The following is a 72,089-nucleotide window of genomic DNA, read 5'->3' as shown; positions in this document are numbered from 1 at the left end:
CTGCAACAGAGGGAGAGAAGGAATTCCTGTCCTTCCCCAACTGGTTTCCTGAGCTGCACCAGCCTGAGAGCATGGATTATTGGGCATGTCACTGATGGTTGGGATGTCAGGGGGGCTGCATGTGCAACTCCCCAACAGGGCTAATAACATCCCCAGGGTTGTTCCTGTTAAGGACAAAGGCACAAGAGGAAGCAGGAGACCCCTTCTCATGTTGTAGTCCTGATTTGAATCAGGCCCCTGTAACACTTGTAAATAGATCTGTGTGGTTTCAAGTCCCCATTGTGAACTTGTATAGTTTGGCCCTAACAGTGCAAGCTGTGAGGAAAGGTCTCAAGTTCAGATGCTGCCTCATGTACCAACTAAGATGGCTTTAAGCAAGCCACTATTTTCTCAACTTTCCTTCTGCGATTTGGAATGATAATATTGGCTGACATATATACATATAAAATGAACTTACGTAATTCTCTATTATACCCCTGGATTTATTCCTTCTCCCATCTATCCATGCATTTTTATTCTACTCTCCCCCTAAGGATCCCAGGATATCATATGTAGCTATCTTCTGTTTGATTTATCTTCAAAGCAACCCTGTGATGTGGATTAATCTGAGAAAAAAAAAGTGACTGCCCTAGGTGAGATTGATGGCTGAGTGGGGTTTTGTATGAAGTCTCCCCCAGACTAGTTCAACACTGGAATCACTGAAGCACCCTGGCTCACATCTCTTCAGTTCAGAGTGTGAAACCTGCATCTTGCATTTTCTTTTCTGCTGTGTTCAAGTGACTTGTGTCCTGATTTGTTTTAACCTGATTAATACCAGTCCCTCAGTGAATACATATGTTATAAGCAAATAGACCTTCAGCCTATATAACATATGTAAGTCTGCCACAAATCTCTCAGCCATATCTCCCAATAGCAACTCCATTTGAAAGCACTGAAGGAACCCGACTTGGATGGGGACTGTGGCACAGTGCAGGAGGCACTCCTGCCTGCCTTCCCCACTGCATCATTTTCTGGAGCCAAAATGGCAATGGGGGCATTATTTACCATGTTATGGGAGGAATGTACATGCACTGACTGTATGCACAGATCAAATCCACCCTCCCACCCTGGGACTCAGAAAAGCAGCAGGGGAAGGAAGGTAGGAGCCCCTTCTCTCTCCGTCCCCCAGGTCAAAGTCCTGATCTCATTCATGCCTCCACAGCAATTTGAAATGGCTGTGATATGCAATATGGCCGTGAGTCCCCATTACGGACTCCCAGCTGTTGTAACATGTAGTTTGGTCCAAAGGATTATGAATTTATATCATTTTGTCCTAAAAATATTTTACATCCCTCATTCTCTTATAAAATACTCCACTGCTTTCAATCATATCCAGATGGAACTCTACCTTCACAGAGGATATCTGACTGTATTTCTGAAATCAATGGTAAAAGTGATTTTTTATGGAATATTATCATGTTCCTGTTTCTGAAACACAAACAGGCAACTCCAGGCCTTGCCCCAATTAGTCCTCCCTCAAAAACTAAAATAGGCCTGGAGAATGCTAGCCCCTTTCCTCTGCCTTTTACTTACAGAAACTGAGCATGGAATGCTATGGTTACCTTGCAACAGCTACTGGGGGAATCCATTGTTTAAAGTTATAGATGCTCTGTTTATCATTTGCAGATTTTTAAACTCCTCAGTGTTTGTTTGTTTTTATTTCACATTTTTCTGTAACCCTGGGGACCTTTTCAGGTTTCTAGAAAAATCTGTCTTGCCTTATAATACAGCAAGGAGTCCTATCACCTTTCTCCCACTTTTTCCTTTTAAACAGAGCAGGTGATAAACAGAAATCAGGAACAGAATAATGGTGGGTGAGAAAGGGGGACTTACTTCCATTCTAGGCATTTTCCCCTTTAAAAATGCTTCTCCGCCATCAGTGCTTTTGCCTCCATGGGCTAATATATATAGGTTGCCATGTCTCTTTGCTGTCAGGAAAAAAAAACAACTGAAGGGGGGTAATTTTGAGAAGGGAAACTATATGGAACATATTAAGTATCCCCTATCCACAATAACTTTTGATCCTGGATAATGCTGTTCTACATAGTTGTGCACACAACCTATTCTGTTTATGAACCCCTGGAGACTGATTTAATCCTTCACTGTATTTTTACCTCAGGCATGGTAATTCCTTACTGCCTATTCCTTTCCCTTATCAGCAGCCCTCCTGAGCATCAGTAATGCTCATGGGAAGGTTGTATATGTGTAATTCATGGGGAAGGCTAGGGCAGTCCCATTCAATCTGTCTTGTCCACTGCTATTTCCATACAGTTGCAGAACAGAATAATCTCCTCCAAAGTTTTAAGGAAAAAGTATTCCCATTTGCAACTGAAATCAATGGGGTAACTCTGTATAAGACAGCTATGTCCATTACTTGCCTGAAGCATAGAGTGTTTGACCAAATCCCAGAGATTGGCAACTACTATCTGCAACCAATCTTTGCCTAGAGTGTCATGAGTGACCACATTTGCGGTCAGATGCTAGGCAGATCCATTGCTCTCAGTCAAGGAGAGGAGCATTTCATTGTCCACTGTAAAGGGTCATTAACAAATGCTGCCAATAACTTTCAACTAAGTACAGTCTGTTCTGTACAGCCCAAAAAAGACATCTATGGGATGTCTTACAAATAATTGACTGCCTCTTTTCACTCCAAAAACCCAATAAGATATCTGAGAGACATATTAAAAAGAGGTGGGTTCTACTGAGCTTTCCAGACAGCAGTAGTGTCATAAAGGAAAATAGGATGTTTCCTGCCTGATGGTTTTGTTCTCTTGTCAGTTTCACCCGACATTTTGTATGCAGATGAAGGGATTCTCCCTGTCACCACTTGCTAAAGTTTGCCCCAGGACATTTGGTCTGCAGGCTCTGATCCTGGACATCTTTTCAGCCCGTAGTTGTACTCAGTTTGTCCTGACAATGCCAGCAATATATAGTTTTGTTCTTTAAAAATGTTTTGATGAGCTACCTTTGCAGCTACACAGACACAACATGAGAATCTTAGTCGTTTGGAAGACCTGTCTACCTTCCATTGAAAAGCACTGGTTGACCTGCCCTCCATGGATCAACTTGGTTTTAGTTTTTACTTAGTGCACAGGGGGAAAAAAAAGTTGGTCTGCTGAGGGCAGGTCAACCCAATGCTTCTCAGTGGGAAGTAGACAGCTCATCTGAATGGCTAAGATTCTCATATTTGTGTCTCCATAGCTGTGGAACATAAAAACATAAGAAAGAGCCTGCTGGATCAGACAAGAGTCCATCTAGTAGCACTCTGCTACTCACAGTGGCCCCCCAGATACCTTTGGGAGCTCACATGCACGATATGAAAGCAATGGCCTTCTGCTGCTGTTCAGCTATCACTAAACCTGGAAGACTGAACAGTACAATATTAGCCACCACATTACTCCAAGTACAAGAGACCTTTAGAGGCTATGTGTTTTGGTAGTGCCTGACCAAATATTATTACCATGAAATTTTGCTACTTGTGGGTCTGAGAACGTAGAAATCAGGTGGAAATGGTGAAAGCGAAGACATTTTGATCAAGAGCCTGCCACCAAATGCATCTACCAAATGAAATTACCTTTGCTATGCACCATGATTCTATGTTTATTCAATTGTGTACACATGAAGTTGCTTTATACTGAATCAAGACAATTGGTCCATCAAGGTCAGTATTGTCTAATGACTGGCAGCAACACACCAGGGTCTCTATTAGAGGTCTTTCTCATCCCCTACCACCGGATCCTTTTAGCTGGAATTCTCTTCTTCGGGTGTGCTGAAAGGTCTTAAGGATACAAATAAAAGGGTCACAGATGCCTTTCCTGCCTCACTATTTATATGATGACGTTAAAGGCTGCTGCTTCATCCCCAATATGTATAAAGTCTTCGTTTTTGGCATGGCTCAACACTTTCCTCCTCCCATTTCATTTGCTAATATTTCACATCCAAACTTAATATTTGAATGAATGAACACATGAAGCTGCCTTATACTGAATTAGCATTTTGGTTATCAAAGTGAGTACTTTTATTCTGCCAAGCAGATACGCTACCACTTAGCCCAGTCCTTCCCTTTACAATGTAATAGACAAATGCCTAAAAGATAAAAAGTAAGAAAAAATGGAAGTTTATTATAGCTCATCTTATATTCAGAAATCTCTCTCTCTCTCTCTCTCTCTCTCTCTCTCTCTCTCTCTCTCTCTCTCTAGTTTCATTATCAGTAAATTAAAATTTTACAGTTGTTGGAACTGTTGTTTTGGTAGTCCATGCAATTATACCCAGAAACAAGACTATCCACCATCTTTAAGCTAGTGTTTCTGTTCTGTACTTAGCCAATGAATTACACAAGTAACTAGAAGAAATAAGAGAGAGAATTTTGGAACCATGTTTATAAATATCAAATAGATGTCAGCTGAAGGTCACTGACTGAAACTTCACTTCAAAATAACTATAAGAATATCATCTCTGTTTGTACCCTTTCACCCTTTTGACCTAGCATCACTTTGAAGATTTAGATTTCATGGGCAAGTCCAGCCTTATCCATCATATTGAGAAACACATGAATAGCATCAGAGTCTCAGAAAACGGGATTTGCAGTATTTTTAAAAGCAGAGGATGGAAGACTACCTCCTTAGCAACAGAGAAAATTTTATGCACTAGCATGAACATCCCATTTCACATGTTATGGAGCTGAGACAAGATATTAGATACTGGTGCTGACCCTACTACCCTGGAGCAAATGAAGCCACGGTTTCCACCTTTAATTCTTCTCTTTGCATCTTTAATTTACAACTTTCACTGAGCTTCAGTTCTTTCTCTTTATTTTCAGAATAATCCAAATCACTGGCTTTAATCAAATGAAATATTCAGCTGCATGATTAAAATGGTTAAATTCTGCCCTGGAGAAAAGCAGAAAAATAGTTTGAAGCCACAGATCTTCCTGATGTTGGGAATAATTTGCAAGCAAGAGTACTCGGTGAGGAAGTCAGGGTCACTGAATCCAGCCATCAGCTACTTCCTACTTCAAAAGAGCAGCCTTACGTTCCTCTTGCTGCTACTGAAGATGATTGCTTTAAATTATTCATAGCATATTCTGCATGCTGCAACATTTTAAACTGCTAGTCCTTTCTCAAGTTCCTCTACCCAAAAATTGCTATCACAACACAATCATTAACATGAAAAAGGAACTCTGTATAACGCCCACACAGCCCCCTCATTATATCATTGTGATCGCCAAGTAAATCATTTCATGTAACTTACCACTTCTAAGGAGATCTGATAGTTATTGCATTCCATCCACCCCTTCTGAGTGAACTGATGCTAAAAATAAAATAAAAAGAGCAGTGACTCAGACTTTTACCTCTTCTGATTCTACAGTTGAAACAGTAAATATTTAAACAAGGGAAACTCTTTTTCATAGTTCAGCTTTTCTCCCTTCTTTCTCCCTTCTTTCTTCCTTGTTAAAATACAATAAATATATAACTGCAGTGAGATTAAATGAATCTTGACCCTCCATTATCACATGGTGCAGCAAATTCATGTATGGAGCCACTGCAACATAGTAGCTAAAGTTTTCAATGAGGATCTGGGAGACAAGGGCCATTATGAGGATAAAATGGAAAGAAAGAATTTTATAAGTTGGATCCCATGGGGAAAAAAGTGGGGTAGAGTTGTCTAAATAAGCATATCTAAGCAAAAGTCTTGGTTTATGGGGGAAGGTTTCCCTGAGGCATTTAATGATGGCTTTTTTCTTCACCCAGTTGGCAGCTGTCTTTCAGAAATGTACTCAAGACTCAATGCTCAAGACCATCAGGGCCAGCCTGTCCACTAGGCGGTTATAGGTAATCTCCTAGGGTACCAGAGGTGGAGATTCACTAACCAGCCCTTTCATTCCTCCACTGTCTATCTGTAGCATCAGGCTCTGCTACAGCCAACAGCAGCCCCGGGAAGCACCCCTCCAGTTACAGTGGGTGGCCACAGGAAGACTGCTTTTTCCTCCCTTCCTTGGTAGCCCAATCCCTTTCTCCTTTCTTTCTGCCTTGTTGTGTCATGAGGAGGAGGATTGGTAGTGCCTCCCTATGTCTTTTCACTGCCTTACATTGATGCAGTGGTGGGGGTGCAAGAAGGCCAGACAGTTGCCTTACCAGCCGTATATTGTGTGCCTTGCCTCATTGCTACACTTTCGCTTCATTGTGCCCCTTCTGAATGAGATGAGGAGGTTTGGTATGGGTTCCTAGTGCAGAACAAAGGGATGTGGGGTGGGAACAGTCTTATTGAATGGTACCAGAGTGGGGGTTGCTTTCCCCAGGGGCAGCTAAACTTCATTTATTTGCACCAGCCATGAAAGCCATTTCCTCCAATGGGAAGGCAAATATTCCATTGTATGTAGTATATCTGGCCATCACAATCTTCAGCAGCATCAATATCATGCCATTGGTGGTTACAAAAACTATTTAGAAAAATGGCACTATTTTAAAAAGAGCATCTGGACTAGAAATACAATTACATTGAACAATGTGAGTGAAACATTTTGTTTGACTATGGGCTGGAATCAAGACTCAGCTTCCCCCACTGAGATCCTGGAGCTGACCTACCTACCTGATCTAGAGTCACAGGCGGGAGGATGACAGCCAGCAGGCCTGAAGCATGCAGTCGAAGATTCAACACTGCTATCTCCCCTAGTGAAACATGAGAATGAGTATCAACTTTGACAGCAACAGATAACTGAAACTGCCTCCCATCCCCAGCTGATGACATCCTCACTTTGCACCAAGAAGCTGGCAACCCAACTGAAGCAAACCAAAGAATCCCAGGCAAGGAACCAGAATATGGCCAAAGAAGAATACCTGGGACAGGCCTGGCATGGCTAGAGCTAGGTGTAGGGGAAAACAGGATAATAGTCCCAAAGTGACTGAGGAGGCAGAAATAAAACTGGGAGTGTGTTAACTGGTGGATGATCACCTGTATCTATATCATAAACTACCAGATCAGTCCTACCTGGACAATTAGTGACCAACTCTTTAAAATCTGGAATCAAATGCACTAGTTGTTCATGCTGCTGACATGACAAGGCCTCACTGACAGGAATATCACATACTCCAGTGGGCTTTTCAGTCTCTAACAGCAAATCTGGAATCTCAAAGTCCTCTTCTAGCCACTATCTAGCCACTTTCAGCCACTAGCCGCTATTCTAACACTATCAGTCCAGTCTCCTACAGCGATCTTAGCATAAGTGACCAGTTGCTCCTTAGCATGAGTATCATAAACTCTAATCTCCACCTTACCATCAGATTTCAATCCTAAAGCATGAAAGGCTGTTTCACGAATAAATGACATATCAGCCCCACTATCCCATACTGCTTTCAAGGTTACACTTTCTTGCACATCTACATAAACAATTCGTTGTTGGGTGCACCACTCAGCTTGTTCTTGACTGATGTAACATGAAATAAGCCTCTTTGGGACCGAGGTTAATTCAATGCAATTCATTCCTATCTCAAGCTCTGTAAATTTAACTATCATTTGAGACTCCTGTTGTTGTTCATTTCTGCCCAGCCCTTCCCCCGTTTCTCCCTCAGAATATTTTTCACAATACATCTGAGTACATATAACTCCTTTGGGGGACACCTTTAACAGATTACTTTGCACACCTGTTCCAGTTTGACACGGATCCTGACCTGCTGGCAGCAATGACTGGTCTGCCTCTACATGAATCCTTTGTTGCTGCAATGCACGTTTCTCTACCAACAAGGGGCACTGGGTACGAATATGTACTTTTTGTCTGCAATGATAACAAACTACCATTGGTGGCAAGTTATTGGCAACCCATATCCGATCTTGAAGTTGTGGGTATTGTCTAAGCACTGGATTTGGAAGTCTCTGTTGAAACTTTGTCATTTTCTGCTATTGTGTGAATATTATTGGTTGACCATCTGTATGCTGCACAAGTCTATTACACTTAGATTGTAAAGGATGATCTATTGCAGCAATTTCATCTAACACCTCTGCAAACGCATGCATATTTCTACGTCTCTGGGCATAGGCCAAAGCCACATGCTGTTGCAGGATCACTTGAAATATTTGTTCTTATACAATTAACTCCAATAAATCCTGAAAGGTATGTACTTGTGCACTTTCCACCCATTTTACACACAGTCCCTGGGCTCCATTTACAAATGCACCATATGACTCTCCTGATTTCAATGCAACAGTTTGGAAACATCTACGCAGCTGTTCTGTTGAGTATCCAAACTATGGAAGAGCCAATTTTTTAAAAAGTGCTGGTAATCCCTTACTTGCTCTGGAGTTAACTGAGGTGACAATTCAGCAACCTCTCCATATATACAGCATTAAGTACTGCCATATACTCTCTTTCAGTAAGTCCATAGTCCCTTGCTGTAGCCTCAAACAGAGAGAAGAAAGCAGAAACTTTAACCGTGACCATTTATCTTCCTGAGTTTGTTTGTTTGTTTGTTTATATTTTAGATTTTTAGACCGCTCTCCCCCGAAGAGCTCAGTTGAAGCAGTTGGTTTTGGAGCATAGCCATCTGTTCTCCATTCTGCCCAAAAATGTGTGTTATTTTATAACTTAATTAAAGTGGCCAAGGCACAATACAGACATACATTCACTGTGCTGTGTTGCAAAAAGTTCTCACAGATTCCAGCTTTGCTGCCACCATGTATGGGACTGCTGGTTCATTTCTCATGTGTTTCCAACACTCCAAGAAACTCAGTCATGGGACTGTAAGGAATTCCATAGAAGCAGAAATAAAAGGCTTTTGGGAGTAAAAGTCCATTTATTAAGACATCTTAGAAAGCTCAAGTACACGCAGTGGCAGGAATGGCGCTTCCCGCCAGAAGCACAGGTTATAACACCATTCACCCCATCCCCCCTTCCTGCTTCCCATGGGAACGGAGTCTTCATCTCCCGCGCAAAGATAAAGTCTCCGCCGATGCATCTGGCCCATCGCCCGGGCTGTGGAATGCACTCAAGGTTACTTCACCATCAACACCACTGAATCCTTTACACTCTGCCTCCCCTAAAGAAGACCCCTTCCCCCCAGGTTTATGTGGAAAGGCACGGTGGAAAGCAGAAATAAGGGTGGGGGCTTCAATATTTTCGGAATAAACCCATTGATTATACCCAGAGGAATATCCCACCCACGAGACTAAATATTGCAAGCGTTTGCGATTAAAGCGAGAGTCCAGGATAGCGTCAATTTACAGTAGTGCTTGTGGCCATCAATAATAGTCGATTGGGGGCCTCTCCGGCGGGTCGTGCCAGGCATCGGAAGCGGGAGCCTCCTTGAGCAAGCTGGAATGGAAGACAGGATGGATGTTACTAAGAGAGTTAGGCAAATCTAAGCGGGCAGTGACATCATTAATTACTTTAGTAATCTGAAAAGGTCCCACAAATCTCTTGCCAAGTTTGGAATATTTATGCACGTCTCTGAGATTTTTTGTAGATAAGTACACCCAGGAGCCCACACGCAGAGGAAAATCCGAGCGGTGTTTATCCGCTAGCAGTTTTTGGGAGTCCTTTGCTTGTTGTAAGGCGGTCTGGCCCGACTTCCATCCCTCGGCTAGGGATGAAATCCATTGTTGAAATTCTGGGGGGTCCAAAGCTGCTGCGGGTAGTTGTGGTAACGGCGGGAAGGAGCGACCAGACGCAATTTCAAAGGTTTCTTTGTACTACTATGAACCGCATTGTTGTATGGGTACTCCGCAAACGGAATAAGCTCGCGCCAATTGTCTTGGTGGTAGTTGGTGTAACAACGTAAATACTGCTCTAGGGTTCTGTTGCGTTCTCTCCGTCCACTTTGAGCGTGGTAGGTGACGGCGATACGCCCCCAACAACCCCAAAAGCGCTTTCCAGAACTTTGAGATGAATTGGGGGCAGCGGTCGGAGACCACGGAATGGAGACGGGAAACATGTTGAAGGAACAGCCGTGCCAACGGAGGAGCGGAGGGGATGGAAGCACGAATAAAATGGGCTTGCTTAGAGAATAAGTCTACCACCACCCATAAAACCATGTTGCCATGACTTTCGGGCAAATCTGTAATAAAATCCATGGAGATGACTTCCCAAGGAAGCGAGGCTACCGAGGAGAGGTTTCAATAGTCCATGGGGCTTTCCCCGGGATGGTTTTGGCTTCTGCACAAACCGAGCAGCCTTTAATGTATGCCTCAATGTCTTTACAGCATTGCGCGCCACCTCAGAACTGGCCGGCCGGGCTAAATGCAGAGTTTTCAAAAGCCAAAATGTCCAGCCGAACGGGCATCGTGGCAAGTCTCTTCAAGAACCTGCTTGAGGGGGGAGGCACGTACCAACATTCCCCTCCGCCAAACTCCATTCTCCAAGCGCAATTGGGAGTCTCCTTCGGCCGCTGGAGGCTCGTGCAGCCCCGCCTCCTCCAGTTCCCGCAGGAAAGGAGAGACGAGACTGGGAATGGGGGGTGGAGGAGAAGTGGGCGTTTGAGATCGGGTGACAGCCAAATCTCCCCAACTGGGAGGAAAGAACAGCGCGTGGAATGTCTCGTGCAAGGCAGCTCCACCTCTCGGGTAGAGAGCGTCAGCCAGTTTGTTGGTTTTCCCAGGGAAAAAATGGACTGTAAAAGAGAAACGAGAAAAGAAATCGGCCCATTGAAGTTGTTTTGCGGACATCTTGAGGGGTGGAAAGAGCTGCCAGGTTTTTATGATCCGACCAAACTTGAAAGGGGTGCTTAGCCCCCCTCCAGCCAGTGGCGCCAAGTGGAGAGTGCTACTTTGATGGCCGCAGTCTCTTTGTCCCCACAGTCCAGTTGAGTTCGGCACCAGAGAATTTTTTAGACAAATAAGCACACGGAACCAGCCTACCATCTTTATTTTTCTGCAACCGGGCTGCCCCAAGTGCCTTGTCCGAGGCATCCACGTGAACCACAAACGGGAGATCTGGGTCAGGGTGCTTTAGGATAGGTTCCCGGAGAGTAAACGCAGATTTTAATAGTTGAAAGGCTGTTTGACATTCCTCAGACCAGGAAAGGCCCCGGGCTTGGTGGACAGTGGATCTTTACCCTTAGTGCGTAAGAGGTCTGTGAGAGGGAGAGTCAGTTCAGCGCATTGGAGTATAAAGTCACGATAGAAATTAGCAAAACCAAGAAACGACTGGAGTTCTTTGCGGTTGGTGGGAGCAGGCCATTGGAGGACTGCGTCAATTTTAGCAGGATCCATTTTTAAGCCCTCGGGCGAGATCCGTAACAAATAGTCAATGGAGGTCTGATGAAAACAGCATTTGGAGAGTTTGGCAAAGAGAGAGTTGTCAAGCAAGCGTTTCAATACCTCTCGAACCAATATTTCATGCTCTTCTATGGTTTGTGAGTAAATTAAAACGTCATCTAAGTATACAACAACTCCCTTGTACAGTAAATCATGGAGAACTTCGTTGATAAGGGCCATACAAGCTCCGGGAGCCCCACTTAACCCGAATGGCATTATTAAATATTCAAACTGTCCAAACTTTGTGTTAAAGCGCGGTTAAGGTGTTCATAGCCTTCAGCAATTCACAGCTCTGTAGTAAGCTTCTCTCAAGTCCAGATTTAGTACAACTGCGTCCTTTTCCGAGTGCCTCTAAAGGGTCCTTGATCAAAGGCAAAGGATATTTATTGGACAGGGAGACCGCATTGAGACCTCGATAATCTGTGCAAAGCCGTCAAGACCCATCTTTCTTTTGACAAACAAAGCGGGAGCAGCGTGTATCGTGTGTTTGGTAGCCCGCCCGTATGAACCGAGCAAGGTTCTTGTCCAAGAAGGCCGCAGTTCCTTCTCCTCATTAGGACTCATCGCGGTAGATTCTACCTTTGGGTAGTTGTGCCCCTGGTTGTATGACAATTTACAGTCAGTGTCTCTGTGGGGTGGCAACTGATAGCATTCCTGCTCCTGAAAAAACTCTGGCTAGATCATGATATGCAGGTGGGATGCCAATAGAATGCAGGAGCAATCACTGGGGAAGCCAGGGGAGGGGTGTGTGTCAGGGAGGCGTTGGGTTTTCTCCACAATTCATGTGTTCACCGCAGGGAGGGTCAGTGAATTCTAGGATCCGTTCTTTCCAAATGAACTTTTGGTTTCATGTAACAATAACAAGGCATGCCCAAAACTATGGAGTGTTTGGCCACTGAAGCCAAAATACTAGAGAACTAATTTTCTCCCAATGGTCGGTATAGGAGAACCGGCTGTGTTTTGTACTGGGCGGTCCTTGCGTTCCCGAGGGGAGCTGCCGTCCATTTGGGTGAATGGTATGGGCTTAGCCAGGGGAATTCGGTCCAGACCTAGCTCCTCTGCCACCTGGGGCGCATTGGCGAAGTGGGGAACGGCGAATCCCACAAGGGCGCAGAGGCTATAATGCGAGTGTGTTTAGCGGGGTTGGCCAGAAATGCTTGAACAGTAATGGGGGCGCTGCCTTCACTCACCGCGTCAGGAGTCGGGCCCATGTCCATGGGGGCTGAAGAAAGGCAAACAGCTGCTTCCCCCTCACCTCTGGGTCGCCGCGGTAACGCTTTAGGCAGCGAGCCTGTGGGAGGCGGCCCTGACCTGCGTGGTGGTTTGGCAGAATGATGCGTGGAGCTGGAAGCGGTTGGTTTTGTTTCTTACAGGACAGTTGGCGGCTAGATGACCTGGCCCTCCGCAGTAAAGACACAATCCCAGTCGGCGACGGCGTTCAGAGGTGGTTTCGGTTGAGAGGCGACTTGAGGTGGACACAGTAGTGGTTTTGGGAGGCAAAGTGACCTCCTTAATGAGCGTATTCCAAGCGAGCCGCCACTTGGGACCCACAACTGGATCCAATCTGCAATAGTATGCAAGGCGAATTAAAGAAACGCCGTTTCGCGTAGCTTGCCGTCCACAGCATCGAAGTATTAAGCATTTCATGCGTTCAGGCCACTCAGGAGGAAGTCGAGCAGCCGCCGCAAATTCACGGGCAAATTCTGCAAGCGAAGGCGGTTGCCTTGCTGGATAGTTTTGATGGTGCGGATAGCTTCATTCTCGGCGCCTGGATCTTGAAGGCTTGGAGGAATCACGGGCACTGTCGCGAAGTCCTCATCTTGCAAATCCAAAAGAGTCCACGAACCAGTGCGGCTGCCATCCAGGACTGAACCGATGTCCCGTATTTTTTGGCGCTCAGACCGGTATAAATCATCATAGTCTTCCAAGTGGGCATTGAGTTGCAAGATGAAGTAGGGTTGGAAGCGGTCCCATCAAAAGCGGGCTGGTATCGGGGGGCGGTGGTAGCCCCGTTCGGCGGCTCGCTGGGGAGGTGGTTGCGCGGGTTGAGCAGGTTGGGCAGGCAGCTGTTGTGCGGGGGGGGGCGAGGAATCTGGCGGTGCGCTGTGGCGTTTGGGTGGCAGGACAGGCCTGATCAGTAACAGCATAGACTCCAACTTGGGGCTTCCTGGTCTGCTGCCTCCTTAGTTCCCTCTCCAACGCAGCCAGCTCTCCTCTCCTAGCGAGTCAATGCATCCTGAATGCGCATGCAAAGCAGCTTTTCGTTCCAATTTAGCCAGTTCTGCGTCCCGTTTAAGGGCTTCAGTGAGCTTCGCTTTGCGTGCGCAGAGCCTGAAACGCTTTCGTACGTTGCCGTTGTAAATCCAGTCTGGAATGTTCCAGGACTTTATCATGGACTGACAGATTCTGGGCATATTGTCGTTGGAGGCAGCGTCTTTAGTACGGTCCAACTTCGAGGCTGGACTTCTTTGCGTTGCTGTTCGGTCCCTCTGCAGATTTTCGTCTTGCTGCAACTGTGCCCGTTCCTCCTCCCATAGCTGGCGTTCACGGTTCCATGCCGGCTTGGGCATCTCGCGGTCGCCCCACTTCCTCATCCCAGTCTCGATGGGAGAGAAACCGGTCAGAAGCGCAGGCTTTCGCCGGACTCGCCATTAGATCACAGGGGCACGAGACATCCGGAACACCGTAGCACGCCGTAGCCACCCGGTGGCTCGAGGCACCTCAGGTGCGGTGGCTAGCCCGAGTCCGATTGGGAAGCGTACGGACACCCTCCCAATTCAAGGTTTAGTCCCGGTGTCCTTTGGAACGGGCCCCAGTGCTGCTGTGCCACGGTGGTTCCTTGGGAGCATCACCAAAATACGAGTCCAGGAATGGATTCAATGGATTCCTGGGTTGCATATGAAAGGTGGTCAAGCCCGTCTCCTCCCATGACAGGTTGCATCTGAGGTTTGTAATCCACACGAAAACGGGTAGAGATCCGATCCACGGGCGCTCGATCCATAGACAAAGCGCTAGCGACTCATGGAAGTCCCCATGGTGGTCGTCACGTCCCTCGTTCCAGCGGGTAAAGGAAGACTCGTGCTGATACGAGGGCGGGGAAAAGAGCCACCAGCGAGAGCCCGTTCTCCTGCCCGGTTCCTCCAGATCCAGAAGGAAAGAGATTGCGGAGCCCTCTTTGGGGGCTACCGCGCCTTCCGCAGTAACATTCAACCTCTCCATCGCGCCAAGACAAGAGGTCCACTGCACAGGAATATAGATGAATTAGGTTTCCTGCCACAATGTAAGGAATTCCATAGAAGCAGAAATAAAAGGCTTTTGGGGGTAAAGTCCATTTATTAAGACATCTTAGAAAGCTCAAGTACACGCAGTGGCAGGAATGGCGCTTCCCGCCAGAAGCACAGGTTATAACACCATTCACCCCATCCCCCCTTCCTGATTCGAGTGGGAACGGAGTCTTCATCTCCCGCGCAAAGATAAAGTCTCCGCCGATGCATCTGGCCCATCGCCCGGGCTGTGGAATGCACTCAAGGTTACTTCACCATCAACACCACTGAATCCTTTACAGGGACACAGCAGTTCAGTTGCTGAGGACAAGCTGAAGATCTCTCCTCCTCTAGTCATCTTCATCAAAGGGTTCGAAAACAGGGACCTTTGTAAACACAAACACAGCTCCAAACACCATTGTCCAAATGAAGTTCAAAGGTTTATTGGCAAAACTTTCTGAGCCCCCCATATAATATATCAAATCTTAAAAAGGATAGCAAATAAGAAATCAAGGTACCAAGCCACAAAGCCTTAGGAAGCAGATAGAAAACAACCAAACTTCAGTAAAACACAGATTCCTCTCATCATATTTCCCAGCTGTTTTTAAAAGTCAGATTACTCCCTCAAGGACAGGCCACCTCTCCCATCACTAAAGCCTGTGATAACTATTTTCAGGTGTCATTAGGCAAAGAGCAAGATTGCAGAAGACAGTTCTGCAGGAAAAGAGACCAGAAGGTATATCCACTAGAAGCGTATTGAGGGGAAATGGCACCCAAGGCCAATACCTTCTCTGGGTGCCCCCATCCCTGCACCCCCACACTTGGGGTGGGGCTTGGCAGGTGCGAGCAGGGCTCAGACCAATTCCCACCCCCATCTCTCTATAGGCCGGCTTCTGCCATCCTCTGGGCCTAGGGAGGGCAAAAACCAGCCTGCACAAAGGCTGGGGGGTGGGGCTCAGGGGCTCAGGGGTGAGGCTCAGGGGCAGGGCTTGGAGGCAGGTGGGGCTTGGTCTGAGCCTTGTCCCACCTCTCTGCAGCCTGGTTCCTACCATCCCCAGGGCCTGGGGAGGCAGAAGTCAGCCTGCATGGAGGCTGGAGGTGGGACTTAGCGGCGGTGGATGGCCCAGGCAGGTGCTGTGGCTGCCTACTGCAGAGCCCTGACCCCACTTCCCTGCATGTGCCTAAAAGGAGTGCACCCAGGGACATGGGTGACCCCTTGTCCCTACAGGCCATATGCCTCTGATACCCATTGAAAAGGGTGTTTACACATTTGCTGTATTAGTTATCATTTGACTTGCACTTATATAAATCTCATTCAATAGATATTCTAGTTCAAAAGATTTTATGTCCAAACAATGAAGGTTTCCTTTTAAAATAAATAATACAATCTTTCATTTTAGAGTTTTCATTTTGGTTTTCTTTCCATGGAGCCTCAAGGCAATTAATAAAATAGCAACTGGAGTGACTAGGACGGGGGGGAGGGGGAGGGGTAGAGCTTGGAGAATAGAATTTGGGGAGGGGACGCATCTTAGCAAGGATGTAATGCCACACAATTTACCTTCTGAAGCAGCCATTTGCTCAGAGGAACTGATCCCTGTTGTCTCTAGATCAGTTGTATTTCTGGGGGATTTCCAGATCCCGCCTGGAAGTTGACTATTCTATGGTTTCAGGATCTCAAGTACACATGTCCCAGGCCTCTGACAGAGATTCATATGCTTTGAAATGCCAACCTCTGTATTTTGGAACCTTCTGTATGCAAAGTGTACATTCTCCCACTAGATTATTCTGCCTCTGTTATCTGAAAAAAAATGTATCTGAAACAGCGAACCATAGTGTTATGAAATCTTGCCACCAAAACCATGCAATTCTTTAAGTGCCAAATAGCTTTGGAAAGCTTGTCAGCCTTTTCACTGCTGTAAAAAATTCCTTTGGACAGGGATTTAATCTAAGCATAGTACCAGCCCCTTAACAGCAAATACTTAGTGGTTCTAACAAGCTCAAATATTATACAGCATGTGTGTTTTGTGGAACAAACACAGGTTCAAATATAAAATTATTGATTGGCCCAAATTTTCTTAATGAGAAAATATATTTGTTGTACATTGTTTGAGCTTATAGTAAACATGGTGCATTTGCTGGAAAAACATTAAAAATCTGAAAGGACAAAATAAGAAGGTACAAAATTAGTAACAGCAATGTAGAGAAGTAGCTGTATCACTCTGCTACAGCAAAAATAAACATGAATCTCTAGGCTTAAAAGCAAAGATAACTATGTTCATTAATTTAGATGTAATTGAAGATACTGCATGCACTGAAAACAGCCAGCTTAGTTTCCCCCCTTTTATCAGTAGTTAGCACGAAGTAGCATTGTGGGGAGACCAGGATTTACAGCTGGCTAATAGAAGAGAACATTTTGCTGGGCCAGTCCTCTACTACAGAAGTCTCTGCTCACACAACACCTGTCAAAGAGCTGAAAAAAAAATCTTGTGCCATAGAAAACTGCTCTGTAGTAGAGGATTTCTTCACAGCAGGTGAAAAGTGGTACAAATGGAAGCAAGACTGTGATCCAACCACAATAATTGTATCTTGATCCACTGGAACTTCTTGTGGGTAGATGGGCCCTGGGTCAGAGTCATGTCTTGCTAAAGTTAGTGATAATACTATGGAGGGGAAAAAATCCTGTAAAAATAGTTTTTGTGAATTTGCTCCATTTGTAGAATCACTGAATCCAATTATTGTATTTTATAGGAACTCCTAGAGTAGCTTGCTTGAAGAAAGTGTGCCCATCACAAATATGTAGGGATGCCAACCTCCAGGTGGAACCTAGAGATCACCCAGAATTACTGCTTTTCTCCAGACTACAGAGATAAGTTTCCCTGGAGAAATTGGATGAAGTTAGACTGTTTGGTGCTGCACCCCACTGCGGCCCCTGTCCTCTTCAGGCTTCACTCCCTAATCTCCAGGAGTTTACCAACCTAGACCTTGTAATCCAACCCCTCATCCCCGCGGCTAGGGGCGGAATCTGGTAACCCTACAGATATTGATTTGTTCAAGGAGGGTGATAGAAATGCTACTGTAATCAAAGTCAAGGACTCCTGTGGTAAATATGAATGTTTGCAAGGTTCTGAAGTAGCTGAGTCCAGATGGATGCTTATAGCCTCTCTTCAGGTTAGATCTCTTCAGTGTTATCTCAATTGACTTCGATAGCTCTGAGACATCATGTGCCTCTGTATACACTTCTGAAATTTTAAAGAATTCCTTCACATTGTTTGCCATGCTTGCAATGGGAGATAACATTGGTGATATTGTGATACAATTCTGAAATTCTGTGAATTTTTATTGTGTGATGCTGAAGGAATGCAAATAAAAAGTAAATATCAGGCGGGCAGTAATTCCATCAGTTCTGCCATTACATTCCAGAGAAACCTGAATGATTTTTTTTTTACATTAGTGGCGAGGATCTAATGCTGGAGCAATGAACTGTTTTAAATTCAGTGAAATAATACTAGACCAAAGATAAAGGCTAAATAAAAGGGGGTTGCAAGGAAACAAGTGAGGCAGCACTACATGGGTAAAATAGCAGATCGGCTCAAATCAGCTAGGGACACTTTGCAGCAGGGTAATCAAGACAAAACAGAAAGCTGCGGATAAACCCCACTATGAAGCAAATAGCTGTGAGGTGAGTAGGGAATGAATAAATAACCATACCCTGTCCACACCACCCTGTCCTGCTACTTGTCTGGGGTAAGGTTCTTAAACATAAAAAAGATACAATGTCAAATGAAAAAGTTTATGTTAGTAGAAATTGAGGTAAATGGCCAACCTGTCAATTGTCATCTTACAGTTATCAGTTTTAGTACACCATTATTGATTCTGGGATTATCATACAGCAGAATAACTTTGATAAAGTATTCACACAGGGATGGAGGCTAAAGCATGTGTGGAAAGAAGAACAGACTGTCATCAAAGAACCATAAAGAAGGAACTGCTTAAGAAAATGAAGCAATTGGCTCATATTAGACAAAAAAAAACTCTCAAGCTTGCAGCAGTATCCATATCTAAGACAAAGTACCGGGGAGTGGATGTTAATTACCATCGAATTGGAGAACTCTGCAATAACTGAATACTGATCATAAATAAAAAAGAAATTCCTGTACAGTATATACTCTATTCTGTCACTTTTCATTAATAGTTATTTCTAATTGAGGAGGAAATCTGGTAAGACATAGGAAAAGATAAAGATATGAATACCATTCTTATTTTGGTAGAAAATTGGTCACAGCTCAATTACTGAATATAAGCAAAGGAACAGAGGCACAGCATGGGGATTGATCCTGAATTCTGGCATTGGGTGGCCTGCCTGCCATCTAAAGAACACCCCCCCCCCAACTACCTGCTTGGGAGAACCTTGGATCCTGGCATCAGGTGACCTGCCTACCCTTTGATGCTACACATTCTCCCTGCACACCTGCTGGCGGAAATATGAAATGACAAATAACTGGGAGCCAAGCAGGCACCAGCCTCTTCATGATTCCGTTGCCACTTGGAGATGTAGGCCAGCTGGTGGCCCCAAGCATGCAATTTGGTAGTCCATCACATCCTCAAGGCTCCATATGGGGGCCCTAAATAATGGAGAGACAAGCACGCAGGCACAGCCTCCCCCCAAAGGATCTGTCCTGATGACCAACCTTCCATTTGTGACAGAAAGCAAAGCAGAAATAAAGAACACAGTAAGTGCTTATCTCCTAACGAAGGCAAGGCTGGAGTTGTGTGTGGGCCCACTTTAAATAGCTCCATGGCTTGTGGCCTCATCCCTTGTGTGTTTGGCCCCAGCCTGATGTGGCAGTCTAAAATGCCAGTCCATCCCACCCTGGCCAGCCTGAGGGCACCATGTGGTCAGCAGCCTGTCATGATTTCTTCTCCTGCCTCCTGGGTGAGTCATAGCTGTGTTTTAAAAAGCAAGTGACACAATTCTCATTTGAGGACAAATTCACTGTAAATAGCAATGAATTGCCATGGAGAGTTCCAACAACTGCTTACTAAATAGTGACAAACTGCTTGGGATGTTATAACTAAAATTTCAGTCTGACCTTTCAATACTGCTTATACTCCAGAATACATATTCCATGCCAATTCATTTTGTAGGCAGGGAAACCAAAAACCCTGTATTAAAGGCCAACTAAAATAGTATTACTATGTATGACTCAAGAGGTCATGTATTACTTAAGTACGAATAGGCTTATAGTTGTTTTTAGTAGGATAAGTTTTTATGAAGATGCAGTTTTATACATTTTATAAGTATCATTTTATATGGTTACTAGCGTACCCGGCCACGCGTTGCTGTGGCTCAGTCTGGAAAAGAAAGAAAAGAAAAAGTGAATGGTTATAACATGTGTCATTGCACAATGCTTGCAAGGGAAGGGAGGGGCAAGGGGCCCCTCTCTCCCATTCCCTTGCATGGCACCCTGCTCCCTCCCTCCCTTATGTTCCCCTTCCTCTGCTAGGGTGGGTGGCCCATGTCCACAGTCCCTTTCACTCCCTTCCCTTGCAGGTGAAGTGTGTTGCTGTTGATGTCCACCAGACGACGCTGTTGTGGAACAAAACCATGGTTCCAACTGTCACAGGTGTGGCATGTACACAATACCTCTCACAGTTAGGTTGAAACACACCCCTAAGAGATGTGTGTATGAAAGGGTATCCGTTTCTACTTGACTTTTGGTTCCTATGTGGGGGAGGAAGAAATGGGCAGAACATAGCTTGTTATCATGGTTTACCTGGGACAGGTGTGGTACACGAACTAGGTAAGCAGCTTAAAACACGCTGGAGGCATGAGCTATGTTGTGTTCAAATTTCAAAGCGTTTGGTCCAGCTAACCCCCAATCCCTCCCTCCCCTTCCCCTTCCTCTGCTAGGGTGGGTGGGTCATGTCCAGATGGTGGGCCCTGTCCCTTTCACTCCAGGTGGCAGAGGTTTTCAAAGGCAGCATGGTTGTTTCCCTTTTATCAGAGGGTGTTGCTTTGACGGCCAGCAGATGGCGCTGTTGTGGTACAGAACTGTGGTTCCAACTGTCACAGGTGTGGCATGTACAGAATAACTGGCACAGCTGTGACATGTACACAACAGGAGGTGTGGAAACAGTATGAAAACCTGGCCGCACACGAATGCGATGTTGTGTGAAAATTTCAAAGCAATCAATCCAGGCATTTCGACATTAGAGCATCAGTAACAAATACACGGTTAGCTTTTTATATAGAGATAGATAGATAGATAGATAGATAGATAGATAGATAGATAGATAGAGAGAGAGAGAGAGAGAGAGAGAGAGAGAGAGAGAGAGATGTAAGAACCTTTCCTTTAACATAATGTTAGTATCTTCTATATGGTCAAAGACTTCTTTAGACCCTGGCCCAGTTCTGCAGATGGCCCAAGCTAGTGATAAGGGAAACTTAATAAATCAGGACAAAGGAATTTCTAGTGTCAGACAAAGCTCTTTATCAAAAGAGCTAAAGGGATTGGAATTATCATTGCTAGCTAACTCAGGAAGAGAAATGTGTCAATAACAGATAGAGATACGGAAGTTGCCAGTCTGCTAGTGATTATACTAACAAAGGGCCTGCATTTGCAAGTCTTGTTTTCAGAACTAAGTGTAAGAGAAATAATTGGCGCATCCCCTCTGCCTATAAGCAACAATCAGAGGCCCATTCATACTCCCATAGATGTCAGAATGCTTGGCTGGCTAGATAGGAGGAAAACCGGAAAACATTCTTTGTTATTACAAATGGCCATAAACTAGGAACATTAAAACCCAAAAGGAGATAAAGGGAACCCAAGATATGGGAGGTGTGAAGTTTCAGAGGTGCCATCCAGTCTCCTAGGAATTCCATGATGGTATTGATTGACACATATATCTCTTTGTCATGTTAAACTTTTACTTTGATGTACTTACGACGCAACCCCTGAAATTCTTATAAATGGCCCTGGTTTTTAATTGCTCGGGGGTCCTCTCCCAACTGCTGAATGAACCTCTGTCGGTTTCAATAAAATTATTTTATTATAATTTTATTAGTTTGTGGCTTAATTGCTGTTGCAGCTCAGTTTGCGGTAACAATTTCATATACAGCATGAATTCACTGCTCATATCTAGATTTCCAGAATCGAATGTGAAACATGAACATTAGCATAATATTGCTAAACCAGTTAATAAGTACATAATAATAAGTATTTAATAAAAGTAGCAGGAAATGCATATCCTGACCCTGGCTCATGATCTATAATTAGATCTAAATTCAGTTTCTCCAGGAAAAATTAATAATATTAATTTTGAGGTTTTGTGATCAATTCCAAACAGATTGCAGGCTTGGCAAAAACAAAGTATCAGTGAAGAATACACTCATTTGAGACAACACTTTTAGTTCAGCTTCAGCCCTGTTCAGTACCACACAATCAGAAAGTTCACAGTAATAGGAGCCACGTCCCATGTCCCAAATTTCTTGAAAAAAAGAATAGTAACATTTGAAGTAAGATAAAACATACTTCAGTAAAAGGAAACATGAAATGAATACATTTGCAACTTGTGTAAAAATTACTTGTAAGCTCTTAAGTAATTAAAAACTTTACCATTGTTTCCTAACTTCAGAATTTATCTTTTCCAATCCCCCAAATTTGCCTCAGTGCACTTAGAACAAAGTTCTTTGGGATTATTCACCTTGACAGACACACTTAAACGTCTTCTTCCTTGAGATAAAAAAGATAAAAGACATGCTTGGGGCAGAGAAAGACTTTTCTGTTTCTGTCTGTTAAGCATGCTCATTTGGATCAGTGGGTTTCAAAGGCTCTTCTGGAATATTCAGTTACAGCCCTAGATGGTGGCCGTTCTATTAAAAAACAGAAGATAAAAATATATGGTATCATGCCTAAGTACCCCATGGAAGTTCTTATGTACCTTTTGTGGCTCAGTTCTGGGCAGAGTTATCACCTTCTAAATCTACTGATTTCAACGAAAGGTATAACACAACTTAGGATAGCACTATAAAGTTACTATTTCCCCCCTAGAGTTACCCAAAGTAGTGGGAGTCTCTCCCTTTTAGAGGTGGGAATTAGCAAGAGCAGACTGTTGGCTTAGCAAAAGGTTGGCCAAGCTCAAGATCTTGGTTGCCTATGGTTTACAAAAGTCAACTTTGCAAGGAATTCCACAGGAAAGTGAATAAAGTTTAACAATGTTATTTAGGGATAATAGGGGTACACAAGTACACAATAATCAAAACAGCGGAATACACACACAGTCCTAGGATATAAGCAGTTGTTAGGGGATTGGTCTGGAATAGATGGAATTGGGGAAGTAAGGGTTGTAGTCACCTGATCTTGAAATGGAATGGTTCGATGAGCACAGCTGAGCAAGCCACACTTAGATCTGGTAGAAGAGCAACACATTGTGGAACAATATTACAGGCAAAGAGGTGTCCAGAGATATTGAACAAGTACTACTGGGTGAGGGGGGTTCTTATAAAAAAAGGGACCCTTAATTTCCCAGGACAAAGAAAAGTCCTGCCTTTCTGTGGCTTACATCAACCTTAATGGTTGGGTCACTAATCTAATGGGTTGAGGCATTATCTTGATGTTCCAAGCTTGAATGTGCCTGGAAAGGAGAAGGTAGCTGATTAAATTATAGTTATAGAACAATGGCAAAGCAAATGAAGTGGTCATTAGAGAGGCATTAGTCAGAGGAAGACATTTTTGGTTAATACAGCACTGGGCAGGCAAGCAAGCCCGTTAATACTGGGCAGGCAAGCAAGCCCGTTAACAAATCCATTGTATTCACAGAAGTTTATTGTCCAGGGCTGGAGATGGGAATGTTCTCCAGGGCAGGGATAATTTGTTTAATCCCTTCAGGAAGGGTGTCAGAAAAGCATTATGCAAAGTTGATTGGAGACAGCGAGTCTGGACTAATTTTTACTTACTGTGTGTCCTTGTGGGTACACAGAACCAATGTAAAGTATGGGATGCCTGTTTTGGCGCTGCATTGCTAGGCATCCCAAGTATTGGCAAAATGGATAGCAGTATTACTGTCTAAAAACAGAGCTCTCCCACTATGGGTTGGGTTGGTTTGGCAAAACTAGAATATTCTGTTGCAGTATTTGAATGCAGCAACAATATTTGAAGAGAAGGCATTCTAATTTTCTGTTCTACGCCCGAAAGTGATGGAAGACCATGCACTGCACACATTATGGATAAATCACTGGAGTATCCCTGATAAAGGTCAAGGAATCAGGCAATCATGTATCATATCAGTATCATAAAATCACAGGAGTTTAGCACATACCATATTCAAACCTTGGTGGAAGGTGTTGAACATGTGATGAAACGAAGAATTATAAAGTCAGACAAAATGTATTTAAGCAGCTACTGCTATTATTCATCTATTTGTAGACCACATTTGTTTCAATTTACAAAGCTTGAAAAACCACCTTCTTTCCATAGTGCATGATTTTAGCTGCCCTGTCAGAAATATTGGGGCTCTTAACCTATAATTTTAGTAGTTAATCTCATGGTCTGTGTAAAGTAGGGGGTCCGAATCACTGAAAGTACATTACCATCTGTATAATGATAAAATGGAAAAGAACTACCTTGTTTGTGTGCACTTGGTAATTTTAAAAACAATGAGTTCTATTACTGCAAAGAAAGTGTTTAATTCTACAGGTCCAAAAATTATTTGTAAACTTGTGTCTTAAGCAAAGATTCTTTCAGATGCTTCCAGATGGTACAGCATAACTGCCTATGTTTCTCATGAGTGCTTTAAACAAATGATTTATCCAGTGCTTTAAACAAATGATTTATCCAGCAAATTTCTTTTCAAGCATTAAGCATTTCTTACCTAAAATCCAGACTGTGATGCTGTTTGTATTCCAGAACATGGAGTTTCTCATCTCATAAGACAAAAGAATATTAGACATCACAGTTAATAGTTTCCAGCGCAGCAGTGGCTCTTGGGAAATTGCCTCATACTAAAGTTGTTTCTTTGTTGTTTCTGTAGGGATGAGCCCCGCAAACCCAGCAGAGCCTCAGAAAGAGCGCAGGAATGCCTGTGCCATCTGTGTCCTTCTGGGCGCACACGCTCACCTGTCCCCTAGGCCCCCGTGAGTCACAGGTCATGAACTACCTGACTCATGGTCACAAGATGTCCCAGACAAAGGGGCACTTGCCCCCAGGTATGGATTAGACCCAGACATGAACGTTTCCTTCTGCACGTAGGCCACCCCATGATGTCATGTACTATACAGTATTCTCCCGCTCTCCCGCCTCCCGATACACCCCCATTGAAACCCTAATATAAGGTGCCAGGGACCAGACCACGGCAGAGTTGCCAGATCCACGGATCACACGCTTCCTGCCGCTGGCTCTCTCCACCGGATGATATCTCCGCGTCTCGCCTCTTCCTTGCGACCCTTGCGGGCCGACTTCAGTTTCACTTGTTTCTTTGGGAAGGAAGGAAGGAAGGAAGGAAGGAAGGAAGGAAGGAAGGAAGGAAGGAAGGAAGGAAGGAAGGAAGGAAGGAAGGAAGGAAGGAAGGAAGGAAGGAAGGAAGGAAGGAAGGAAGGAAGGAAGGAAAAACTGTCAGTTAACAAATCTGCCTTTAAATATTTAATACAGTAATTATTCTATTAGGCTATTCTATATACACGAAGCCACTTTCTGAGATGCAGAACAGTTTTTTTCAGGGTGGTGCCTAGCAGGATGTCTAGCAAAATAAATAGAAAATACAGAGGTCAAAAATAAAACTTTTTAATATTAGTGTAAATGAACATATCAGTTCACACAATCTTTACTTCCAAAAAAGATGTACCCAAGATTCTTGGGATTTTCTGCATTTTCTGTATATGAAGTTTATAAAGTATCAGTCTTTTGATGCATCTAGCTCAGTATTGTCTACTTTTTCTAGCGGTGACTCTTAAGGGTCTTTGGTCAAAAGAAATCTTCCCTAGTGTTTGCTGAGATCCTTTAACTCAAAATACCAGAGACTGAATTTTGAAATCTTCTGTATGTGCTATACTGATTGGCCACATGTTCACTACTATTGAGCTGCATTTTTTCCATCTTATCAAATTTGTTGGAAGACTGATACTTATGTTACTAAAAGACATAGTAGACAAGTTGGGGATGAGCTGTGGCTTTGCAAATAGAAGATCTCAGGTTCAATATCCAACATCTCTTATCAAAAAAGGGTCAAGCAATAGATGATATCAAAGGCCTGAGATCCTAGAGAGCTGCTGCCAGAATAAACAATACTAAATTAAAATAAACAATACTAAATTAGACTTCAGTTATATTCCAACTACTTAGGATTGATCTTTTATAATATTTTGCATCCAGAATAGGTTACATGGATTTATAGGAAATACTATGCTTGTGTGCAGAAAAACAGGTTTTGAACCAAAAAGGCTGAGCTAGCCTAAATTAACAAAATAATGGTATTTTTAATTGTAAGCATAAAGTCATAAAAACAAAAGTCTCAGAGGTGTTAAAACTACCATACACACGTACACACCATACAGTTTTGGTAACACATAAAACCTCTGACATTTGATTTCTTTCTTTCGTTTCTCGCTCCTCTTATGTGGGCCCCACATGCCCAAAAGTCTGATTCATGATACTGTCTCTAGCTTTCCTGCCAGCTTACCTCATACCCCTTATGTTGGTCCTTTGAGTATTTATATTGTGTGTGTGTGTTTGTGTTTGTGTGTGTTCCAGATTCAGGTGCACACTCCCACTTGCATGTGGTTTCTTTCCTAGTCTCATAGAAAGACTAGTTGTTTTCCTCTTCAGCCCTGCTTTCCCTGGATGTCCCTTCAAGACTAGTAACTACTATCCTTCCTTGAATCCTGATCCAACTTCCTCCATTTTCTCTAAGTCAGCTTTTGTATGTTTCATGTGTATATGTTACTGCTTGAAATATGTTTCTTGTTCTACTGTTTTTAATTAATTAATAGAATTAATTAATTAATTAATTAATAGTAGTACAACGTCCTGCTCATTTGCGAGTTTTCACCCAGAACGATCTGGTATGCATAGATTATCAATTCCAGTTACCCTCTGTTACTTTCTATCTCCTGTTAATTGCCCCAGTCAAAGTGGAGATGCCTGCTTGGTTTACTAAAGACAGCTCTCAGCATATTCTTGAGTGAATACAGCATCCTACAAATTGATTTTTCCCTACACAATAAAAGGGCATATACAATGAACAGTGAGTGTCTGACGCATCAAACTTGTATTCAATTTGAAAAAAAAACCTTAAATGAACATTTTGGTTGCTAAACATCATCTCTTGCAGAAGGCTAAGAGATGCTATAGAACAGTGTTAAATAACTACTGGTAAGGTTCAAATCATGTCTTTTCATTTAGAGTAATTAACTTTATACCCAATTCACAGTCCATTATGCTCTGCAAGCTGAAGGAATCATCTAACATGTCCTATATTTTTCATCATCTATTCCTGGTGTCCAACTTAATCCCTTTCCTCTGTAATGGGGCATCATATATTGTGAATAAATAACACACACACACACACACACACACACACACACACACACACACACACACCCCAAAGGGAATTACCATGGTAAAAAAGCCAGAAAATTTGGAAGAGAAAATGTGTGTAATGTTCTCCTTGGTTTCTTGCAAATTTTATATTTCTATCAGTATTGCACAAAGATAATAGTAAGAAAATCTGGTTATAATGTGACTGGATACTACTCTATATTATATAATCACCATCAAAAGAACATCCACCTCCTTTACAAAGAGCTGTGTGCATAAGGACATCTCTGCAGGAAATGAATTATGTCTTTCATAAATATCAAATGGACTATATGCTATTTCAATTGCTTGCCTATTCTCCAGCAGTACAGGTCTTAGATAGTGGGGAAGAATCTCCTTCTGACTGTAGGAAATATCAAAATCTCTAGAGGGTCTTTATGGGAGAGGATTCTCTCCTGGCTCCTGCCCAATCTGCACAGGTGCCAATTGCCGTTTCTTTGCTCCTATGGAATGCTCACAAGCGTTGAAGCCTTTTGTCTCTTCCTGTATTAATTAGAATGGCTTGCGCCTGTGCCTACCTCTCAGAGTTGTGGTGAATCATCTTCCTCTGAGCCAATCTCTCACCAAAATAACCAAGGTTTTCTGATGCCTGCCTCAGTTGAAGTGCTGAGGGAAATGAGACAGCTACAGGGACTCTCATAGGAATGCCAGTCTCCAGGTAACTTACAGAATTACAATGGGTCTCCAGAATACAGATATTGAGAGCCCTAGAGAAAAGGGATGTTTTGGAAGCTGCAAGTCCCACAATACCAAAATCACCTTAACTTCTATAAAACTGTCTGATTTGATTGTGGATAGGAACAGTTTTAGGGAGAATTTTGAAAGATCCCAAGGAAACATTGTTCCTGTATGGTAAGTAAATGTTCCAAAGAAGCAGAGTTTGCAGATTCTTTGCAAGTGGAGAAGATGAGACTGCATAGTGTTTGCTGGCAGAGCATAAATAATTATTAAGGACAGAACAAAAAGCATTTCAAAGACTTCAAGGCAAATTCAGGGTGAGTCAAGGATGAGATTTCCTTCCTTTGACTGAGTTAGGGGAGGGACTTCCAGAAAAATATCTCCCGGAGATAGGGCGGTATAGAAGACCAATTGATAGATAGATAGATAGATAGATAGATAGATAGATAGATAGATAGATAGATAGATAGATAGATAGATAGATAGATAGATAGATAGATAGATAGATAGATAGATAGATAGATAGATAGATAAAGAGCACATTGCTTCCAGGCAGGGTGTACAAAAGGGCTTGGCTGGGTGGAGTCTTCCCTCTGAAATCAGTCCAACAGCAAGGGACACATCTACTAAAAATAGTCTAATCTAGAGAAATACATAGGAAGACAGTGATCCAGTTTATTCTGTGGATAAAACAGAAGAACATTGCTGAGGAAGTGGAATAAGTTAGGTTCACCACGAAACAGAAGTTCACCAGGAACCTGCCCTATATTCCCATTGCAACAAGAATTTCCTGAATAGCATCCCAAGGTTTGTGGACTTTCAGGATATTCTATATTATTGGAAGATATTGCATGAGACGGTTTGGCTAAAACTAATCCTATTCAGGAGTTTGCTTACTTTCATTTGCTTACTTCGTATTTGTTGGGGGTTGCACTTCTATGACATGATACAATCTCATGTGTTTCAACATATGTGTAGCCCCTGTGTAATGATGTTATAGGGATTTTGTTGTGTGGACAAATACTTAATTAGCAGAGTTAATGCAATAATGAGGCAGAGACCAGTTGCTTTACTGAAATAAAGTTTACTTACTACAGGGAAGGGAAACTTGGAAGAAAAACAATAAACATCTTTCTCACTAGCTAGCACCAACAGCCAGCTTGCTGCTTAGACTATTACATGACTACTAAGCTATGGATAGAGTGAACTGAACTGATAGAGTGAACTGAACTGACTGAGCACGTGCACAGTGCAACACAAAGAAAATATATCTAAAGCCTACGTGCAGACCTGCATGTAGCCCACCCAACCAATAGGTATCAATTACCTGGTCACTGACTTCTGACCTCACTAACTAATTAGCATGCAACAATTAACTCCTTCATTACTGGATTGTGTTACTGGCACTTGCCAAATCCCATCAGATTTTCCCTATTATTGTGTGTGTGAGTCACACTACGTGTTCTTCTTTGAGTTTTGTATTTATGCCTCTGAAGATGACAGCTATGGTTGCGAATGACACGTTAAGAGCAAAAGTTACCAGACCATGGCCAAACAATCTAGAACAGCCAGTAAAACATACTTTTTTGCCTCTCTTCTGGAAAGAGAGGGGTACTTGTTTACTATGCTGGATTAATTTATTTTTCGACAAGACAGGGAAAACTACATCACATGCAGGTAAATTAATTGGTTGTAAATAAGGCAAGTCCCTGCTTGTGATGAGAAATGAAATCTTAGCTCAGAGATACAACCAAGAAAGGACTACAAAATGTGTATTTGTTTCATTGAAGCATACAAACGGTTGAAAGCAGTTACCTGTTTATTTTCCAAATTGGGACCAACTTAGATGAGTTCATATATTGGAATCCTGTTTTCACATTGCATTCATCAAGACTCCTGTATCGATTCCAGTCTAAATATTGCTTTTCCTATTATATGGGTTATTATATACTGACTGTGAATATGTTCTAATACAGAAACAGTGATATCCTCTGGCTGGTAAAATTTAGTCCTTTGCAGTCAGTATCAATTGCAATCTCACTATGAAGTCAAATATTTGCATACCAGCAGTAAATCCCATTTTAAAATGAAATAAAATTGGCTATAGACAAGGGGAGAGGGAGGGTGGATGGGGGACCTGCTCCAGGAGAATGGCACCACACCAGCTTCCACCCCACCCCAGCTACTCCTCACCCTTGCTAGGTAGGTCCTGCTTTTTGTTTTGGGTGGTGGGAGGTTAGTGGAGCAATGGGAAGGAGGTGATGGGCCTGGTCGGGGCTTCCTGCCCTTCTTGCTGTTTGGGGTAGGGGAGGGTGCACTGGGGAGCCTTGGGGCAAAGAGAGGGTGCAATGGGGAGACTAGGGGTGGGGAGGGTGAAATATGGAGTCTTGGGGAGAGATAGACACACAGGCACATATAGACTACACAGATACTCAGATTGAGCACTTGCTATTAGATAGAGTTTGCTGTTCCTTTATTTAATGTAACTTTATTTTGCTAGCCAGGAATGTTCCACAAAGCAACACACTCACACCTCTACTATATTATTTACTCTGCTAATTCATTGTCAATACAACACATATGCACTGTCAGCTATTTCCTCCAAAGTCTCAGGTCACCTAGGGCACTGAAAAGTCTTGGGCTGGTCGTATAAGTGAAGATTACTCACAAGTAAAGACAATTAGTCTTGCATAGCTTGTTTCTGATTTTTTTATTTTATACAATATACCCAAGTGGACTGCATTCTAAAATAGAAAACTGGCACAATGGACAGGATTTCTTAATGCTTTACTCTCTCTAGAGATTCTTCTCACTAAAAATCTCCATCCCTGAAGCTGTATTTCTCCTCAATGGGGTAAAAGATACGAGTGCCTATATCTTTTCTCCTCCATGACAAAAAGCAGTTTTGGGAGGGTGATTTTTAGTTGCCAGGCCACTAGAGGAAAAGTTAAGAATTCCTTACTGCCTACACTTAACTTTCACTTTCAATTGGAACCTCCAAGCCCACTTTTTCTAAAATAAAAATTAAAAATTTGATAAAATAAAATTATGCAATTGAGTGTCACATATAGTTTTGCCCTTACTCTCTATACTACATTTTGCTGCATTGGGGTGAGCCAATGAGCCAACTCACTGGGGTGGTTGAATGGGTGAATAAACATATTTATTAAAAAGAACATAAAAGGCAGAAACTGTTCAGGATGAATGTGGTGTATTTTTTTTTTTACTTCAAGGCAGTTCAATCCACTGCTCAGCTAGGTCTGACTCTGGCTTTAATGTGATTTAGTCCCATTGGCTTAAATTGGCACTTCAGCTTTAACCGACTTTGTGGATCAGACTGACAGCCATTTAACGTAGTTCAAAGGGCTCCATATTTAGGTTTGCTGCAGAGCACCAGTGAACCGAAAGATTGACAGATGAATCTACTCTTTTTTCCTTTATTGTTTTATTGCCTGCCACACTAGTCATTGGCACCTAATTTTAAAAAAGTAAGTATACCACGAGTTTTAGTAAAACCATAATTTAATGTCAAGATGTTAACCTTTTCCTGTATTACTATTTCTCTTTTTAGTTTTGTGTGCAGAGTCCTTTGCTGTTCCAGCTAAAACCCCTTATGTTTTGACTGCAGTTGCCCAGAATAAAATTGACATTTCCTATAAAGATTACATTCATTTTACCTTTTTTTGAAAAGCTTCTTGAACTTTAGAAATGCCCTCAGCTTTCTGTACTAGATGATTGGCTTCACTATTTCTATAACTTTCATTTCTGCGTTTCAAGGCTACAATTAAAATTTCTGCTGCTAAGGAACAAATGGGTAACAGATATGTGATGTGGAGCCACTGTACTGTAATTTCCAATTGTGCAAAAATCTCAGTTATTTTCATTTAGAAGATGAAATTGGGAAATGTAGACGCTTTAACATTATTGAAAGAGGAGGAAAACCTTTTGTTTCTTAAATCTTTCTCATGCCCCTGGGTAAAGAGGAAGACTATCAAAGCTAAATGGAAGACTGACACCTAGAGTGAGAAATTCAGATTTCATTCTGTCTTTTTTTTTCAACCTGAGCACAATCAAAATAAATAACTGAAGGCTAAACTGTGTTTCATTATTTCATAGAAAGACCAAAGTTGTGGCATTCATGAAGAAGGAACTGGAATAATTGTGCAAGTTTGATTTTAAAGCTTGACGTCTACAGAGCTGCAACCTCCCTTTTCCATCTTCTCAATCAGTTTCATTTTTCTTTTATGGGTTTTTTTTTCATTTTCATTGAACACAAAGAAAAGAGAGCAGGGGGAATGAGAGACTGTTGCTTTTCCAACGGGGAAAATATTTTTTGACATGCCTGCTTGTTGGCCTCAGAGAAGCTTGTGAGGTTGGAGGACATGCTGGGGCAGGGGGATACTGAACTGGGTTAAACTTCACTTTACAAAATCTGATGTACATATCAAACTGAGCCAGTAGAATTCTGAGAAGACAGAATGGGCTGTACCACATTGGACAGCAGGAGATGACTTCCTTATATAATAGCGTTGTGTTCTGTTTAAATGTGTTTTCTTTGAATATGTTCTTCATGTTAAGCAATACTACTATATAAGAAAGTCATCATACAGCCATTGTATTGAGCCTACTTGTAGCAGATTCTTTGAGTGCCTAGCCTTGTATTGACTGGGAATCTTGTAGCCATTTTAACATGTAAGCATGATTTTTGTGATACTACATGTGATATCTATTTACTGGAATTTGATATATGTTATTTTATTTAATGTAAAAATGATACTTCTGTATTTATATTATAGTTTTTAAAATAACTGTATTTTTAGGACAGTATTTCACATTGTTATATTTATACAACTTATTTTGCAGTGGCTTGTAAAATCCAAGAACTCATTTTGTCTGCTTTCCATTTTTGTCTTGGACCACTGCATGTTATTTTCTATCCCTCCATTTTTGTAGTTCATAAGGAACTGGGAAGGGTTGTCTCAAATCAAGGATGACATGGCCAGGTGCCATATTCCCTGCATCATCACAGTCATGCCAATCCAGACATTTGAACTGGAATTGCCTAAAAAGCTACATGGTATACACCAGTGAGGGCGAACCCTTTTTGTGACCGAGTGCCCAAATTGCAACCCAAAACGCACTTATTTATTGCAAAGTGCCAACACAGCAATTTAACCTGAATACTGAGGTTTTAGTTTAGAAAAAAATAGTTGGCTCCGAGGCGTGCATTGCTCAGGAGTAAGCTTGAAGAAGCAATTGTGCGACACTTTGAATGGGTGAATCACAAACCTAGGAGGGTTTACTCAGAAGCAAGCCCCATTGCCAGCAACCAAGCTTACTCCCAGATAAAGGATCACACTTTAGTTCTTCCCATGAAAATCAGTGGGGTTTTACAGCGCTTAACAGGGTTATCTTCACTGCTTCCCCAAAACTGCAGGGAGAGAAGGTAAATCTGGGAAAGATGGAGGTGCTGAAAAGCAGCACCTCCAACCCAGCGCCGTGCAGTGCTGTTTCCCCAATGTCTCACTCATCGAGCAAGGCAGGGAAACAGCATCCCCCAGGAAAAAGCACGGCACTGCTTCATTTTGGAGGCAGCAGCCATTCAAACAGCGCCCCAGGTATGGTGTTTTTACCATCCCTGGGGTGTTGTTTTTGGTCCATGTGGATTCCGCCAAGGAGTCACAAACACTAATCAGAATAATTATATTTGGGGCAAAACTGGCCAACTATTCTGGTTGAATGACAAGCTTGTCAGTCACTTATCTACAGGATACCAAGTATCAGAATTAATATTAGATTGGAAGGTTGTTCACTGTTCCTGAAAAACAGAAAGAATTCTGGTTACTACATTATGAATCTGCATTGTTTGGATTAGATCTTGATTAGTAAATTGTTTAATATACTATCCTAGTGAGAAATGGTAAAATAAGTGCCCACCTAACTAAGCATGATTATAACTTTATAACTTCATGATTTTTCATCCTGTGTAGCAATTGCTCTTGTAGAACGATGGCCGATTCCCCACGGTCAATTAATTGTGTGATATTCATGCGAAATATCAAGGATTCAGGAAGAACTCCCCACTGCCTGATTGACGAACAAGGATTCATCCCTGTTCTGGCATTCATTCTTCCCCATATCCTGCGACTTTGCCAAACCTGTTTGAAAGTACTACTTTTTCAAAAAACACATCTTTGATCCAGTTTGGAGGGGAGGATCAGGGGTCTAATCCTGGTTCAAATTTCCCACTGTGGAGCGTGACACAAATGCCTTACAAACAATCAGTGCTGTTCTTGAGAGACCATGAGAGCATGAGAATCAACCAGAAACTTGGGTGGGGGAATCCAAGATAGGCCTAGATGTCTTCACTGCAAACATGCTGTGGTGGGGAGGTTGAAACCTTGATGAGAAGGTGTAATTTATTTTCAACCTTGGTTTGATCTAGATTGAACTTCCCGGTGGGGATTCGGCCGATTGAAAGATTACAAATTTTATCTAGATCTAAAGAAGGGGTCAAAATCACTACTAAAAACTTAAGTAGAAACTCTGCATTGTTGACTGATCATGATCAAGGTGAGCATCTCTTCCAAAGAAAGTTCAAAATGCTGAAAATTTTACAGGCAAAATCATACGCATATATAGGCAAATTGACATTAGGATCTTGCAGAACGTTTACACTAATCATACAATGCCAACTTAACACAGCACCAAATTGTAACCAATAGAAAAGCAATCTGTACTTTCTTCTGAACATATTTTTAAAGAATACTACTACTTTATCTATCTCACTCTATTAGTGTAAGAATCACTGACTGCTATATTTCAGAAAACAGGACAAGTGTTAATTGTCCTATGAGGTGAAGACTTCTGGAGACTCCAACTGAAAGCACAGATAACAGTGCTGGATCAGCGCTATGTCAAACATTTCCCTCAGTTCATTACTTGGTCTTCACTAACTTTGTTACCCTATGGCTCATTCACATTTCACCTTTTTCCTTTAAGGAAAGTCTGTGGCTTGCTGCCAAAACATCGACATGGCTATTAATACATAGTCTGAAACATTAAAAAGTGTGTGTGTGTGGAAAGGAAGAGGGCTGTTTGTTTGTGAAGGAAAGATAGGAATAAGTTAAAGCGGATCCTAGAAACTCCAAGGGTCAGATGCTGAATATTTGAATTGATTAATGAAAAACCCAAACTGTGACATTTGCTACAGTAAAATAAATATGTTTAATTATTGACTATCCAGAACTTTAGCAAATCTGTTATATGATACTTTAAATATTTGTACCTTATATTTACTTATCTTCATGAATGCTGCCTGGACATAGAAGTTATTGAGCTATATCAACATACTATAAATAACATAATTAAAAACTACAAAAATGTTTGAGACCATATTTAGAATTTTTCATTCCTGAAGTCCATGGGGTGGGTATGTGAGGAAGTATATGCATGCGCTCAGACAGACTCCATTATACTGAACAGGGACTGAGATGATAATAAGTTGCACAATTGTTTGTTGTTTAGAAATTATAAGTTGTTTGGAAATAATAAGTTGTTTGGAAATTATAAATATTTAGCATCCTAACTGTGTATGGTATAGCTGGGTCTGCAGAAATGATTTTGTTTTTGACCTGAAAATAAGATAATGGTCAGTTGTTTTTTATGGCTATAGATTTCTTTTCTGTTAACAGAAAGCTATTTACATCTGTTAACTTGATCTGACTTTCATAAGAATCATCCATATCTTTCTCAAAGCAAAGAATATGGTGTTTGTATTCAGCAAAAAAAGGCCAGATTGATATTACAGACATGACTTAGAGCTGGTGAACTTATTAAGTTCATGGCCAATTGCTGAAGCACAAAGACTAATGCATACCCTTGAGTAAGCAAAGTATTTCACTTCCTTGTTCTGCAACCGCTGAGCTAAAGAGAGGGAAAGCCCTCAACAGGCTCTCTTTGAAAGAGGGATGACATAAATACAGTCCTGTACAATATTTCCTTCAGTGAGGGTGCCTTCCGCTGTTGCTTGCTTGTAAGCGGAACAGCTGGGTATAAATTTGAGAAGTGCACTAGCATCATTGGCCATTTATGCATGGACTACTTCCCCTGCAGCTGTTTGATTTGCAGTGGGGTTTTTATTTGCACAGGGATTCTCCTCCTGTGAAGTGTGCCTAGCTGAGCTGATCCACCATTTTGCTTGCCTGCTGCTTCCTTTGTTGTTTCCATGCAATCTCCATTTGGAAAGGGGGAGTTGCAGCCTTTAGTTTTGTCAGTTTCACAGGGTCTCTCCCTTCAGTGATAGACCTTCAGTGTGAAAATAAAATAAAATATAGCCTCTCCAATTTTGACTGTGCAGAGTGCTGTGTTCATGTGCATAGAGGTTCCCTTTAACCACCATGACTATTACCATTGATAGAGATAGCCCCAAAAAACCTGTCTAATCACCTTTTAAAATCATTTATGCTCATCACCTTCATTATGGACAATGGCACTGAATTCCATTGACTGGATATGCACTTTTGATTATAATTGTACTTCTCAATTTATCTAATTCTTCCATGACTCTCACCTATAAAGTTCTTATTTTGCTTTTGTATTAGTGTTAGTAGGACACAAATCCTGTCATTGATGTTAAAATGCCATCACAAGAAATTTAGTACATTTTTCCTGGAGTAGCTGTTCTGTTCCCCAAGCAAACTAAATTCAAGTGCCTTGCACTTGGCCAGAACCGAGTGTAAGACCCACAGACAAATAAGTAGCAATTCAAAATGGATTAATGATATTGAAAGTTTAGGACTTTGACTCCTCCCATGAAGTTTATCTAAATAAAGAATACTTACAATGCTGGAAACATTTGGAGATGGTTTGAAGAACTTGCAGACACCAACTCTTTCCTTAACTGCTTCTAAGGAAGTCTGTGCCGCTTGCTTCTTCTTCTGAGTTCTCCCAATGTCCTCTAACTGGACTCTGTTTCCTTGCAATTTTGTTGGAACTGGATTACTTAAAGCATCATGGATCTTTTACATGTTAAACGTCTGAGATACTGCTGTCTCCAGCCATCTCCAGACACCTGAACTAAAGACAAACTGTAAAGCAGGAACTGCTAACTAATAAGAATGCTATAATGCTTTGCCTCTAGAGGGCTTCTTAAAGGGGCAGGGTCTAACTAAGGTTCCCTCCCATAGAAAACTATACAAAAGGCAACTAAACCAATTCTAACTAAGGGTATAACTGAGGCTTAAATAAGGAAAATAGTGAGGGTTTCTCCGGGGGCATGAGACAGTAGCCTAAAATAGAATCTGCTTTTAGGCCCACAGTAAAATATATGGTATTGCCTTGGGCTTTGTTCATCACAGCAGCTCAGGTCTTAGAAATATTCTGGTGCTGAAAGCTATACAGAATTCTCCAGCCCTGGATATTTGGTGCGTCCCTGTGTTTGCTCAGTGTTTTTGCTCTGCACAGAGACCTTTTTTTTCATTCTTGCTCCAGTTGAGTGGCCTACATGAATGCATTTTGTCTCAAATGCCTATCTTCTAATAATGAAGTTGACCAAATATTTGGAAACGTAAATCCTGTGACATCTGTAAACAGGCGTAAATCTGTAAACAGGCAAAACAAATCTTTCTACAGACCTGAGGCTGGCAGACCTAGCCAGGCCTGGACCCAACAAGTCCTCTTTCAAATCCCCAAAGTAGGCCTCAAAAGGATCATGCCCTCTCCCACAGCAGGATTATGGTTCCTATACTTGCTGCATCTCTGACGGGGGTCAGTCAGGTCTTCCCTGTGCCATGGAATTCTTTCTGGGAGAAAGGGCTAAAAGTCCCAGCAACTCTTGTTGTTCTAGCTCAGGGGTAGGGAACCTTTAACACTCAAAGAGCCACTTGGACCCATTTTCCATGGGAAAAGAAAACACTTGGAGCCGCAAATAATTTTTGACATTTAAAATAAAGATAACACTGTATATATTTTACCTTTTACTCCACTCATTCTGAGAAGCGCGTGGATGCGTCCACCCTGCTGCCTGCAGGGCGGGCAAGGATGGGGCCAGCGGCTCGGCTCGTGGAGCCGCAGTGCAAGGGCAGAAGAGCCGCATGTGGCTCTCGAACCGCAGGTTCCCTACCCCTGTTCTAGCTGGTCACAGAGACCAAAATGACCATCCCTTAACTTCTGCCATCTCAGAACAACTGACTGTTGGAGCTGCATCTTTTTTGTCCAGGGAAAGAAGCACTTTGCAACTGGTCGTTCTTTGGCTGATGGCTGGTGACGGCTGGTTTTCTCCTTCTGATTGTACTTTTCTTGAATGCCATTTAGATTAATTGTTACAAATAAAAACTACCCACTGATCTGTGGATTATGTTTTGCTGCATGGTTTTGTAATCTTGAATAATGCTATAAATGCTACAAAACAGAAAGGGGATTTATTTTATTTTATTTTCCTTTTTGTTAAAAGTAATTGAACTGTGTGCCTATACATTTGATGTAAGTTTTACTTTAAAAACTTTCCTTACAAGTTTAAGTTTACAAATGTTTTTGCTACTTTGAGGAAGGAAAAGATTAACATGGCCTCCATGATTATTCAAGTGTACTTTTTTGTTTCGACTCTTACTAAAGATAATGCTGCTAGAATGGAAAGGATCTTGGTATGATAACTTTTTTTTGCTTTTCTTTCTATTAAACATTTTTTTAAAAAACTTTCAAAATATTGAAAAAGAAAACCAATATGTTTTTCTATCAGATTTTCCTACTTCAGTTTCATCTGGGTGATCAAAGACTGGATTAAATAATCGTTTATTCTGGGATAAGAATCTCAGAATTCACGTCAAGCTCTGATTTATTTACATGTTCAAAAAGTCAATCAGAGAATAAAGGGAACTGAAAAATGGTCAACAACCCTTAGCAACATTAGGGGCTCTTGATTTCCATCCTTTTCATCTCATAATAAACTGCATAAATAACATCAGTGTTGTTATCCATGGTGGATGAATTTCACAATTCCTTAGAACAAAATGGTGAACTGTGAATGAATCATCGAAATAACTGAATGTAAAGATGGACAGCATTTTAAGTGAAGTGAAGATAGTGCTACGCTGCCTTCGAAATGCAGATATATCTTGACTGTACTGCAGCAAATTTTAATGCATAAAAAAGTTTTCAGCATAACTCATCAAGGAAAAACCAGACCGTGGTACATGTTTGTAAACTCGAATCCAGGTGATTACCAACATACTCACCTTTCAAACCTTGGAAAAATTTTGGAACTGGTTTAAAAATTTATGATTTATTTTTTGGTTTGATGGACAAGAAACATGTCCATAAAAGACAACTATGCCACGTTCTTCCTTTATTTTTGTAAAATGGCAATTATACCAAGTATGAGAACTAATCTTGTATAGAGCTGTATATATGTGAAGGTGTAAAGAAAACTGAGATATGAACAATTTCATACATCTTAAGCAGTGATGGGATTCAGCAGGTTCGCACCACTTCGGCAGAACCGTTTGTTAAAATGCAGCTTGTAAAAACCAGTTGTTAAATCATTTGAATCCCACCACCGATCTCAAGACTCAAACTAATAACCCTGTAGATCAAGTGCTGGTTCCTAGTACCACTGCAGTTGTTGAGCAGAGACTATTATAACAGGTAGCCTGATGGAACACTTCATGATCTCCCTAATCTAAGGCCATTTCTGCACGGAGGCGGAAGGGGTCGGGTCGGCGTAATCCACGCTGACCCGACCCCTCTGGGACCATTCGCATGGACGGTCCCAGAATCGGCCAAGACGATGGCGCAGAGCTGCGCAGTTGTCAGAGCGACTCACCAGTCCTGCGGCCCTCCGGCACGTCGCCGAGGCCAGGGGACATGCCCCCTGCCCTGTGCAACCACTCCAGGGTTGCAGGGCAAAGGGGCGTGTCCCCAGGCCTCAGCGACGCGCCAGAGGGCCGCAGGACTGGTGAGTCGCTCGGTTGGGGGGGGAGGCGCCTGGAAGCCGCTGCCGTTCGCACAGCAGCAGCTCCAAGCTGGCATTTCCTGTAAACCTCGCTTGCCGAGCGAGGTTTGGAAATGCCGGCTTTGCACCGGTCGGGCGGCGCGAGGGCGGCGCAGCTGCGCAGCAGCTGCGCCCCCTGTGCGAATGGCTCCCTGGGGACGGCATTTTTGCCGTCCCCAGGGCACCATAAACCGCCCGTGCGGAAAGGGCCTAAGAGTTAAATTATGCTGAAAGGCAAATCAAATGTGGCAAGGAACGTGAAGATTTGTATCCTATTGATTTCTTTTAGTTTGGACAGGATCCTTGGAAAGAACTCTTGATTTTTCTCCTGTGCTTCCAATAATCAGCATTTATCCTGTTATCAGCTGGCAACTTGCCTTGTTTTTGAGAAATCTCACCTTTGGCTTGGGAACCTGACAGAAGAATCCACTATGAGTACTGTGAAGTGTATCATACCTGCCTTTACCTTGAGTTTAAAACAAACATCATTTATTGCCTGAAATGCTTTATAATAAAGTATACATTTCAAGACCATAAAAAATTATATAAAACATGTGTCTTGATATTTCCAGTATTTTATTGTAATCTATTGAATTAAAGTTGCTTTTCTCAGTTACAGTACAGGTTTTCTTTTCCATGAGTATTTCTATTAATAGGAAATAAAAAATGACACATTGGAATAAGGAACAGGTGGCAAAATTAATTGAAACACCCAAGAATTCTCTGTTTAAATTGCTTAGTTTTCTCTTCAGGCTTTCCGTTTTCTTCAGTAACACAAGACTGAAATGAACTGCTTATGCAGACAGAGTACCCCAGTGTTAAAGAAAGTAGATAAACCTTGTTTATACAAATCTCTGTGGGCACTACCAAGTTTCTTCTGGGTATAATAAAGCTAGCAGATTAGGATACGTGTCTGGTTTGGTTCACATCAATGTTCACATGACACAGTACTGCATTTACATATACTGAATCAAACCATTGGTTCATAGTTCAGTATTGTCTTCTCTGACTGGCAGTATCTTTGCAGGGTTTCAGGTGATAAAGGTCTTCCCCAGCAAATACTACTCTAGGGCCCCTTCCGCACACGCAGAATAATTCACTTTCAAACCACTTTCACAACTGTTTGCAAGTGGATTTTGCTATTCCGCACAGCTTCAAAGAGCATTGAAAGCAGTTTGAAAGTGCATTATTCTGCATGTGCGGAAAGAGCCTAGGTTTCCTTAGCTGGCCATTACAAGAATTAAACCTGGAACCTTATATGGGACCAGCTGAATCTTCACAGAATTTCTGTGGTGCAAAGTCAGTATACAAATCTGAGAGCCCCATCCAAAGGGGGAGGGGGAATCTCCCCTTTGGGAGTGGTGTGTAGCTGAGCCAGTGGATGTGCCCTCCTTGGGCACTTGCCCCAGTGGAGGGGTGACTGCACCAGACTGTGACCATCATGGCCCTCCCCGGAGCTGGTGCATGGCACTGGACATGATGCCACCATCCCAGCGCCCCTGTTGCCACTGGCATACCAGGGGTGGGGTGAGGAAATTACTAGGGAAGGAACCAATATTAGTCAGCTTCCCCCTGGCCATTAAGCCACCTTATTTCATTTCATTACATTTTTATACCGCCCTCCGCCAAGGGGCTCAGTGGTTGGGAATTCAGACTAATGACATATATGTCACTAGACAAAATATTTATTTATACCCTGGAGACTAGGGTCTCCTAGTTCCTAGTGACTAGTCCAACACTCTAATACCTCTACCACCCAGGCTATGTTGTAAAATAAGTAGAAGTAAGTCAGAATGTGTTCAAAGTCAAGTGTAATTGTGTATAGTTCTCTTCCTATAGACCTATTATTAATGGAATAATATTAATGGAATAACATAAATATTCCTGAATGGGAAGCCTGAACTAAAGTGATTGAGACATACTACTACTTTTGATGTTGTTAAAAGCTAAAACAAAAGTAGCCATCAAATTAGATTACCTCTTCTCTACCCTCCTGATTATTTTTGGTTAAGATAACTGGTACAACTACCAAACTGATACAACTATCACACTATTAAACATTTCATTTTACAAATAGCATTCTGAATCAAAATTATGAAAAAATGTAGAACAGTTGGTTTTGGACCTGTATTTAACTTCAAGTGTATACTGAATTTTAATAGCTATTAATTAACATATAACCTTGATGACAAAGCAGAAAGGGGAATTGTATAGAGCAACTGCCTAAGGCAGCCTTCCCTGCCGTGTCAACGAATAATATAAGATTTTCAAGACTATTTGCCTGTTTATCAATAAAATATAAGGCAATACCATAGCAACTGCCATAATGCCTCAGCAGCACTTATATAACCTCTGGGACATAGACAGTTTTTCAGAGTAGCAATTATGCTATCAAGTGGCTTCAAACAGTCTTTCACACTTCCAGCTGAAACTCAAAAGGCATTAGTATAAAAAATGCAAACAGATTTCTAAGATGGTGAGCACTTCTGTTAAGCAAAGAATGAGTGACCTTCTTTCCTGTAACCTCTACTGCTGTCTGAAGCCTGTAAATAGCTTTTTAAAAAAGAAAAGAAAGTAGTTTCACATCATTGTGAAGCTTTCTGATCACCAAACATTTCTCTACCATGTACATGTGATACTGTGTGTGGCATATGATATACAGCAGTAAGCTGTGAGAGTAAATCTACTGTTTTCATAGTTTTAATGTCTCCTCACATACTTGTCTTGTAGCTGGCCAACTGTCATCTGGTATCAGGTCTGCTAAACATTTGTTTCCAAGGTGACAACTGGTATGCAGACATAATAGCCCAATAGTTTGCTATCCTCAAAATCAGCACAGATCTACCAAGGGCATTCAACTTTCTATCTTCCTTATCCACTGGAGCCTCTTGCCTGTATCTCTTCAGTAACCAGTGCAGATAGTACTGGGTGCATAGCCACACAACCACATCGATCAGGTTTCCCCCTGTAAAAGTTCTCAAGTTTCTTTGCCATTGCAAACGTAGTTGTGGGATACAGCCATAGATCCATCAGCAACCCCACAAACCCCTCCAAAAAGGAAAATACAACTACACCAGGTGAGTCAGAGTAAAGGTGGCACAACACCTTATCTTTTGATCTATGTACTTCTGTCATAATGTCAGTATCTAAGGCCTTTGCCATTTTAATCATCTGTTCCAGTATAACTTTAAATCGTCTGATGGGGAAGGCTCTGAAATCTCTGCTATCAACTCATAATGGGAAATTTCTGTAACAACCTCTAATTCTTTCTCTGACAACCAATACTGGATCCAAATAATCTCTGCTACCCTCAGGTGATGATCTTTCACCACTTATACCTAAAGGCTCTGATGATAAACCTTGAGCAGTTGTCAGAACTGATGCCATCAACTTGCCCAAACCTTGCCACACAACTGGAGACATCAAAAGCTGCAGCAATCTCCTTCTTCTGGCTGAATGACCATAGGATGACTCTTTTGCCTTGGAACCAACATTGGGCCTCTGCTAGCTCTCGCCCGGCATAACTGTTTCAGATTGTTCGGTCCCTCACTTCATTGACAGACGGATCCACAGATTCTCTATTGGCTATTGGCTGTGAGGCATTCATGAGCTTTTTTGCAGATAAAGTCATGTCATTCCGCTGGGACCTTCCAGCCACCTTTACTACAGTTAAGGAACTTGAGGCTCCATTGCCGTCTTCAGGTCCTTGTATGGACCGGTTTTCCCTGCTCGCTGAGTCCGATTTTGACAGGGTCCTAGCTGCTGTTAGACCTACTACCTGTCCTCTGGATCCGTGTCCCTCCTGGCTAATAAAAGCTTGTTGGGAGGAGTTACAACCCCACCTGTTGAATATCATCAATGGCTCCCTTGAGCAAGGAGTGTTTCCGGGTGGGTTGAAGGAGACGGTGGTCTGCCCACTCTTAAAAATACCATCCTTAGATCCTGGTGATCTGGCCAATTACCGCCCCGTTTCAAATCTTTCATTCCTGGGGAAGGTAATTGAGAGAGTGGTGTTGGAGCAGCTTCAGGGCTTTCTGGAGGACACATCAGCACTCGATCCCTTCCAGTCCGGCTTCTGCGCTGGGCATGGGATGGAGACCGTACTTGTCGCTATCACAGATACGCTCCGCATGCAGCTGGACCAAGGTGGATTGGCGCTACTAGTATTGCTTGATCTTACTGCAGCGTTTGATGTGGTCAACCATGATCTTTTGACCCACCGCCTGCCTGCTTCCAGGGTGCGGGGCACTGTCCTTCAGTGGATTGCCTTGTTTCTCCAGGATAGGGGTCAGCAGGTGTGGTGCGGGGACCAGGCCTCCAAAAGGTGCCCACATTCTTGTGGGGTACCGCAGGGGGCCTTGTTATCCCCACTCTTATTTATTATCTATTTGCTCCTGCTCATTTGGTGCAGAGCTTTGGGCTGGGTTGTCACCAATATGCTGATGACAGCCAGCTCATTCTGTTGATGGAGAGGGGGGCGGCCTTTGCCCCTGTGGCTCTACAGCATTGTTTGGAGTTGGTTGCTGGTTGGTTGAGGCAGAGCAGGTTAAAACTTAATCCATTGAAGACGGAGGTCCTCTGGCTGGGCTGTGGTGAGAGACCTAGGGATTTTCAGCTGCCAGTTTTGGAAGGGGTAATGTTGGCCCCAACATCTCTGGCTTGTAGCCTGGGAGTCTGCCTGGATTCCTCCCTTTCTATGGAGGGCCAGGTGGCCCATGTTACCCAGGTTGCTTTTTTCCATGTTCACCGGCATGCCCGGCAGCTGGCCCCCTACCTCTCCCAGGCTGACCTGGCCACTGTGATCCATGCGATGGTCACCTCGAGGTTGGACTACTATAACTCGCTCTACTGGGGCCTTCCCTTGAGACTGACCCAGAAGCTGAAGCTGGTCCAGAATGCAGCGGCTTGGCTTCTTACGGGGGTACTTATCAAGATCACATTACCCTCATGCTGCACCATCTGCACTGGCTCCCGGTGGAATTCCAGATCATATTCAAGGTGTTGGTTTTAACCTTCAAGGCCCTTCGTGGCTTGGGGCCCTCATATCTATGGGAACGTCTTACCCCATATGTCCCAAATAGGCTGCTACGTTCGGCGATGGCGGAGTTACTAGAAGTTCCCAGACCTTTAATGATGCGGCTAGCCTCTACCCGGGCCAGGGCCTTAACGGCCCTGGCCCCTACCTGGTGGAACGTTCTTTCTCCAGCTGTCCGGGCCATGCGGGACCTTGGTGAGTTCCGCAGGGCCTGCAAAACAGGGCTTTTGGTGAGGCTGGCCACAGCTTGGCTGCCCCCTAATGAGACCCCTGCAATATTTTGTCATCCCTGGCAGTGCCCTATATTGGTTTCATCCTTAGGTGCTGCCAGCCCCTCCCGGCCTTAAGACCGGGTGCTACCAACATATTTTTTTAGGCTGCCATCAGTTGATTTGTTATGCTGCATACTGAATTTTAAATGTTTTAAATGTATTTTATGTAATTTATTGGACATGATATTGTATTGTGAACTGCCTAGAGCCCTTCAGGGATAAGGCGGTCTATAAAATCCAATAAACAAACAAACAAACAAATAAATAAAAGTTTATGCTGGGCCCTGCTGGCTCATGGTCACTTAAAGAACACCCTGAGACCCCAACCTTATAGGAAGAGTCTTCCAAGGCAGGCCCTCTTTTTCTGATGGACTCATCCTCCGCTGCACTGAGGACTCATCTTCCGCTGCTACACTGGGGTGTTCCATGATATATTAGCTGAAGCTTAGTTGCCATATGATATGGAAGAGATTGAGGATCAGCACCTCTCCATGCTAGATGTGTGCATAAGATGAAAAGCACTGTATGGAACTATGTTGAGGTTTTGGCTCTATTATATTTATATGGTTTTTATTTTATTATTGATGTTATAAAGCTCTGCAAGACACCCTGGACCTCGGATGGGAAGAGGGCAAGATAATTATTTTAACAAATTAATTTTTTTTAAAAAATAGCTGCACTTAATTTTGAGCAAGTATTCGACTGACCATTTGCATGAAACCTTAATACTCCACCCATTATAATTAACCTGCATTGAATGGGGTGCACGAGATGTGTGAAATTTCCATGGTCTCCATCTGCCTAGGTGATAAGGAATGTAATAGTTAGCTATCATAGTGCTCACTGCAATTATTTCTTGCCTCGGTGTCCATGTCCCTCTCTTTGTCTTTTTTCTAACAATACAAATGTCACAGATAGTATGTGCTTTTTTAAAAAAAATCCTGGCTGTCTTTTCTCTCAGAGTAAAACAGAGAGGAGAATACAATTCTGCCTGCTATTGGGATACAATTCTGCCTTAAATATAAAATGCATGCATTTTCAGGGTTAAATATGTAACAGTGTAGTGGACTGAATGTCAGATTAGGATCTTGCTTACTCATGTTTGAATCCTTATTCTATGTAGAAAACAGCTGGATGATCCTGGGCCAGTCACTTATTCTCTACCAAATCTACCTCATAGTGCTGTTGTTAAGCTAAAATAGAGCACATGAGAACTAATAAACTGATTTGAGTCTCCATTAGGGAGATGGGGCATAAATGAAGCAAGCAAATAAACATATGTCAGTAATATACATCTATTATATTCATAAATGATATACACAGTACATACAACTTTTGCATAAGTTGTGTAAATGTTTGCAAAATGAAACCTCACCAGTCTTTTCAAAAAGATGCCCTTGAGCAGTATTGGTGAATGCAAATCCTGTTTTGGGGTGGAGTCCATTGTCCATGAACTTAGCATGCCCTTGGCCTTTGCTTCTGGTATTTTTAAGTACCGGTAGCCAAGCTTTATTAATTCTCAGAGTCTCTTATTTCTTGTTGAAGTTGTCTTGGTGTTTGTGAATTTCAATGGCCTCCCTGTGCAGTCTGACAAAGTAACCTTCTGAATTGTCCAGAATTTCAGTGTTTTCAAATAAAATGTTATGTCCAGCTTTGTTTAAGACATGTTCTGCAACTGCAGATTTTTCAGGATGGTTAAGCCAACTGCAAATTTTTCAGGATGGTTTGTGCTCCTTAATACGAGTCTGAGTGCTGCATTTTGTGGTTTCTATGTAGACCTTTCCACAGTTGCAGGGTATGTGATAGACTCCTGCAGAAGTGAGGGGGTCTCTCTTGTCCTGGTAGGTAGCATCTGCTGTATTTTCCTGGTAGGTTTGAAGATGTAGTTATGTTTTTTCATCAGTTTCCCTATTTGATCTGTGATTCCGTTGATGTACGGTAGAAATATTTTTCCTGTGGTGGACTGTTTCTCCTCAGTCTTCTAAGTTTCTCTGGGTCCTAAAGCTCTTTTGATTTCTGTTGTGGAGTAGCCATTAACCTGCAGAGCCCAGTCTAGATGATAGATTTCATCAGGGTGGAGGTGAGGTTCACAAATTTGTTTTGTATGATCTGTCAGAGTTTTGATTATACATCTTTTCTGTTGTGGATGGTGGTTGGAGTTTTTATGTAGATACTGGTCTCTGTGTGTTGGTTTTCTGTATACTGTGTGGCCGAGTTGATGGTTGGGTCTGCGAAAGACCAAGACATCTAAAAAAGGCTTTTTCCTTCTTTTTCAGCTTCCATGGTAAACTGGATGTTTGGGTGGATGATATTAAGGTGGTCCAGAAAATCCAGCAGTTCCTCCTCACCATGGCTCCAGATTATAAAAGTGTCATCCACAAATTGGAACCAAGTTGCGAGCTTCCATGTAAAAATTGGCTGGGGACCTGACAATTTATACCCCACTAAAACATTCCCTTCTTTCTGGACACAGTGTGTAACAGACTTCCCTTTGTGATACACCTCTGAAGATGCCAGCCACAGATGCAGGCGAAACTTTAGGAACAAGATCCACCAGACTATGGCTACACAGCCCGGAAAACCCACCACAACCAGTTAAATCTGGCCGTGAAAGCCTTTGACAATACATACCATACTGGCTTTCATCGGGTGATTACTGTTGAACCCTGATAGTGGTTAATGCCATGAATTGCTCCTTAGAGGTCAAAACAGGGCTGGAAAGAGCCCTGTCCCCTCCCATTGTCTTTTACTGACAGAAACAATGGCTTGGAGGCTGGCAACACTGTTGGGGTTGCCTACCAATGTTAATTGAGAGGACCTTTGTTTCTTAAAGCTGCAGGTACTGCTTCTAATATATTGAAGGAGGTTAACCTTGGAATGCATTTTGTTTTCATAATTCAGGTTGTTTTCTGCAAATATGGGGCTTTTTTCCCACAGATCTGGCCACACTAAGAATTAGATATGGTGATATGATCTATGAAGAAATGAAGTAATGAATATCTGCTCTTCTATAGGAAGGAAGCAAAATATTTGTAATGAGTATAGCTCTCAAAACAAAATGTTGCAGTAATAATATGTGGTGTCAAGTCATTAAAATCATTTATTACTTTTAACATGTCTTTTTGTCCCATCAAATATCTAGGAGAGCTACAAATATCATGAGCAGTCAGATATTTTCTTCTTTTCTCATGGTGAAATGTGTACTTGGACCCCTTCATTCCTGAGGGTCTGTTTTATGCTATTCACAAAAGGTTTTAAATTATGAATAACTGCTAAATCACCATAATCTCTACTATATTAGAGAGTTTAACAGCTCCCCAAGAGGGTTACAATATGCCATGCCAACAGCCCTTAGATTAAGGGTCTTAATCTGATTAAGGGCAAACTCAGAGTGCATTGACATGATAGAATTCCATTCTATCCTATTAATTAGCCTTGGATTAAGGGATCTTTCCTCTCATAAATACAGTTAAAACTGGAAGTGAAAATGAGAAAGATTGTCTTACAGTGCATGATGTTTTACCACATAAAATTGGTTTAAGGCATACTGCTGTATTACAGAGAAGGAATGTAAATCAATAGATAAACATACTTTACCACTACAACATCTAATTGAGAAATATGCAACTGGCAAGGTAACATCATTATATATTGCCTGTATTGATCTCCAATCAGCCTTTGATTCAATTTCTAGGGGGAAACTATGGCAGAAACTAGAAGAGACTAACATAGATAGAAGAATTTGAAAAAGAGTTTGGATTTATATCCCCCCTTTCTCTCCTGTAGGAGACTCAAAGGGACTTACAATCTCCTTTTCCTTCCCCCCTCACAACAAACACCCTGTGAGGTAGGTGGGGCTGAGAGAACTCCGAAAAGCTGTGACTAGCCCAAGGTCACCCAGCTGGCATGTGTGGGATTGTACAGGCTAATCTGAATTCCCCAGATAAGCCTCCACAACTCAATTGGCAGAGCTGGGAATCAAACCCGGACCCTCCAGATCAGAGTGCACCTGCTCTTAGCCACTATGCCACTGCTGCTCCCTCATACTCCCTAATCTGTTTTCTGTATGAGCAATCTGCCTTGACAGTTAGATGCAACACACAAGGATTTCTTTCTGACCAAATATGGACCTATAGAGGAGTCAGACAGGGATGTATATTATCTCTGGCTTTATTTAACTTCTATATAAATGGTATAGTAGCACATATGAAAACTGTAGACCCACATCTACCTAAACTAAATACACATCCCCTTTCGATTTTATTATATGCAGATGATGCTGTTCTATTATTGAGAACTCCGGTTGGGATGTGGAGGGAATTAGCTGCATTCTCAGCTTACTGTGAAAAAGAAGTTCTAACAATTAACACAAATAAAACAAAAATGATCCCCAAAGATCCCCAAAGATTTTGGTTGATAAACGGAAACAGATTAGAACAAGTTGACAAAGTATCTAGGTGTCATAGTTCAAGCTTCAGGGAATCATATTATTCACTGTAACATGATAACTGAATGTGTGGAAAAGACAATATATGCAGTGTTGAAGTTCTTCCGTACTAAAAGGGGTTTCTATGTACCGGCAGCATTAAAATTATATCAAGCTAAAATATTGACATACTTCTATACAGTGTCCACATGGGGATTAAATAATCAAGTATGATACACCTGGAAAGGCTACAGTCCATATTCTTAAGAGCAATCCTACAACTCCCTCCAGGAGTCCCAAATACTTTTATTAGGCTTGAAACAGGAGTAATGAACCTGAAGGATAAGACAATAATAACAACGGCATATAAATGGATAAAGCTACACACTGATTCAAATGGTCTGAGGCCTTTTCTAGCAAAAGATCCTTATAAACCTAGGGGGTTCATGATATGGAGAGGTGTCTAAATAAATGTGGTCTTTCATATAACATCAATATGATCACAAACTGGGATCATTTTAAAATTGAACTTATCCAAAGAATTAAAGATGTATCACAAGAGATTTTCCTCTCTCCCCTACATAGAAATATATTCTTATTTAACTTACCTGGGTAAAGATCTAAGGAGAGCTTTTACTGTTGCAAGGAGTGCACATTTACTTTCTGCTGTTTTAGAAAGGAAATATCAAAAGATACCTTATGCTGCAAGATTATGTTCTTGCTCCCTGAATTCTGTAGAAACTATAGAATACATGTTATTAAAATGCCCCCTCTATAAGGAGGCAAGGGAAAAATGCCTGTCACATCTATTACATAATATGACATATTGTTCTGATAAAGTTAGTTACAACAAATTATTACAAGATAAGAAGGAGAATATTACTAAACTGGTAACAAAATTCTGCTTATTCATTATGAAAAAGAAAAAAATGATCTGAATATGGCATCCCACTTAGCTATTTTTGTTCTGTTTGGTATTTTTGTGCTGTTTGGTATGCTTACATTGTATAATGTTATATATGTGCATAGTGCTGGAGTACTGGAGAGAGATTTGCATTTGCTGTTTTGTTGAAGATATTTTTGCTATATTGGAGAATTGTATTGCATTTGGTCATTGACCGTAAATAGAGACTACTACTGCTATTACAGAGAGACTAAAATAATTATGACTGAATTAAACCTATACTAATGTCCCCCACACACATTTATTAGGTAGACAATGAGTTTCATGACTCAGGACAGATGGATACATATCACACCTGCTAATACTGGAAGTGGATGGATGGATAATTGCCATACTGTCTAGTCTTTTGAAGTCCTATACAGTAAGAATGTTTCCCCATAAATAGTCCTATGAAAACGAGGACTTTCAGAAGCTCACCTGTTCAGGGAAGAGTGCAAATCTTAACACATGAGGTACCTACTTTGAGAAACTGATATTTGGCTTGTGAAACATCTTATCTTACTCAGAAGTAAAGATGTTTCAGTGATTGTTTGAATCATGATGCCTTTGTAATTTTATTCTGTCCAGAAAAAGAATTTATTTTTCTTTCAGTTTTCATACCCATGTGTCTCTCCACTATATCCATCTGTAAACAAGTCTAGAACAGAAATGAAAAGGGGTTAGCAGTTTGTCAATAATATCTATATTTGTGATCTCCAGGATAAATTTCTGGGTTTGTATTCAGTCCCACAGCAAACTTGGATTTAATTTCATTTTACCTACCTCGACTTGGATTTGTCTTCAGGTGAATTATACACCTGCAAAATTGAATGTGTTGTAGAGTGACCTAGAATATGATCTGATCATAAGAGTGTGCCTTGAGAGGAGACAGCCAGGAAGTGTATATGTTTTGTTATGATCAATTTATATTCATTCAATTTAGCCTGACTCTTCATTTTTATTTGGACAATGGCTATAATAACCCTGAGGTGGTTTCATCATAGAAGTTAAGACAGATGGATAGGAATGTGTATGAAAATATCTCGTCGGGCTATAAACAAGGCACTGATGAGCATTAGAATCAAAACAGACATGACACAAAAATATCTGCATATAGATTTTTTCTGCATATAGGAGAGAATGTATTTAATCCTTTTACAGTCCCTTCCTCCACAGTTTCAACTATTGAACCTGCACTAGTGTCCTTATTTGCCCTGGAAATGTGAAAGTGAGCCTCCTCCCTTGCCTCCTGCATGTGTATATTTGTATGAAGTGGAATCAAATCGCAGCTGATTTATTTTATTTATTTATTTATTTATTTATTAAACTTTTATACCGCCCCATCCTCTAGGGGCTCTGGGCGGTGTACAGCATAAAACATGGTAAAACAAGTCACTAAAATCTTTAAAACAGCGGTAACAAACATTAATAGTAATCCATAGAATAGCTTAAAACTCATAAAACAGCAAAAAACCATAATACATAATAAAAGGCGTCCGACCCCAATTTAAAACCTACCCCCATGGGGGGGGATGGCAGGACCCCTCAATATGAGGGGACCCTGATGTAACTGCCCTAGGGGCAGGGCAGTAAGGGGGCACCATGTCAGCAGCTGGACACTCCAAAGGCCCGGTGGAACAACACAGTCTTACAGGCCCTGCGGAACCTGCGGAACTCACCCAGGTCCCGCAGGGCCCGGACAGCTGGAGGAAGGGTGTTCCACCAGGCCGGGGCCAGTGCCGTAAAGGTCCTGGCCCGCGTGGAGGCCAGCCGCATCATAGAGGGGCCGGGGGCCACCAGTAAGTTGGCCTCTGCAGAGCGCAGAGGCCGAGTTGGGACATATGGGGTGATGCGGTCCCGAAGGTACGAGGGCCCCAGGCCGCGCAAAGCCTTAAAGGTCAAAACCCACACCTTGAAGATGATTCGGAATTCAACAGGCAGCCAATGCAGCCGTCGCAACACAGGCTGGATGTGTTCTCTGAAGGCGCCTCCTGTGAGCAGGCGTGCGGCCGCATGTTGGACCAGTTTGAACTTCCGAATCAAACGCAAGGGAAGGCCGGCGTACAGCGAGTTACAATAGTCCAGCCTGGAGGTGACCGTTGCATGGATCACAGTGGCCAGATCCACCCGGGAGAGGAAGGGAGCCAACCGCCGGGCCTGGCGAAGATGGAAAAATGCAGTCCGGGTTGTATGGGCCACCTGGGTCTCCATTGAGAGAGACGAATCCAGGTGGACCCCCAGACTGCGAACAGAGGGGGTCGGCGCCAATGAGACCCCCTCCCACACCGGCGGCTGGAAATCCCTAACCTCACCCCTCACCCCTGGAAATCCCTAACCTCACCCCTAACCTCACCCCTGTTGATCATTTATGGTGATCAACAATGGGCTTTCAAGGCAAAGGCAAAGCCAGGGATGTATGGGAGAGTTTGGGGGTGGGGCCATGCCCCCACCCACCCCTGCGGTGTGGCCAAACCTCCCCAAGCTCCACCTCCAGTCTCAGTGTTTATAAAACCAGCTCTCTGAGGCCAGGGATGGCAGACCCTGCTCCCCCTGCCCTGCCCCCCACCAGCTGGACTCCCAGCTGGCAACTGACAGCCCCTTCTGCCCTCCTCTTCAGGCTGAGGCATAGTTAGGGAAAATGGAGCCTTGTGTAAAATCTGAGTTTTGTGCCCCCCTCTCCCCATGGACGGCCACTGTGATGCTGGAATCCACCCCCAACAGCATCACTTTCGATGGTGTTTAAACTAGAGAGCCCAAATTCTCCTTTTAAATCCATCTTAAAGGGAGAATCTGGGGGCCCCAGTTAAAACAACATTGAAAGTGATACTGTTTGGGATGGATTCTCCCCCACCCTGAAACAGCATCACTTTTAATGTTTAAACAGGGGACCTCAGATTCTCCCTTTAAATTCATGCTGAAGGGAGTGGATTTAAAAGGAGAATCTGGGGAAATTTGGGGGTGCCTGCTGTCAGGGGTGCAATTGTTAAGCTAGCAGCTCCAAACTTTCAGGGTATCTTTAGAATACTCTCCTAATGAAGTTTTGGAGACTGTCCTGATGATACCACCCAGGTGAAGTTTGGTTGAGGGATTCCAAAGTGTGAACCTTCAAAGGTGTAGCCCCCATCTCCTATTAGCTCCCATTGGAAACAATGGGGGATGGGGCACCCCTTTGGGGAGTCCATAACTTTGGACCCCCTGAACCAAACTTCACCAAACCTGGGTAGTATCATCAGGGGAGTCTCCCAACAAATCCCTGAAATTTTGGTGCTGCTATTTTAAAAACTGTGCCTCCTGCAGGACAAAAACACTTTAAAAATACAAAAACGCACAAACGGGGGGCAGCGCTTCAGACATATAATGGGGGGTTGAACCCGAGAACCTCCCTTACCTACATCCTTGATCCACCCCCAACAGCATCACTTTCAATGGTGTTTAAATTAGGGAGCCCAGATTCTCCTTTTAAATCCATCTTAAAGGGAGAATCTGGCATCCCCAGTTGAAACAACATTGAAAGTGAAGGCGTTTTGGGGTGGATTATCCCCCACCCAGAAACAGCATCACTTTCAATGTTTAAACTGGAGACCTCAGATTCTCCCTTTAAATCCATGCCGAAGGGGGTGGATTTAAAAGGAGAATCTGGGGAAATTTTCGGGGGTGCCTGCTGTCAGGGCTAGAATTATTAAGCTAGCAGCACCAAACTTTCAGGGTATCTTTAGGAGACAATCCTGATGATACCACCCAGGTTTAGTGAACTTTGGTTCAGGGAGTCCAAAGTTATGGACCTTCAAAGGTATAGCCCCCATCTTCTATTAGCTCCCATTGGAAACAATGGGGGATGGGGCACCTCCTTTGGGAGTCCATAGCTTTGGTCCCTCTGGACCAAACTTCACCAAACCTGGGTGGTATCATCAGAAGTGTCATCTGACAATAGCCTGAAATTTTGGTGCCTCTAACCTGAAAACCGCGCCCCCTGCAGGCCAAAAACCATAAAACATTAAAATTCAAAAAACCCTCAAATGGGGGGCGGAGCTTTGGACATGCAATGGGGGGGTTGAACCTGAGATCCGCACGAATACCACGTCAATACATTACAACTTCCTAGGCCTCTGGGTGAGGCTCGAATTGTAATGAAGGCCAACAACCAGCTAAAGATCTGGCAGCTGTGAAATCTACAATAACAACAACAACAACAAGCAACAACAACAACTACCAAGGCTGTGGATTCCGACTTCAGAGTTTTGCAAGTGTTTTGTTGTGTCCTTCCCTAAAGTGAGATGCCCTTGACTTAGGGTATATTTACAGGCAGTATTACTTGATTTTCTAAAATGGTAACAATTAAAAAAATTCATTTACAAAGGATCAGTATTTATCACTGAAGATGTATTCGGATGGACATGTTTTGTTGTCAGTGTATAAAGAATTATTTAACCGGAGGGCTAGAGAACACAATGGGGTTTCGTACTTGCATGCTGCTTGTGCAAAGCAGCTCGGTTAATAGAGGTGCTGTTCAAATGTAATGTCCCATGGGAAAGTAGTTTTGCCCTGCCAGCTTCACACTGAAATCAAATCTTAATTTCCATAATCAAATCTTAATTTCCAAAAATGCCGTCCCCAGGGAGCCGTTCGCACAGGCGCCGACCTGGCTCCCCTCCCCCTCCCCCAGGGCGGCGTCAGGCCGCCTCCAAAAAACCTTCCTCCTGGAGGGAGGTTTTTGGTAAACAGCGCATTCCCTGTGGCGCGATGCGAACGGCACCGTTGGGAATGCACTGTTTTCCCCGTCCCTCTCCCACTCACCTCGTCACCTTCGTCGCCTGGAGGTCGGAGGGCAGCGTGGGCGGGTCTTAGTAGGCCAGCAGGGCGACAAAGGTGACGAGGTGAGTGGGAAAGGGACAGGGAAGAGACCGCTCCGTGCAGAGCCACCTCTCCCGCGCTGGCCTCTGCAGGGGCCGCTCACACACTCTGGTGCGAACGGCCCCCACCCCTCCACCGGCAGTGCGGAAAGGGCCTAAGAGACATGTTTATATCATACCAAGAAAAACGTGTGTAACATTACTGAGTCTACATAGGGTAGTGGAATTACTGTCCTTGTCAAATAGACTTTATGATGCATATGTTTACAAATTAGGTTGACATTTCACATAGTATACTCAAATAACCATAAACATTGTGTGTAAACCTGAAAATATAATGCAAGAATTGGTTTTTAACTACCAAATCAAGAGGAAGGAGAAAAACATCTTGGAGGAGTTGGGTATCTAAGGTGTACAAAAAAAAATCAGTCAAGAAAAGAAACCCAGTGTGATTTAAGCTGTTGACTACTATTATGCCTTCCATAAAAATGCTTGTTTCCAATTCTTACTCAGACACAGCCAGTGACCCAAAAGAATCAGATATAAATATATGTGCTCATACTCAAACATTATTCAAAGGTGAAGTTTGTACAATAGTCTGTAAATCTTTTTTCCTGTCCTAATTGGGAACAGCCCAGCTACTTTTAAAATCAGGACTCATGTTCAGAGCCTGACATAATGATCTTCCATGTGGAAGAGAAGACAGGCAAAGATTTAAAATGCTATAAAGTTCTCCTCAGTTTGATTTTTTTTGCAGATATGTCTCTCTTCCTCCCCAAAGTGCTCCCCGTGCTCTGCTCAAAATATTCATCTCTAAAATGATTTCTTAGGGCAGTCCTCCCATACATAAATATTAGTTCTTATCAGGCAACAGAACAATTTCAGGGCAATATTAAGTAAAAACACATATGCTTAAACAAGTTTGTGAAAACATTTGGGTATGTCACCTTCAGCACACACATGCTTGTGGGCTTTTCTGTATCCTGTCTGTTTTTATTGATTTATAATAAAAAGTCTCTCTGTGTGTGATTATCTCACTCTCTCTTTCCATAACTAAGCTTTTAACTGGTTTATCTGTCATTTCAGCTTTATCTATATTTTTCCTACTGCATACTCCATATTTGTAATGCAAATGGTTCCAACTAGCCAAAAAATACAGTAACAATTTGGAAATTTGCTACTTCCATGACAGTAAGGACATTATCATATCTGTTGTGTATGGAATGTAATTTTCCCTTAGGTTTTGATGCTAATTTTGAGGAGGTAATTCTTTCATCTTTGTTTCAGTGTAACTTTTGACTCTGTAAAATTTAGTAAGCACTTGAGAGTATGCTGTGTCAGGAGGGGAGACATAGGGTTTCTTTCTGTTAACAGCACAAAAAGACAGATATGAGTGTGATGTTCACTCTTCTGGAAGCCTTGAACTACAAAAGGATGAATGATCTTGTAACTGAGGTGGTATATTCTACTTCAGACACTAGCGGTTCATTTCTTCACATTGTTTCAGAGTTCCTGTATGTTTTGAGCGGGAGTTAATTCTCCTGTGTCTCATTTGCCCACTGGCAAAACTTCAAGGTAATATTTTCTTTCTAGCCTGCCAATCACATTGTATATATTGTCTACGCAGACTGCAAGTTCTTGAAAGAGAAACTAACTTGCTCTATTTTGTGCGTATATTGAGCACATAGCAGCCAAATGTTAGATTAGGACTTAAACAAAATGATGCTGGTGTTCCATACTCCCTAATTGCTGTGATCATGGCCTTTTCTACACTCAGCATTTCCCTAATATTTTAGGTGCTGTCGATCTAATCATTTCCCATGATTTTTGTTTATGTGCTTCCCTTCACAATGTTGTTTCATGTTTACGTCAATCAATTTCATCTTGTACAGACTGGAAGAGGTGGGGTGTCAGATCATTCATGGGGTTGTAGATGATTGTGCTTGATGCACCTCCCCTTCATCCTAATTTTTTTTTGGGGGGGGGGGAGGTTGTGCCTGTGCTCTTGTGATGATGCAGTAAATCCCTAAATCACTAATGTGCTTGCTTAGCCCCTGTTCAGACCATTGATTGGTTACCACAGCTGTGATTCTCTTATGTGGTTCTCTTTTTGTAACCCCGCATCCCTTGTTTCCTGAGAGTCTTGGATCTGGACTTACGGATGAAAGGTTTTATTCCACTTTGAGAATCTCTGTTTTGGAAGGACATTTGGAAGCTGCAAATCCATGTGTTCCCACCCTAAGAAACATGGCCCTTCTGTTAATATGCATTTGGAAAAGTTGGAAAAGTTTACACCCAAAATGGATGCCACAAACCAAGGCACAATCCATCATTATGCATATATGTACACCCCCACCAAACCTAGAGACTCAGTCCATTCCCACTTTCATTTGCACATCACATCATTGAACAATTGAACTTTCACACACTTGAGAAAGAAAACAACCCAAATAAATTTATTTTGTTTGCTCAAAAAAACAAAAGTGTGCAGAGTGGAGGAAATGGTTGAAATTGGTGAAATGTCAGAGTGCACAGCTACATATAGCCGTATGGATGGAAGTTCACCTGAATTTGCATCATATTTGGCTGGGTTCTCATTCACATTCCTATCATAGTTTTGGCATTTTTTTCTTATGTGAAGTTAAAGTTTGTCTGTAATGAGATGGATTCCAATGCCCAGGGGAAAGACCAGCAGCTCTTTCGGAATCCCTAGCCTTTTCCCCACATCAGTGGAAAGATTGGCGTAGTGATCACACATTCATTTGCACCAGCGCTCTGTTACTAATCTTACACCAAAAACTTTTTAAAATGCAAGGAGGGAAATGGCTAGGTAGAAAGAATAGAGGAATATGGCTGACCAAGGAAAAGAGAAAATGGCTGAGAGGGAGGTTCGGCGACTACACACAGGCATGGATAGGGACTGGGGGTTTAGTGGAACAGAGAAATGAACAATGAATCAATGTGGTTGCACAGTTTAAGGAAGCTAGCTTGGAAACGGTTTGGGAAAAACATTGCAGTAAAAGTATTTCTGAAAAAACAATTGAGGAAAGGTAAAGTGGAAACATGTCTGGAACCAAAGGGGTGTGTGTGTTGGCAGTTTATGTTTTAATTGACTTGTGCAGAAAAGACTTAGTTCAAGGGGCAACACTGCTTGCTTTGTACCTTTTTGATGCAAGAACACTGACATAAATATGCTGTCATTAGCATCACATACACACACAGTATGGAGAGAGACAAAGAGGCACAGATCTGATAGTCCGTCAACTCCTGTGAGAGATTTTTGTCCCCCAAGATTCTTTATTTATTTGCTTAAATATTCATTATGTATTTTTCTACCCAATGGGGACTCAGAATGCATCATTCTTTCCACTATTATATCCTCAAACAACCCTGTGAAATAGGTTAGGCTGCAAGACAGACTGAAAACTGTCACCCAGAAAACTTCCACTGCAGAGTGGGAAATTGAATCTAGGTGTCCCAGATCCTAGGCCCCTTCTGCAGATACAGAATAATGTGCTTTCAATGCACTTTGCAGCTATGAGGAATAGCAAAATCCACTTGCAAACAATTGTGAAAGTGGACTGAAAGTGCATTATTCTGCATGTGCAGAAGGGGCCCTAGTCCAACACTCTTAACCACCTGCATCCAATTTTGAGTTTTCCGTTTACTTCTTTCCCAACAGTTCCAGTCTAGTTTTTCTTTGTCTCTCTCCCAGACACACACACACTCACACATACTTCTTTTAGCCATAATAAACTAATGGGATTTTCTTTTCTGTGTTGCATATTTATATATTAAACATAATATCTCTAATTTAGGAAATCATTCACTTATTTTGGAATAGTCTCTAGTCTACCTAAGTTTATTGTTATCCTAATTAGCATGGTCTGTTCCCCTCTTGGTTTGGGAATTAGCTGGGGACAGATCTGCACTGTGGGAGGTCATTTAATAAGATCTGCACTTAAGCATACAGAGTGATCTCCCTTTTGAAATATGCACCACAACCAAAATTAAGGACAAGGATTACAATTTTATTAGGGATTAAGAACAACAAAAATATACACGCAAGCAGCAAACACACATCACAGAGTTTCAAAAAGCCTAGGATGTAGGGAGAGGTGATGGATTGTGGTATTGGAATAGGGTATTGATGGAAGGGCAATATTTGCTGATCTGGAAGAGGTCCAAGGAATGGGAATCAGTGCCAGTGCTGCTCACAGGGAAGTGACGTCAAGCACAAAGAATGAGATCAAAGGAGAATTGCCTTTGTTTCAGAGGTCATGTTACAGGAAAAGTTGACCCTCTGGCTATGATAAGGGGGTTATTTACTGGATCAAAGCAAAGCTCTATTCCTAGGCACAGACAATGTTATGGGAAAAGGCTTAATTGGATTCAGACCTGGGAGTGCTCAACTGTTGGTTAGGTTTGGACTGTGTTGATTAAATTAAAACCAGGGCATTCCATGTCTGAAAGAGCTTAGAATGTTATAACAAAGAAACTCCAGAAGATTGTGGTGGGTTTTCCGGGCTGTGTGGCTGTGGTCTGGTAGATCCAGAAGGTTGATGAATCTCTAATAGTTGGGTAGGAGGGTTAAGATTAAATTAACATTTGAGAGAAAGGGATAAGGTGATTGAGCTATTCTGCTGGCAGAATTAGGGTGTGGGCATTTGCAAGTCCCTTGTCAGACTGGAACCAGGTCATGTACTGTTGTTATCCAGATTCAAGTGACTGAACATTCAGGCAGAGGTGGAGCTACCAGGAGACTGGGGGGTGCATGTTGCACTGGGTGCACCCCTGGGGGCCTGAAAATCAACCCCTGCCCCCCACAGTGCCCCCACAGTGCCCCCTGTGGGAAGTGTAGTTCCCACAAGGCCATTTTCAGCCTAAGGGGAAGCCTGCACTAAGGTAAGAGGTGGGGTCAGGGGGGGCAGGGCTCCATGGGGGGGCAGAAAACACAGAATGCACACCAGGCGCACTCTGAACCAGCTATGCCTCTGCATTCAGGGAGGGCATTGGTTGCTGCATACTTAAGCAAGCTCGTTTTCTGTTGCTTCAGAGACTAGGTCAATGAGTAATGGATTCAAGTTCCAGGAAAAGGGAACATTAGGAAGAACTTCCTGATGGTAAGGGCTGTTCGAAAGTGGAATGTGCTGGTGAAGTCTCCTTCTTTGCAGGTTTTTAAACAGTGGATGGATGCCCATCTGTCAATGCTTTGACTGGGTATTCATGCATGGCAGGGGGTTGGACTTGATGGCCATTGTGGTCTCTTCCAACTCTATGATTCTATGAGTTGGAAGGGAAAAAGCATGTATCAGGCAAAACCTCTTAGTATCAAAGTCCATGAATTAAGATTGGCCTCCATCTTAGTGTGAGCTGTCTATGGCTGATTCTGCACAGGCAACACTATTGGGTTAAATGAACCCATGTTGTCTGTGCCACCATTTCCACAGCGGGTGTAGGGGCAAACCAAGATCGCTGCGATCCTGACAGCAGGAGGTGACACAGTTCACATGGGAAACACTGTGTTTCTCTGTAAACTGCAAATCTGAGAATCCCCCACCCAAGAATTCTCCCCACCTGAGACTCCCACCCTCACAAGAATCCCCCACCTACTTCCTGGCACGACACAGCAGCCACTTAGAGCATTCACGCTAATGGTGGCTACCTGGGGAATCCATCATAATGGTGGATGGGAGTGGGGGGATAACACTTAAAAAAAGGACCTGAACCCTTTATATTTGGCCTGTGTGGAATCATCCTATGATACCAAGAAATTACTGGTAAGGCCTTAGAAATGGTCCCCTTGATTTTTATGAGTGTGTATGACAACATTAGGCCCAATATATTTCCTTTCAAATGCCACAAGATTTTATTTTGTATGAGAAAGCTCAGTGCAATTCAGCTCAGTCCAAAATAAATAACATTAAAATTCTTGTCAACTTATTTTACATGATAAATTACCCATTGGTGCAGGATTGCCCTTTATTGTCTGCCAATAAAACCTCTGCAGGTAGAAGCTAATAAATGTGGTCCCTCAGTCCAGTCAGTTCCACACATTATTTGCTTTTTGTTCAATGTCAAGCTTATGAGTCAAACTTCTCATCTCATACAGTGAAGCATAGAAAACACTTTCTCAGCAGATTTGAATGGTGGGCAGCTAAGTAAAGATGCAAAGCTCAAACAATTTAATTCTAAACAGCCTTACACACTTCTCAGTCTATTGAAATCAGTGTGTTTAGAAGGGTGTAATTGTTTAAGATTTCACTGTTAATCTAAGTTCTGAAAAGAGTAAAGTTGTTATTAAAACTGTTACCTTTCATGCTCTAGAAATAAAATGAGCAGTATCCATTGTGAGAGATAATGAGCCATTTTTCCTACATTGACATCATACAGTATTATTTCAGGGTTTAATGCTGTCTCTTGTAAAAACGTATGTCTTTATTAATTATTACAAAAAGATAATCAGTAAACATTTTACATCTACTTTTGTACAACAATTTCACTTTCAAATCTTCCTCAAGTTTGTAGAATTATTATTTTATGTTTTAGTACCTATTCAAAATGAATTGTTCATTGTGACCGACATAAAAATAAGACAAAAATAAACCAGCTTAAAACCTATATGAAATCTACCACTAGAAAATTAGCAGTAGCAATTATTTAATTTTGCTAATTTTGCTAATTACTATTAGCATAAAGGAGAGTCAGCTTGATTCTGGTCAAATTCTGTCAAAGGATTAATTCTGTTTTTTATCAGTATCCTTTTGTTCATGGCTATATGTGTATGCAAATCTATATCTATACATAAATATAGTATACTTAGGAATGCTTAATCTGGATCACAATTTGATTATAAATTCAAATTCAGCTAACAAAAGTGTTGTGAATTCACATTCCCACACTAATACATTTTTAAAAAGTTGTTTCAGTTTAATGGGATGTATCAATGGAGGAAGCACACTTTATGGGTTCCAGCCTTGCCCTTATTTTTGCCCAACTCAGATGGGAATAGCCAGGTTTGATGAATAGCTGTGCAATTTGGAAAAAATAATTTGAATTTGGAAAAAAGAGGGTTCTGCAGTCTGTTAAAGGGAAAAATAAGGCTTCAGAACATCATTAATGATTTGTTAGGACCTAAGATGGACAGACTAGCTGTCGGCTGAGATTTGCCCCTCGGTGCTGGGGCTGAATTCATAGACTAGGCAGCTATACACCTTGGCTCCCTGCCCATTAAGAATATAAGAATATAAGAAAGAGCTTTCTGGATCAGACCAAAGTCCATCTAGTCCAGCTCTCTGCTATCACAGTGGCCCACCAGATGCCTTTGGGAGCTCACATGCAGGATGTGAAAGCAAAGGCCTTCTGTTGCTGCTGCTCCCAAGCACCTGGTCTGTTAAGGCATTTGCAATCTCAGATTAAGGAGGATCAAGATTAGTAGCCATAGATTGACTTCTCCTCCATAAATCTGTCCAAGGCCCTTTTAAAGCTATCCAGGTTAGTGGCCATCACCACCTCCTGTGGCAACATATTCCAAACACCAATCATGTGTTGCATGGAGAAATGTTTCCTTTTATTAGTCCTAATTCTTCCCCCCAGCATTTTCAATGAATGCCCCCTGGTTCTAGTACTGTGACAAGAAAGAATTCTCTCTGTCAACATTTTCTACCCCATGCATAATTTTATAGACTTTAATCGTATCCCCCCTCAGACATCTCCTCTCCAAACTAAAGAGTCCCAAACACTGCAGCCTCTCCTCATAAGGAAGGTGCTCCAGTCCCTCAATCAGCTTCATTGCCCTTCTCTGCACTTTTTCTATCTCTTCAATACCCTTTTTGAGATGTGGTGACCAGAACAGAACACACCACTGCTTTATATAAGGGCATGACAATTTTTGCAGTGTTATTATCAATTCCTTTCCTAATTATCCCCAGCATAGAGTTTGCCTTTTTCGCAGCTGCTATGCATTGAGTTGACATTCCCATGGAACTATCAATTTAGACGCCCAAATCCTTTTCCTGGTCTGTGACTGATAGCACTGACCTCTGTAGCATGTATGTGAAGTTTGGATTTTGGATTTTTTTGTCCCTATGTGCATCACTTTACACTGGACTGCATTTGCCATTTCTTAGCCCACTCATCTAATTTATAAAGGTCTGCTTGGAGCTCTTTGCAATCCTTTGTAGTTCTCATCATCATACATAATTTGGTATCATCTGCAAACTTGGCCACCACGCTACCTGCCCCTACTTCCAGGTCATTTATGAATAGGTTAAAGAGCAGTGGTTCCAAAATGGATCCTTGGGGGACACCACGCCCTACATCTCTCCCCTAAATGTGAGAACTAAATGTGAGAACTTCCCATTTACACCCACCCTTTGCTTCCTGTTTCTTAACCAGTTTATAATCCATAGGAGGACTTCCCCTCTTATTCCTTGATTGTTGAGTTTTCTCAATAGTCTCTGGGGAGGAACATGTCAAAAGCCTTTTGGAAATCTAAGTAGACAATGTCCACTGGTTCCCCCTTATCCACGTGCCTTTTTACACCTTCAAAGAACTCTAGTATGCTTGTAAGGCAGGACTTCAAAAGCCATGCTGACTCTTCCTCAGCAGGTCTTGATTTTCTACCTGTTTTATAATTTTATCTTTAATGATAGAGTTAACTAATTTACCAGGAACAGATGTCAAACTGACTGGCCTGTAATTTCCTGGGTCCCCCTCTAGATCCTTTCTATGAAAATGTCCTCAAGTTTCAAAGCAAGTGAGAAGCAGACAGGATTTGTCATTGCCTTCCTCTGTAGATTCCTCCTTAGTAGTCCTCCATCCAAGTATCTTAGGTTCTGTGATCTAACAAGATCAGGCTATACCATGCCACCTTTCCTTCCTCTGAACAGTAAGTAGTCATTATATTTACCTGGATTGCCAGAATATAAAAATATCAGCACTGAAATTCCAAACATTTTGAATATTCTTAACACAGATATAGCTTTAGTACCTTTGCAATCAATTCAGTAATAACTTTCATAGTTTTCCACCCTGGTGATTTTCATTGTTGTCTGTCAAGGTGCCTTCTTTTCTCTTTGTTTTGCAATCATATCAAATGACAGAATACTTTTATACAAGTGGTAAAAAATAAAAAAAGTTTTTCCTCCACTAAAGGTCATAATCATCTTGCTCTTCCAAGCTCTCATGAATATCAAACTATTTTCTATAGCTTACCAGGGCAACTCAACTTGCACAATATGGAAATATTAACAACTGTTATCTAGTAGTAATTAAGGATAACAATGCCTTCTGTAAATATAGGGAAATGCCATAATAATGTTTACTGGCATAGGATAGAATTGAAAGATATGATGGAATACAGCTGATACAATGGAAAATATCTGAAATCAAGAGAAAGAGTTACTCCCTGCCCATGCTGAGCAACACAGTAAGGCCCTTTCTGCATGGGCCAATAAACACAGGCTAATGACAGTATAAAACCTGTGCTGGGGGAGAACTTTGCATGGATCCCACTCCTAATGCGAGTCTGCTCTGCGTTTGCCCCCAACTTTGTTTTTCAAGAATCACACTACCTGCAATTCTTTTGTTTTAATACGGATTGCAGCCACGGCCAAGCAAATGTCTGCCCCGGAAAGCATGCTACTTGGATACTCTTCCCTTTTTGTTCAGTCCCTGCCTCCTTGCTGCATAAGTATGGAGGGGCACAGGGATGGCAGCATGGCTGTAGAGGTCTATGCCTGCCAGGCTTTGTAGCTACACAGCAGAGGGAGGTGAGTGGGGGGGAAAAGCACCTCCATGTGAAGGTGTGCATCCTGGCCAACACTCTCACTGACCATAGGACCAAGGACGTAGGTAAGTGGGGGTTTCCTCGGGTTCAACCCCTCATTACATGTCTGAAGCTCCGCCCATTTGTGGTTTTTTTGTATTTTTGTGGGGGGTTTTTGGCCTGCAGAGGATGCATTTTTAGGCTAGCAACACCAACATTCCAAGGATTTGTTGGGAGACTCTCCTGATGACAATATCCAGGTTTGGTGAGGTTTGGTTCAGGGGGTCCAAAGTTATGGACTCCCAAAGGGGGTGCCCCATCCCCCATTGTTTCCAATGGGAGCTAATAGAAGATGGGGCTACACTTTGAGGGTACATAACTTTGCCCCCCCTTAACCAAACTTCACCAAACCTGGGTGGTGTTATGAGAAGAGTCTCTTACTGATACCACTCAGGTTTTGTAAAGTTTGATCTGGGGTGTCCAAAGCTATGGACTCCCAAAGGGGGTGCCCTCATCCCCCATTGTTTCCAATGGGAGCTAATAGAAGATGGGGCTACACTTTTGAGGGTCCATAACTTTGGACCCCCTGAACCAAAGTTCACCAAACCTGGGTGGTATCATTAGGAGAGTCTCCTAAAGATACCCTGAAAGTTTGGTGCAGCTAGCTTAACAATTGCACCTCTGACAGCAGGCACCCCCGAAATTTCCCCAGATTGGGGAGTGCGCAAAACTCAGATTTTGCCCCAGACTTCATTTTCCCTAGGTACGCATCAGCCAGAGGGGAAGGCAGAAGGGGCTGCTAGCTGCCAGCTGGAAGCCCAGCTGGTGGGGGGCAGGGGAGGGCGGGGCAGGGGCAGGGGAGTCTGCCATCCCTGGCCTTGGAGAGCTGCTTTTATAAGCACTGGGGCTTGGGGAGGTGTGGTCACGTCCCCAGGAGTGGGTGAGGGCCTGGCCCTGCCCCCTGAACCCCCCATAAAAATCTGTACCTAAATCCCTGCATAGGATGCCCAGCCATGCGAATGACCCAGGGCTATGATGGGTTCATTTATCCTGCCTGCATCCCACTTTACATTTGCTGTGAGGAAAGAATGTAACTTTCAGGAATATATCCTCATGAAAGTGCCCTCACCTGTATGATGCTCAAGTCCAAACCAACGACAAATGATGTTCCACTTTTGGTTTTTGCTTCATGGAGGTCTCTCCTGCAAGGGCACGAGTTCAGAGGTTGTGTGCCTGAGTTGTCAATTTAGTGAAGAACACTTAGAACCCTTATCCTGGTAGCTGTTCCGGGCCAGTCTCCATGTACCAAATTCACTTCTGCGAGGGAGTAATAGTAGAGAAGTCTGGAGCTTCTGTCACCCTTGCTAGGTGCTGGGCTGTGTTTATGGGAGGTGACATTGCCAGGGCAGCTGTTGACCATGGATGTGGGGCAAGAGGAAAGGTGTCTGGGGTACCTGCCCTGCTTATCTGCCTTTGAGTCCTGTCTGAGGAAATGGGGTATCTATATGGGTTTAAGACTGAGAGAGATCAACCACAGAGTGTGGACTTTTCTATTCTTGTTGGGAGTTTGTGCCAATGCCTGCACAATAGTGCTATATGACTTCTCTCTGCTTTTTCCTCCACCAAAGTGCCTCGGTCTGCATGGCAGGAAGCTGTCTAAGCTCTAAGTCTGCTTGACAGAGAGCTGTCAGACAGCATCCTGTGCTTCATGCACTACCTTATGAGATGTGAGGTGTCCTGGCTGGAGTTTTCAAAGGACTGGAGTGGATCTGATTGGTGTACAAGGGAGGGGGCCTGGTCACTGTGTGGGTTAGGGGTGATTGGTTAGCATCCAAAGCTACTTGGGTCTCATGGACATAGCCACAACAGTAAGGGAGAGGCACTTTTCCCCATTCCATGGGTGCTTATGGGTTGTGCTGCCATTTTTCTTAGTACAACTTCATGGTTTTCTTAGGGACCATTCTGAAGCTTTGAGACACAACTAACTCTGGTCATGCCCTGAAATCCACTCACACTGATGCCAGAGCAGGCCTGAGTTGCAGTAGTGCCTGAGAGTAATGCAGTGACAGTGGAGTCCTGCCTGGCATAACTAGCCTTTATGCTAGTATTTTATTTATTTATTTATTTATTAGATTTAATATACCGCCCTATCCCCGAAGGGCTCAGGGCGGTGAACAATATAAAATATTATATATAAAACATACCTACAATTTAAAAACAGTTACATTCTAAAATCACGTCCCACGAAACCCATATACGACCCTCCTCAGAAAGGAATAATGGGTCTTACTGATGTTAAGGACCCCTGTAATCGGGGGGGGGGGACAGGGGCACCATCAGCATCAGCGGCTGGTCTCTCCAAAGGCCCGACGGAACAATTCGGTCTTACAGGCCCTGCGGAACTCTCCAAGGTCCCGCAGGGCCCGGACAGCTGGTGGTAAGGTGTTCCACCAGGCTGGGGCCAGAGCCGTAAAGGCCCTGGCCTGAGTGGAGGCCAGCCGCGTCATGGAGGGGCCAGGGATTTCCAGTAAATTGGCCTCTGCTGAACGCAGAGGTCGAACCGGGACATGTGGGGTAATGCGGTCCCGAAGGTACGAGGGTCCCAGGCTGCATAAGGCCTTAAAGGTCAATACCCACAACTTTCAAGATGATTCGGAATTCAACCGGTAACCAATGCAGGCGGCGCAACACAGGGCGAATATGTTCTCGAAAGGCGCCCCCTGCGAGCAGACGAGCCGCCGCATGCTGGACCAGTTTCAGTTTCTGGATCAAACGCAAGGGAAGGCCCGTGTAGAGTGAGTTACAATAGTCTAACCTGGAGGTAACCGTTGCGTGGATCACTGTGGCTAGATCAGCGGTGGAGAGAAAGGGAGCCAGCTGACGGGCCTGTCGGAGGTGGAAAAACGCAACCCGGGTTATATGGGCCACCTGGGTCTGTATTGAAAGAGACGAATCCAGGTGGACCCCCAGGCTGCGGACGGAGGAGGTCGGACCCAATGTGACCCCCTCCCACTCCGGAGGGGTGGGGTATATCTTGGAGGGGTATATCTTGGAGTTATGCCAGCATATGGATCAGTCAGCTTTCTGATCCTGTTTGTACCTTAGGATTCCATTGTTAGTGTTGGACTTTTGGATTCTTTTGTCCTGTGGCTGACTTCCAATATGGATACCCATGTCAATGGATCTACTGTTGATAGCACTGTTGGTACTGTGAGAGAAAACCCTGGCTCCAGGGTCAAATAGGAACCTGGGCCTCCTCTGCACAGCACATGTACAATCGGTTGCATTTGGAATAAATAATCAGTTTTCCTGTTTTCACATTCACATGTATGTATGCAAGCAGTGATTGAGCCCACAGAAATATTCTGGGTTGCTACTGCACCTTCACGTGGAGAAGCGTCTCTTTTTTATATTTACTTCCCACCGATGCATAGCTGTTCAGGCATGCAGAAATGAACCCTCACAGCCATGCTGATGTCTCATGATATGACTATCTGCACCTATGTAGCAATGCAGATGTAAGCTGCAAAATTTAAGAAATAGGAAAATTGAGGAGAATAAAGCAGCTCCCGACTGGCCATTTGCTTGCAAGCAGCTGAAACTTGGGATTTTTTAAGACTCGCTAATAGCACAATTTAAAAAAATGGGGAAATAACATGGGGCAGACTTGTTTTAGGGGCGTGATCTGTGCAAAGTCCCCCCCCCCAGTTTTTTTTAAACTGTCCTACATTTGTGTTTATTGGCCATTACAGAACAGGCCCTGTTCTGGAAAGACTTCAGAGGAGACAACTACAGTGTGCAATTTTTTAACCCAGTATGTTTAATCAAGTTTTGTTCTGCTTTCTGTTAGTGGCTAGTTCTGGAAGCTCTCACTTCAAGGTGTGTAATTGCTCATCTAACAACACAGTTATTATGTGTGACTGGGAAGACATATGCTCTATAGCCTAGTTCTTCATTAGCAGAAGAGTTGATGTAGCAAGATCCTTGTGTTTAAGTGTATCTTGACTAATTACTAAGAGGTCCAGATCAATGGTCTGTGGTTAAGCAAAAAGAGAGGCTCTTTTCTCTGAGGCTGCCTTTGTTTCCAGTGAGCATGGTGAAATTATGTAGATTTATACCTGATCTGCCCATTCTCTGCAAGTTCTTTTGTAATGTCCTGAAATCCATTTTTCTGTGTGTCATGCCACTGGCAGAGAAGAGCTGGTTTTGACTGCAAAGTAGGGTTGTCAACTTCCATGTGCAACCTGAAGGTTTCCTGAAAGTTTAGTTAATATCCTGACTACAGAAATTAGCTATCCTGGAGAAAATGGCTGGTTTGGAGGGTAGACTATATGGCATCACATCCACTCTGAACTCCCTCACTTCCGAACTCCATATTATAGTAAAAGGAAAACTAGATTTAAGGTATATTAAAAATTACCAAAAAATTCTTTTCATACCCAAAATGTCTTCTCCATCTTGAGCTTCAGCTGAATGAAATAGGAAGTCATGCAATTGGTATGCCCTTTCAGTCTTTTGGTATTTGTACTAGGCTAAAAAGAGGGCATGTATCCTTGCAAACAGTACTAGTACCATCAATCCCTTTGATTTAAATTTATGGAAAACCTGCCAGACGTTAATAACTTTTAGTCCCAAGAGCCTGGATTTGAACTAGCGAATAGTGGGACAAAATTCTCAATATTTGATTACTATTCCCTTGAGCCATCCCCTATACTCCATCTCTAAAGGTTAGATTCTTGATCTCCCTACTAAAATGTTAGATAATTAACATTCTCCCCTTCAGTGGCCATCTAACATCTGTGGATTTTACACAATCAGTCAGCCTTTTCGGTGTACATGATTGACTTTTGCAAAGCAAGTCGGGGAATTAATCCTCCTTCTTTAGTAATAACGTTGTTATTATGACATTGAAGGCATCTCTTTCTATGCATCTCAATTTAGAAAGATAGTTTCGATCTATGTAAAATGAGCCTCATAAAGACAGTATGACAGAAACAAAAGTGTCTTGGTGTCTGGAGAAATGGGGACAGATCAGCTTCCAAACAGAATCTGATTTTGCTGGAAACAGATGCAGAACTCAGAGCACTCCGAGGGCCATTGTTACATCTTTTTATCAAGTTCACATTGCTACATCTATGGAAGAAAAGCACTTCGCTGCATTTCTAACACAATTTCCCCCCCAACACATTCTTTCTCAACTTCTTTTATAATATCATGCTTTCTGAACCACTACCGGTCTCACTGAAACTTCCTACCACAAAAAATACTGTACTAATCAAGGAGTATACATGACACTCTTCTTGGTTAATTCTTCTTTCCCCCATCTCTGTTCTATATGGTATATCCCCATCCTTACAGGTGAGGAACCTCCAAATTTCAGTTAAGCTGTCTTGTGTTTATCAGCTCAGTTTTGAAATTAACCCCTTTATGTCCATTCTTTCTATACAGCAGTGTAATTATGCACAGATAAGTTTTTTTAAGTATATGCTTTTTTCTTTAAAAAAGTATATGACTAGACTGTTTACTTATGGAAAAATGTGGAAAACAGACAGGCAAAAACTTCTTGATTGAATTCATTAGTCCCTATTTTCCAGTGGGCAAAGAATTAGTATGACAAAACATCAGTTTAATTTTTTTTTAAATTCATAAATTAAAAAAAAACATCCTGAATTTTGAATGTTGTGAAATGGTACTTTTCCATTTTTTCTCTGGCCTGTCCTTAGGTTGCTCTGACACTGCTTCTATCTAGACAGCAATGGCATAATCTCATTTTCATCCCATGGGAGGGGATGCCACTTGGTATAGATTGATCTCATCACATTGCCAAAGCTCAGCAGGGTTGGTACTTGAATGAGAAATCACCAAGGAAGAGAAATCACCAATCACAGAGAAAGACAATGGGAAACCCACCAGTTTCTTACTTGTGTTAAAAGCACCTTGCTGCTGTTACTGTAAGCTGGATGCAACTTGATGCCACTTATTGTTGCCACCTATGGTGGGTGGATAGGAATAGACAAATCAGACTTGTTGCCTTTAGTCAATCTAATGTAATGATGAGGGAGGGGCAGAGACGCCCCTCATGGACTGAGCTAGGCAAGCACAAAAGGACATCACCCTGCAGATGCAAGCAGCCCTAAAACTGCTTGCATCTCTTTCAGAGTGCACTTGTTGTGGTGTAATAAATCCTGTAATAAAAACAAGAGTTTATCCAATTTGTCAAGCGGTAGGCTGGACATGCCAACGTTATGCCCAGGAAAACCAGGGATGAGGTGGAGCCCTCAGTTTTTTCCTCTGCCAAGGGAATGCCCAAATTTGAAACTAGGCCCTGAAACACAAGCAGCCTAGTGCCATATTCATTGGTGTCAGCCCTGCCCATGAGCAGAAAGTCATCTAGGTAATGTGTGATGTGAGGGGAGGAAGCCCAGCCCTTCTCTGCCCATTCAATAAAGGTACTGAATGTCTCAAATACCACACACACTATTGCACAGCCCATAGGTATAGTCTTGTCCACAAACCACTGCCCATCAAATAGTAGGCAGAAGTCATCTGGGTGAATTGGCAATAAGCAAAATGCAGATTGTATATCACATTTTGCTAATAAGGCTCCAGGGTCGCAAGACTGGATTAAGGCAATGGCATGGTCCAGGGAGGCATACTTAACAGAGCTGATGTCTAGATCAATGAAATCATTTATGGATGTGCCTTTTGGATAGGACAAAGGATTAATCAGATGAAACTCCCCTGGTGACTTCTTTGGAACTCCCAATGGAGAAACTCTGAGGTTAGACAGGGGAGGGGAAGAGAAAGAGCCCACTACCCTCCCTGCCCCTAGCTCTTTAGCAATTTTGGCATCCACAACTAGGGGCATGTCCCTGGCGGACTTCAAGTTGTTGCAATCAGTAGAAACCCAGGGACCAGAGTAGGGAATCCAAAAACCAAATTTAAAGCCGTCCGATATGAATTTAATCTCTAGCTTGTCTTGGTATGTCTG

This window comes from Sphaerodactylus townsendi, linkage group LG04 (genome assembly GCF_021028975.2).
Source record: "Sphaerodactylus townsendi isolate TG3544 linkage group LG04, MPM_Stown_v2.3, whole genome shotgun sequence".
Lineage (NCBI taxonomy): Eukaryota > Metazoa > Chordata > Lepidosauria > Squamata > Sphaerodactylidae > Sphaerodactylus > Sphaerodactylus townsendi.
The sequence above is the reverse complement of the archived record's forward strand: the minus strand, read 5'-3'. Positions refer to the sequence as shown.